Source organism: Meles meles, chromosome 4, assembly GCF_922984935.1.
Source record: "Meles meles chromosome 4, mMelMel3.1 paternal haplotype, whole genome shotgun sequence".
NCBI lineage: Eukaryota > Metazoa > Chordata > Mammalia > Carnivora > Mustelidae > Meles > Meles meles.
The window spans coordinates 119,231,563-119,303,651 of NC_060069.1; the positions used below are offsets into that span (position 1 = coordinate 119,231,563).

At 34.8% G+C, this 72,089-nt stretch overlaps 1 pseudogene; it reads left to right on the top strand.

Annotated features, from left to right (window-relative positions):
* Nucleotides 1-11,753: 11,753 nt before the first annotated feature.
* Nucleotides 11,754-55,346, top strand: LOC123940767 (annotated as a pseudogene).
* Nucleotides 55,347-72,089: the final 16,743 nt, after the last annotated feature.

Sequence of the window (72,089 nt, forward strand, 5' to 3'; positions counted from 1 at the left end):
TAAATATGTAGTGAGGCTAAGAATAAAACAAGCCAAACAGTGTAATATTAGGTAGAATAAAGCATGATAAACTGAACAGATTCAGAATAATTTAACATTCCATTTGGTTTATAGAGAACAACAGGGCATTGAACGGCCAAACTGATGGCTGACTGCAATGATATAGGCTGCATGAAGAGGGAGCACTAAGACGGGAACCATGGAGCACAGAGAGAAGTAATACTACAGTAAGATACAACAGGTTGGTAAAGCCAGATTATGATAATAAGGTGTAAAGGGGAAAAAGTGAATTCAACTAATTGGATCTAGGAAATTAGACATAATGGAAAGTTAATAATTAATGGCTCATAAACCAGTCTGACTGGAAAAACAGTGGTGCTAGTAGCAGTCAGGAGGATGGAGAAAGATGTGTCCAACAGGAAGTGGGGGATTGTCTGGGGTTTGAGAGAGGTCAGGAACTGATTTGTTAATTCCCATAAAGTTTATGTCTAAATTCATGAGAATTTTTAGGATGGGCATTTAAAGAGAAGGTAATATTTTTTTTAGTAAACTGGTTTTCAGTTTTTCTTTCTTCCCAAACTAGATGTGTTCTCTGTTCATTTCCTACATCACTTTGTACCACATCTACTGCACTTACCGTTCTTTGTTTTGTTTCATAATTCTTTGTGAATTTAACTCACCATTCTATTTGTCTGAGGTTCCTTGGGGGAAGAAACATTTATTTAACTTTCTGTTTCCTTCAGTGCCTTTAGTAATGCTTTCCACATAAAAAGAAGCAACAAACATTTACAGAACAAAATAGAATAGGATCCAACAACAGCATTCCAACCTGGAAATTCAAAGACAAGCTGCCTAAATCTGACTCATCTTAAGTTCACCAATAAAAACTTTAAAATTCCAATACTTTTATTTTAATTGTACTGACTGTGAATTAAAAGTAGGACCACTTAAAAAATTGAACAAAAGTAGAAATATGAGAAAGCATAAAGTAAAGGATAACTTTAGTTTCTCCATTCCTCACTGGCATATTTTCATTAATTTCATATTGTGAGATTCCTCACAAGTCTGCTTGTGCTTATTAGACTACTTGTGGTTCATAGTCCAGGCATCAGAATTTTTCTTCTGTGGGCCATTCCGTGTCTGTTGGATAGGAATGTCTCCCTTCCTTCTGTAGATCTGGCTGCTCCTGTAGAGCTGTTACTCCAGTGGTACTCAACTTTGTACTTTAACATCTGCCACTGGCTCCCAGAGTCACCTGCTAACCTAGTACCCACTGCACTCTGGGAAACACTGCTGACATCCCAGTACCTGATGCTGAAAGTAGACATTAACCTGCATCAATGTGACAGATTGGCATGAGGCCAGGTTTCATCAAATTGTTTGATTGATTGATTGATTGATTGAATGAATGATTGATTTTCTAGGCTCCTGGGAGCACTTCACTACCCAGCTTCTCCTGAAGTTAGTTGAGAAACTGCAATTGAATTATGAGTAGAGGTGATAAAAGGCACTTCTGGGCCAAGACAGTTAAGAGCTAGTTAGTATGCCTTCTTTCAGGCTTCTTCTCTTCCCAAACATTTTGACCCAGGAGATCATATAATTCAAATATTCTAGTTGTAAATTGAACAAAGACTTCCCAATTCACATCAGACTGATTTCTGTGTTTATCTATTACATAGCATGGCCTACTTATCTTGAAAGGTATATGGGGAAGCATTCTTTTTCTTTTCATTGTATTATTAGATCTCAAAAAAGTTCTGAGTATACACAAAGGTCTTAAAGAGTTTAGTATATAATCTTTTTCAACTTTTTGTTATTGTTCTCTCCCTGCCATTGCACTGAATGATAATTCCATTGAGGGCTAAGTCAAATAATAAATCTGGAGGATAGTTACTGTATCAGATACAGAATTTCTCTTTAACTCAGAAGACTTGCTATTAGGTCAGGTTTGTTTGTCTGCCTATTCCTACCCTAAGAACTCTGTATAAATGGAATCTCCTTTAACGATAATCAAACATGTCCAGAAGAGCCTGGATCTTAAGTGTAAACAAAGCCTGAGTTACAATTCATTATCCTAGTGTAATAAAGATGAAGTGATTTACAGACATGAACACTGGCAAATGAAAAGTTTGAATAAGTGCATAATAGCTAGATTTGGAAGGTCTCGTTAGTACCTATGAAATTAGAAATTACATGTTAGGGGCGCCTGAGTGGCTCAGTCCTTAAGCATCTGCCTTTGGCAAGTCATGATCCCAGGGTCCTGGGATTGAGCCCCGCATTGGGCTTCCTGCTCCACAGGAAGACTGCTTCTCCCTTTCCCACTCCCCCTGCTTGTGCTCCCTCTCTCGCTATGTTTCTCTCTGTCAAATAAATAACTAAAATCTTCAAAAAAAGAAAAAAAGAAGAAAAAAGGGAAAGATATTATATGTTAAAGTATTCACGATTTCTTGGTTAGGAAAACTTTTAATCATTCTTTGAAAAACACAATAGATGAAAAATATTGCAAATAAAGAGTAACATACATTTTAGAATTATATGGATTATTTTACTAGTAGTTTTTATAGGATATGTTAGCATTTAAGCTTGAGTTAAATTTATGTTCTCAGATTTGAATCCTATAAATTCCCATATCAATTCTAAGAATAGAAAAATACATTGAATTTAATATTTCAAATTTTTATGTTAATGCACCACATTTCTCCTTGTTAATAATCATTTGAATATACTATTAATCAGAGAAGTTCCAGTAATTTTCCTGATTAGGATAGTTTTCAGATAGTCAAAGTATTTTCTTTTCCCTTTGATTAAGAGGATTATGGGTTTCATCTTAAAGCCCATCCTTAGAAGATTTTTTGGGAGTAAAATGTCTATTTTTTTTCTTCCTCTTTTTTCCTTCAGTTACTTTAGAGAATGGAGCTATCCTGATATCCCATCTCTAGCTTCTACTCTCCCATCTTTCTCCCACTGTGTCTTTTGTCTTCTTTCATAATAATATTCATATTATACATTTTGTTCTTTGAGACAGGGACCATGTCATTTTATTTTTATATCACTCATGTATATAAAAATGTCTGACAAATAAGACCCTTATAATTATTTTTTTAAGAATGAGTGGGTGAGTTATCACATTCATGAATGAAGTCTATTATTTGAAAACAGAGCATAAAGAATCTAGGGATAGATCAAATTCTTCTAACCAGTACTCACAGAACCATTCCATTACAGCACTGGGTAAATTTGGATAAGCCTGGGGAAGACACATTAAAACTTTTATACATTCCAGTGAAATTTGAACGGTCTTTAGACACAAGTCACTTTAACAAGCTCGTTCCCATGGTCACAACACAGAATTCATTTCCTGAAATCTTTTCATCTCGGAAATCAATACTGCTTTTTTGGAAGAAAGTTTTGCTACCCTATCACTTTCTCAATATTAATAGCTATCTTTTCAGTTCCACCAAGATCTCCAATTCCTTTTCTATGTGTTATTTCATTTCAAACTTCTTTTTCTTTTCTATCCAGCCCAGATCCCATCATCTATGACATCAATTAATCTCTTGGCTATTATACTCCATTCTGTTGCCTTTTCTACCCATTTGTTCAGCTGTTTAGGGTTTGTAGAACAGACTGCAAACCTCCAAGGTAGTAACTCAAAGTTACTTTTAGGTAATATAATATAACTAATAACAAAGCTTAGGCACAGAATATAAAATAAAAATAAATAAAAAAATTAATGAAACAAAAATAAATTTTAGTTCTCCAGTTTCAAGGGGACTACCAACTCCATCATCTAGTGACTTAGTTTCTCAGTAACTTTCATGCTTTCAAGATTTTTACCTCATCATTTCCTCTTTACTTCCATTATGTAATCTTTCTTCCTGTAATCTTCCTTCTTGATTAGGTCATTAAGCAAATGTTCTCTCTACTTCCAACCACCAACTTTTTCCATATTCCCCATTGCTCTATTTATAGGAGAAATGTCCCTTCCCTTTAGTTGAAACAAATACATCCACCTTCGTTTTGGATGTCACTTTTTCCTGCATTTCATCACATAGTTCTACAACATTCTCTCCATGAGAGAAATTCAGCCTTTTTATTATTTAACAATTAAATACTAAAACTAAACTTGAAAATTAGAATGTGTGAATTTAAAAGCTAGACATGTCATTTATAGAGACAGAATTATTTTAAGAAACAGCCACATGGGGAGTACTTAATTTGCATGACTTACTACTAAAGCCCGACCTTGAAACTGCACCTACAGAACAAATGAAACGGGCTTCTGTCTGTTAGCACATTAACTGGTTTCAGTATTGTCACTTGATCAAAAAGATATACTTTGATTTTTGCTAAATATTCTGGGAAGGAAATTCTTTTGATTTTCCAACTGAACTTAAAACGAGAAAGGAAGTAGGATGTCATGCTCTGATATCTTTCTTGAAAGGAAAACTGGCTGAATATGGAGACTTATGGGAGGAGACAGGAGATGAGAAAGTGAGATAGAAAACCTTTTCTTAGTGGCATAAGATATAATTTGAACACCCTTTAAACCCTGCCTTTAGTCATCCTTAACCTTTTGTTTGAGTCATTTTTAACCTTTTGTTTGAGTCATTTTGTATCAATCATTGGGAACTGAAAAAGAATTCAGTGATATACTACTTAGTGTGTAATAAACACTCATTTTACTTTAAATTAATTACTGATTACTTTGGTTGATTCTAATTATGAAACATTACTACGTAATTTTAATGACTTATTTTATAATACTTTTATAGTAGCTCATGTAAGTTTGACCATATTACAACATTTAAAAAATGTTGTAATTTTACAAATATTTATTTTACTAGATAAAATTTCATACTCATTTATTAAGTCTCTAAAATCTAGAAAAATAATGTAAGTTAAACTAAGCAAAACAATAAAATAAACAAAATGAATTCTGATTAGCATCACAATGGATTTCTACACCAATTTGTTGGGAATTTATGTTTCTGCCCTTTAAATATTATACAGAATGATTTTTATATACTTATTTTACCCTTCTTTATGTCTCTCAATGGATTTTTATATCTCTCCTTATAGGTTTTCATATTTCTCACTTATTTTGTTACTTCCTTTTTCATATTACTGCATTGTAAATTAAATAAATTAAATAAATTAAATTATTGGATTTAGGAAAACTGGAATTGGTAGGAGGATATAAGAAAATTTTTGAGAGTCAGTGGATGGGTGCAGTGTGTTCACATGTTGAAACCTCACTGTAAGAAGACTCAAGAATAGTTTCAGTTTGAACCATAGAGGAGAGCATTCAACTAAAATAGACTGTTACGAGTTCCCTCCTCATATCAATGATCTCATATGGAGCAAAACTACTCATTACTCAAAGAAATGAAACAGGAATCCATGTGACTGACTCTACATGAGGCAGGTTTGGGATGGGTGAGGTGTTTTATTGCTTTTTCATTGGAAAAAGGATGAGGTCAAATGAGAATAGGTATAAATAGTAGTTTATTGGAATCATACCAATTTTGTGAGCTTTAAAATTTAGGGGTAGAGCAGAACTCTTCTTTTTCTCATTGATATTTTTTATGTTTCTGTAAATAAATTATGTTCCTAAAACTTTATGTATACTTTTTTTGCATTCTGTTGCTGCCATATGATAGGAAAGAAATTTTAGAGATGGTAGAGATAGGACTAGAGATGAGAGCGTCTTATACATTTTCAATTTGTTTAAACATATTTCACGTATGACTTCTTTAAGGAGTCAGTGTTCCCACAGCCCTATAGGTGAAAGAAATTTCAAAAATCCCAAAAACATAAGTGTGAAATATGATATATTTCTAAGGAATGTGATCAATATAAATTTTGTACATGTTAGCTTAACTCTCATCCCTATGTATGTTGTTGGCTGCTTTTATCCTAATTTCATAAATATTAAAGAGAATAAACTTAAAGTTAACATAAGAAGGATGCCCATTCTTTAAAGCAACTCAAATTTACATTGATTAAATATTAATAATTCATGAAGCAATGATATTTTGAATAAAATGAAAATAAAAAAGATTACACCATTTGTGTTGATTTAAACTTGGAATGTTGATACTGATTTTTAAAAATGCATTCACCTATTGACAGAAATATTAAATCTAGGTAATTACAGAGAAGTTATTTTGTTTTTTCTTATTGAAGTGGAGCTGAGGAATAATTTCTTATGGGATAAAGACTTAAAAGCTGCTAATCATTAAAATGATGTTAAAATATTTTTTCCAGTAGTTTATAAAAGGAAATGAAAAATAATGCTATAATATCTTGAGGCGACACAAGGATGTAGTATACCAATTTGAATAATCTTTTGGCTTGCTGTTGAAATAACCTTTAGCACAGTGATATTTAATATGATAAATATTGTAACATGAAAATTTTATATGTGAATAGGTTAAAAAGGTTTTTTAATTTTTTTTTACTTTGTTATCATTTTCCATGGCTTTTGCTCTCAGAAAATTCCTTTTTCTTGAATTTTGAGTATAAGAAATATCTTGTTGCAAATGGGAAACTAAGTTTCTACTCTCACATAAAATAACCAATTTTCCTTCAAATTCCCAATATTTCAGCTTTTATTTTCTCTGAATGAATGAGCACCAGGCATTTTTCTTGGCAAATTTGTAAGAACATAAAAGAGAGACTACATGGGGAAATGAACATTTCATCACGAAATCTAACCTTTAGAATTTCAATGTAATATAGAAACATGTTATAGAGATAATTTGTTGATTTCAAGCTAGTATATATAAGAGATTCTAGTGAATAGAGAACATGAAGCTAAAGTCATAATGTCCTTATATTTTTCCTTTCTTGAGCTTTATTCATAAATGTAACTGTCTAAAATAAGTTGAATTTTTATTTTATGTGATATTAATATAACTACTCTCACTTTTCTAAAATTAATGTCTTTATGATACCTTTTTCTAGTCTTTCATATCTTTTAAACAGTCACATTTGAGGGTAGTTTTAAATTTATAGGAAAATTAAGAAGATAATATAGAGTTCTTGAATTTTCTACATCTAGTTTTTCCTGTTATTAAAATTTTGTATTAATATGGTATATTTGTTACAATTAGTGAAACAATTTTGATATACTATCCTTAATTACTACTTTATACTATATACTATACTTAATTAACTACTTTATTCAGGTTCTTTTAGTTTATACCTGACTCTCCCGTTTCTGCTCTAGGATCCCATTTAGGATACTACATTATGTGTAGTTTTCACAAATTATTTAGAATTCTTTTGCATGAGAGATTTGTCTTTTCTATTCCGTTTTTAATATATTCAATCATTTATGTATATCAGTTCAATATGGACTTATGGACATTTATTTTATACTTTAGAGTCTAGCTTAACATTTCTTTATTTTGTTGCTCGAATGTTGCGACTTTGGCCATTGGGAAATATTCCTTTCTGCTCCTGTGTCTTTTTCATACCTTGTAAAGGTCGGTTTTGTTTGTTTTTTGATCTGACTAGCAAGATGTTCCAGTCTCATCATGTATGCTTCCTGCTCATGTCCTAGAGTCAGCTACTTCTCCAAGAAGCCTGGTTTCCTTTCCTGAGGAATGGTATGAAAGACAAAGTTACTGGTATTATGTATATGCTTTGCTACTGAGGTGTCCTTGCTTCCAGGCCAGTTCAGCTGACAGAAGATACATGTATGTATATTAACGTGTATATACACATACCTGTAAATATTTCTTTTTGTAACCATCTGCATCCATATTAAGCTGAATATGAGTTCATACTGATGGTCACAACTATAGTCTATTACCATGTGAATGGCTCTAGCTTTTTTTGTTTATCCATATATTTCCACTTCAACAGTAAGAACCTAACTTCCTCCATTGACCATACATTTGCTTGTTTGTTCAATTTCAGGATATACCTATGGCAGTATAAGAATTGTTTTCCATGGGTAAAACTCTATCAACTAGAATATAGTTGATAGAATATAGAATATAGTGCTTTTTTTTTAAATTTTTTATTTCTTTGACAGAGAGAAATCACAACTAGGCAGAGAGGCAGGCAGAGAGAGAGGAGGAAGCAGGCTCCCTGCCAAGCAGAGAGCCCGATGTGGGGCTCGATCCCAGGACCCTGGGACCATGACCCGAGCTGAAGGCAGAGGCTTAACCCACTGAGCCACCCAGGCGCCCCGAATATAGTGCTTTTTTACAGTTTCTTTTACCCACTTATTTCCAAAGTTACTTGGGTCACCACATCTCCCTGTGTACATGCTCTGACCTCTTCAGTGAAGTTGTTTCATACATATGAAATATACTTGGCTTGCTGGGTTACATTCTTTATTTGATCCTGGCAACCTTCAACTTCCTAAATAATTGCATTCATTTAGTTTCTTACTATGCGCTGTAAAGTTCTTTGGGTTTGGCAAATGCATAATGTCATGCATTCCTCATTGTTGTATCATATAGGATAGTTTTACGTCAGAAGTCCCCTCTATTTGCCCTATTCAACTCTCTACTTCTCCCAAATCTCTGGCAACCACTGATTTTTTTTAACTCTATAATTTTACCTTTTCTCAGAAATTAACATAATTGGAGTCATATAGTCTGTTATATTTTCTGGCTGGCTCTTTTCAGTTAGCAATATGCATTTAAGATGCATCTATATTTTTCATGGCTTGATAGTTCATTTATTTTTATTATTGAATAAAATTCCATTACATGGATGTATAATAATTTATTTGTCTACTCATCTATTGAAGAATAACTTGGCTGCTTCCAGCCTTTGGCAACTATGAATAATATTTCTATAACCATTCACATCTAGGTTTGTGTGGGAAGACATTTCAGCTCAATTGAAAAAGACATTTCACAAATATCTGGGAGAATTATTGCTGGATCATTTGGTATGACTATGTTTGGTTTTGTAAGAAACTGTGAAATTGTCTTCAATTGTCTAAATTGGCTGTACCATTTTGTATTTCTGTCAACAATGGCTGAGAGCTCCTGTTGCTCCAAATCCTCAAAAATATTTGGTATTGAAAAGTTGTGGTTGGATATTAGCCTTTCTTAAAAGTATGTAGTGGTGTCACATTATCTTGTTAACTTCTTACTGACAAATAATATTGAATGAAATTTAATGTATCTGTTTGCCATGTTTGCCACATATTCTTTTTGAGACATCTGTTCATATATTTTGTCCATTAAAAATTGGATTTTTTTTCTTATTGTTGAGTTTTAAGAGTTCATTTCATATTTTGGATATAAGTCCAGTATGGGAGATGTGCTTTACAAATATTTTTTCCCAGTTAGTGCCTTGTTTTTCTATTCAATGTTTTGCAAAACAAAGGTTTTTACTTTCATTCAGTAAAGTCAGATTTATCAATTTTTAAAAATAGATATTTCATCCTTTTGATGTTGCATCTAAATACTAATCACCAAAACCAAAATCATTTCCTTTTCTTTTGTTGTCTTCTAGATGAATATATTTTGCATCCTTCCTTCCTTGTGTATAGATACTGTGCATATTTTATCCACTTTCTGTTTAAGAATTTCATTTTTTGATCTCTTATAAATTAAAGTTTTTTAAAAAAAATCAAAATCCAGTTTTCATTGCTGAGATATAAGAATATAACTGACATTTTTTACCACTCTTGCATACTGCAATCTTGCTATAATCACTTATTATTTTTAAGAGTTTTGTCATTAATTCTTTTGGATTTTCTACATAGCAGATCATGTCACCTAAGAACAAAAACAATTGTATTACATCCTTCCAAATTTGTATACTTTTATGTCGGTTTTTTTCTTGAGTTATTATGGTAGTTAGGATTTCAGTATGATGATGACTAAGAGTGATCAGAAGGGAAACACTTGCCTTTTTCTAGATCTTAAGGAGAATGTGATAAATTACTCACTACTAAATATCACGTTAGCTCTAGATTTATTGAAGATATCATTTATCAAGTTGATGAGATTCTCCTATATTCCTAGTTTTCTGAGTTTTATCATGAATAGACATTATGGTCTTAAGTGATTTTTTCCCCCTGCATCAATACATACCTATGTGATTTTTATTCGTTAGTCTGTTTAGGGAGATTACATTAATTAACTTTTGAATGTTGAACCAGTCTTGCATATGTTGAATAAAGTTTGCTTTTTGTGCGACATTTCTATATAAATTTCACTTTTTGTCATATATAAAAATATTTTGTTGAATGTAATTTGCTAATATTTTAGCAAAATTTGTTGTGGAGTTTTCCACCTGTATTCACAAGAGATATTGATTGGACTTATTTTTCTTTTCTTGCAAAGTCTGTATCTGATTTGGCATTAGGATAATGTTACTTTTATAAATTAGCTGGAAATTTTTTCTCTCCTTCCCTTTTCTGGAACAGACTGTAGAAAATTTGTGTCATTACTTTTTTAAATATTTGGGAGAATTCATCAGTGAAAACTTCTGGGCCTGATGTTTACTTTATCAGAAAGGCATTAATATCGGTTCACTTTTTTAAATAAACTTAGGCATGTATAATTCAAACGTCATCCAAAAATTCATTCTAATTCATTTGTGTACTTTGTTCATTTCCATTTATTTATTTTTCATGCACACATAACAAAAATGCACATATACATGTATTGCATGAACAAACAAACAAAAAATCTTACATCCTATACATACAAAGAAGCCCACATATAAGAATCCATCTGCCCCAGGTACCTCAGATATGTTCATCCCATTTCATTGCAAACACCATTTCAAATATACATCAAATAGTTGTACTCAGGACTGTCAGGTCAAAATTTTCTGAAACTAGGTTTCAATGTTATTTCAACTTTTGCTTTAGTTCTCTATAATTATTCTTACTTTATAAATTTTGATGCTTATATTTTGCAATGCCAGAATTTCCTTTTAGTTCTTTCTCTCTACATATTTCTTATAACTTTATTGATATTCTCCATTTAATGAGACATTCTCATCACATTTTCTTTTAATTCATTTAACATGGTTCTATTTACCTCTCAGAACATATTTATAGTTTTCAGGTCTTTTCCTGCTAGTCCAATATCTGACTTCCTCTAAAAGGCAGTTTTTATTTTCTGCTTCTTTTTCTATGAATAGGCCATATTTTTCTTTCTTTTTGTACATCTCATGAGTTTTCTTTTAAAACTGGACATTTTAAATAATATATTGTAACAATATATAGATACAGTCTCCTCCGAGGGGCCTGTTAACTGGTTTATTTTTAATGACTTGACTGGACTACTTCAATAAAGTAATGTCCACTTTAAAATTTAGCCTCTGACGTCACTCTTTAGAATGCATAGTATGAGGCATACACACAGTTTTCTTGAATTTTAGGATAAGTGTGGGTTTGGCCAGGTTTTCTTTGTCACTTTCCCTGATCTCTCTGGTTTACCTTCCTCTACTGATATCATATCTAGCTGTTAGTTTCCACTAACAGATACGTGATTGATCTATGTTTTCAATAATGCCCTGGGCATTAATTGATCCTAGGGGATTCTGATCACCCATTCAAATGTTCAAATGTTCAAATGTTTGTGTGTGTGGGTTTTCCATATACAGGGTGTCCTGTAATTAACTCAGTTCTGACACCATCTCCCAGGAGATAGCATCAGATCCTATAGATTAAAGCCTCAGTCATACTGTGAGGCAGGAAGTAGACAAGAACAGTGGAAGGAATGTCCTAACGCAGAGTCCCAAGTCCTTGAAGGGGAATGATGGAGACAAGAGCTGGAGGCAAGAATGACGATAAATATGTTACACAGTATAAGCGCAGAAGCATACCATCCTGCCTTGTGGTTTCCAAAACCTTGGAGCTGACAGAGCAAAGAGCCACAGGTGAAGAGCATGTGCTCTCTTCTTCCACCACTGCTCCTGGGTAACACCTAGATTCATTATAATGCATTTGCATTGCAGGTACAACCTCACCTGATGGAAAAAGACTACCATGATTATTCCAGTACAAACCTGGTAGGGTCAAAAACTCTTCCTCTAGGCTCTGGAAAGAATTTCCAAATGTTTGCAACAGTCTCCATTAAAGACCACACCACCGTATATCACAGCTCCTCCCAGTCCAGAGACACTCAATAACATTCAACCCCAAAACAACCCAGAGGCTTGTTCTACCTTACAGAATTTGCTTATTCTTGTATCTTAAGAGTATACTTTTGCTTTAATAAACTGCTTTGTGCTTGTTACTTTCCTCTGGCTTTCCAGGACAGATCACCATGTAAATCTCAGATAATCCAAGGATTGAGACCTTCATTGAAACAATGCAGACTGTCTCACCTGTAACAATACCGAGTGCCTGCCAACAACCCCCTGCCTCCCCCCAAACAGTTTAGACTCCAGTCATAAGTTCAGGTTATCACCTGTGCTTCTGATCTACCTACTATAGAACAGAGGTTTCTATTAATTTGCTAGAGTGGTTCACAGAACTCAAGAGAAACATTTTACTTGTTAGATCACAGGTTTATTATAAAATGTATAACTCTGGGGCACCTGGGTGGCTCAGTGGGTTAAAGCTCTGCCTTCGGCTCAGGTCAGGATCCCAGAGTCCTGGGATAGAGCCCCGCATCAGGCTCTGTGCTCAGCGGAGAGCCTGCTTCCTCCTCTCTCTCTGCCTGCCTCTCTGCCTACTTGTGATCTCTGTCTGTCAAATAAATAAATAAAATAAAATCTTTAAAAAAATAAAATAAAATGTATAACTCAGGAATAGCTAGATGGACAAGATCCATAGGACAAGGTATGGGAAAAGGGCTGAGCTTCTGTGCTCTCTTTGGGCAGCCCACTTTCTTTGAATCTCCATGTGTTCACCAACCTATAAACTCTTTCAACCCTGTCCTTTTGGGTATTTATGGAGAGTTTATTACAAAGTTATGGTTGAATAAATCATTGGCCATTGGTGATTGAACTCAATCCCCAACCTCTTTCCTCACCCTGTAGGTCCTGGTGTGGAAATGAAATTCCAACCTTCTAATTGCTCCATTAGCAACCAGCCCCCATCCTTAGGAGCTCTCCAAAAGTATCCTCATTAACATAAGAGAGCTCCTTTTTCATTCTCACAATTTAGGAAATTAGGGGTTTTAAAAGCTTTGTGTCAGAAAAGAGAAAAAGACCAAATATATATTTATGATAAATCACAATATCATACTCTACAGTCTGATCTAATTAAAGTTAGATCCTTTTTCAGGCTTTCTTTGTATCCCAAGAAGACTCTTAGCTTCATTTCCCTGGTTGGTCAATTAAACTTTTATTTGTTCTACCAATTTTCTTATTGCTAAAATATCTTGGAACTACCAGCCTCTCTAATTTCTCACCTCTATGATTTCCAGTGTTTTCAACAATGCCCTTAGGCCATGAATTCTCCAAGCTCTGAATTAGTTTAGAACTCTTGGAACTGTGGAACTCTCTGTTCTTAAATTCTGCCTTTCCCCACTTGCAGAATCTTTGTGTTATAATTCTACTAGTTGATAACCAGAATCTATATGTCAGGTGTGCGGTCTTGCCACCTGGTCTTGGCTTGCCCCCTTTGGCAAGGAATCTCCATCTCACAGGGAGCTCAAGTAGAGGTGACTGGGCCCCAGTGCCCTCATCCTGCCATGCACTAGGGTAGAGCTTCTGTCCTTTGAATGGAAATCTGCATGGGGAAAGGAACTCCTGTCCTTTTAGCTGTGGATGGCTGTTATGCAGGTCCTAAAATGTAGTGAGAGATGCTGGTGGCCTTATTCTTCAAGGTAAAACCATAGTGCTTTACTGAAGCTTGAGAAAATAGTCTGCTTAGCTTTACCTACCTGGAGTAAAGCTTCTCTCACACTAAGATTTCAAAGGTGTGCGTGTTGGGGGCAGTGAGGAGCATATATGGATAGCATTGCATTTGTTATTTTTTCAAATCTTTTATATATTTTTCATGCTTAATTACACTGGTTGGAACCTGCAAATAACATTTTGTAGACTTCATGAAAGTCACAACATTTCTTTGGCTACAAGCTTAGGAGAAAGGCATTCATTCACTCTGTCATAGTCAAGTATATTGTTACCTGTAGGTTTTTCTATATGCGTTTTATCAGGTTGAGAAATTTCCTTTTCTTCCTAATATACTGACAAACTTTAACTTAAATTTAGCATGTATTATTTAAATGTTTTTTTCTATCCATTAATAGTATCACATGGGTTTTCTTCTTTATTCTATTAATTTGACGGATTATATTTTTTTGATATTTTAACATCAAATCAACTTTCTATTCCTGGAGAAATTACCACTTGTTGAAACATATTATTCCTCTTATATGTTGGATGTTATATGAAATGTTTAATTAACAGTTTTTACATCTATATTCATAAGGAATATTCAACAGCTCTTTTCTTTTTCTTCGTGAATTTTTTTTGCTTGTGCTGCACCTTCAGAATATATATTTTCATATTTTTAGCCTCTAACATAAATTTACTCAATTTTGACATATCAGAAGTTTAATATATCATTAATTATAGTAAATCCAAATCTTAGTGGGAGAAAATAATAAAAGTTCATTTCCTGTGCATGCATAGTTCATTTTATAAGTTTTCCTGTCTTCACACACAGGGGTAGCTAAGTGATCCTGGATCTTTTCATCTAATAATTCCTCAAAGCTTTCTGAGAAATTTGATATGAGAGCCTACTTCAAAATATGTAAGTAAAACTTTTGGAACTTAAAGGTAAAGATTTAATTCTATGGGTTGGTCAAGGTGAAAAGTTGTATTGATTAACAAAGGACAAAAAATGAAGTTGGCATCAGAATTTTGACAGCAACATATAAAGTTGGACAAAAATGGAGAGGAATTTTCAAGAAACTCAAGGACACTAAAAGATAAGCATGAACTGAATAACCATCCAAGATGACCTTATTTAACAAAAGTTATCGAAAAGATCAGTTTTATATATATATATATATGTATATATATATAGGCAAGAACACAAGAATTACTGTAATCTCTTTTAAGAGGAATTTTGTAGAAGGTGAGTTTTCTTCAATTCAAAAATAAATGGAGAAGAATACCTGTGGTAAGATTCTCAGTTTTCATCGTGGTACTTAGATTGTAAAGACTACATCTCTTAGCATGATGCCTCGACATGGCTCTGTTCAAGTCAGTGGACTTTAAACAGAGGTAATGTGGGCCAATTCTGTAAGGTGTCTATAGAGTTGTGCCATTGTCTTTCTTTTTCTTCTTCCTTTTTGTCTAGAATGTTGATGTAATAGCTAGAGCTAGAAGAACTTTTTTGAATTAGGTGGACAAAGAGGACATGCACTATGGAGAATCAAGTCAAAGGAGCCTAGATACCTGACCGGACAGAATATTACATATAGACTCTAAAGTATGTACATAAATACATTAAATATATTTCTAAATTTTAAAAGACACTGTTATTTTGGTTTCTGAGATTAGAAGTTTAATATAATCTTAATCAAAACAGAACCAGTCCATGCATTCCTTGCAAGCCTTTTATATCATATTCAAGGTAGTTCTCAGTGTAAGCAAAAACTTGCTTGTGATGAAAGAAGGAGCCATTTCCTAGGTCAGGGAACAATGGAAGTGTATCAGAACCATTGCTGAATTCATATCATTATTTTGGGTATGTCTAAAGGCTCTATTCACTGAAAAAGCCATAGGTTTGCTTAGGTTCCTGCAATTGACAGTGGGCATAGATCATGGTCAGAAAGGAAGTATTTACTGTTAAATAATAATAGTAGCAATGTCTTTTTTATTGGAAGTTTTAACATTCCATTTTTAGGGGGATGTGGGGATGGGTGAGCCTGGTGGTGGGTATTAAGAAGGGCGCATATTGCATAGAGTACTGGGTGTTGTGCATAAACAATGTATCTTGGAACACGGCATCAAGAACTAATGATGTATTTTATGGTGACTAATATAATACAATATAACACACACACACACGAAATAATAATATACAGTAATGGGAAAAAATTCCATTAAAAATAAAATAAATATTGGGGACGGGGGTACCTGGGTGGCTCAGTTGTTTAAGCAACTGCCTTCATCTCAGCTTGTGATTCTGGAGTCCTGGGATTGAGTCCCACATCAGGCTCTCTACTCAGCAGGGAGTCTGCTTCTCCCATTGACCTCTATCTTCTCATGCTTTCTCTCTCTCATTCTCTCTCACTCTCAAATAAAGAAATAAAATCTTTGGAAAAAAAAGAATAAAAAAACATAAATCTCATGGAGTTCTATACCTGTGTATATGATTGCAATGCAAAAACTAAGGAGCAGAGGAGAATTCTTTTGGTTTCAATTTTTGAAAGCCTTTTAAATATAAATGTAGGATCATAAAATGAAATATCAATATGATGTTTCAGGAAATAAGTTTTAGAAATTCAACTTTAAAGTAGTTATTCTTCGGGCGCCTGAGTGGCTCAGTGGGTTAAGCCTCTGCCTTCGGCTCAGGTCATGATCTCAGGGTCCTGGGATCAAGCCCTGCATCAGGCTCTCAGTTCAGCGAGGAGCCTGCTACCTCCCCCTACCCTCTCTGCCTGCCTCTCTGCCTACTTGTGATCTCTCTCTCTCTGTCAAATAAATAAATAAAATCTTAAAAAAAAAATAAAGTAGTTATTCTTTAAATAGCAAATTTCATATTCATGGTAACAAATTTTTGTTCATTGTTTTATGGTTTAAATCAGTTTGTTTTCTGAGTTGGTTTTTGCAATATTCATTTAAATTTCCTTTTGTTTTGTTTTGTTAACATATAATGTATTATTAGCGCCAGGGTATAGGTCTGTGAATCGCCAGGTTTACACACTTCACAACACTCACCAGAGCGCATACCTTCCCCAATGTCCATAACCCAACCACCCTCTTCCTATCCCCCTCCCCCTGGCAACCCTCAGTTTGTTTTGTGACATTAAGAGTCACTTATGGTTTGTCTCCCTCCCGATTGCATCTTGTTTCATTTATTCTTTTCCTACCCCCCAAACCCCTCACATTGTCTCTCAACTTCCTCATATCAGGGAGATCATAAGATAATTGTCTTTCTCTAATTAACTTATTTTGCCAAGCACAATACCCTCTAGTTCCATCCACGTCATCGCAAATGGCAAGATTTCATTTCTTTTGATGGCTGTGTATTCCATTGTGTATATATATATATACCACATCTTCTTTATTCATTCATCTGTTGATGGACATCTAAGTTTTTTCCATAGTTTGGCTATTATGGACATTGCTGCTATAAACATTTGGATGCACATGCCCCTTCGGATCACTACATTTGTATCTTTAGGGTAAATACCCAGTAGTGCAATTGCTGGGTTATAAGGTAGCTCTATTTTCAACTTTTTGAGGAACCTCCATGCTGTTTCCAGAGTGGTTGCACCAGCTTGCATTCCCACCAACAGTGTAGAAGGGTTCCCCTTTCTCTGCATCCTCACCAGCATCTGTCATTTCCTGACTTGTTAATTTTAGCTATTCTGACTGGCGTGAGGTGGTATCTCATTGTGGTTTTGATTTGTATTTCCCTGATGCTGAGGGATGCTAAGCACTTTTTCATGTGTCTGTTGGCCATCTGGATGTCTTCTTTGCAGAAATGTCTGTTCACGTCTTCTCCCCAATTCTTGATTGGATTTTTTGTTCTTTGGGTGTTGAGTTTCTTTATAGATTTTGGATACTAGTCCTTTATCTGATATGTCATTTGCAAATATCTTCTCCCATTCTTTCAGTTGTCTTTTGCTTTTGTTAACTGTTTCCTTTGCTGTGCAAAAACTTTTGATCTTGATGAAGTCCCCATAGTTCATTTTTGCCGTGGCTTCCCTGGCTTTTGGCGATGTTCCTAAGAAAAAGTTGCTGAGGCTGAGGTCGAAGAGGTTGCTGCCTGTGTTGTCCTCAAGGATTTTGATGGATTCCTTTCTCACATTGAGGTCCTTCATCCATTTTGAGTCTATTTTCATATGTGGTATAAGGAAAGGGTCCAATTTGATTTTTCTGCATGTGGCTGTCCAATTTTCCCAACACCATTTGTTTAAGAGACTCTTTTTTCCATTGGACATTATTTCCTTCTTTGCCGAATACTAGTTTAACATAGAGTTGAGGGACTATTTCTGGGCTCTCTATTCTGTTCCATTGATCTATGTGTCTGTTTTTGTGTCAGTACCATACTGTCTTGATGATGACAGCTTTGTAATAGAGCTTGAAGTCTGGAATTGTGATGCCACCAACTTTGGTTTTCTTTTTCAATATTCCTCTGGCTATTCGAGGCCTTTTACTTTTCCATATAATTTTTAGGATTATTTCTTCCATTTCTTTGAAAAAAGTGGATGGGATTAAACGTGTAGATTACTTTAGGTAGCACAGACATTTTCACAACATTTGTTTTTCTAGTCCATGTGCATGGAACATTTTTCCATTTCTTTGTGTCTTCCTCAATTTCTTTCATGAGTACTTTATAGTTATTTATTATAATATAATATTATAATATATATTTAATTATATAATTATAATGTAATATTATTTATAGTTATTTGAGTATAGATTCTTTGCCTCTTTGGTTAGGTTCATTCCTAGTTATCTTATGGTTTTGGGTGCAATTGTACATGGGATTGACTCTTTAATTTCTCTTTCTTCTGTCCTGTTGTTGGTGTAAAGAAATGCAACTGATTTCTGTGCATTGATTTTATATCCTGACACTTTACTGAAATCTTGTACAAGTTCTAGCAGATTTGGAATGGAGTCTTTTGGGTTTTCCACATATAGTATCAAATCATCTGCAAAGTGTGATAGTTTTCTTCTTTGCTGATTTGGATGCCTTTAATTTCTTTTTGTTGTCTGATTGCTGAGGATAGGACTTCTAGTACTATGTTGAATAGCAGTGGTGATAATGGACATCCCTGCTGTGTTCCTGACCTTAGCGGAAAAACTCTCAGTTTTTCTCCATTGAGAATGATATTTGTGGTGGGTTTTTCATAAATGGCTTTGATGATATTGAGGTTTGTACCCTCTATCCCTACACTTTGAAGAATTTTGATCAGGAAAGGATGCTGTACTTTGTCAAATGCTTCTTCAGCATCTATTGAGAGTATCATATGGTTCTTGTTCTTCCTTTTATTAATGTATTGTATCACATTGATTGATTTAGGGATGTTGAACCAAACTTGCAGCCCTGGAATAAATCCCACTTGGTCGTGGTGAATAATCCTTTTAATGTATTGTTGTGCAATATTTGTTTTAATTTTTGTGTGCTGTTTCTCCAACTTTGTTATTAAAATATAGTAAAATTACCAATAAAAATTTCAGTGAAAAAACACTGGGTTTGGATAAATTGACATTTTTTTCTAATCAAGGCTGTAAAGGTCTACTTTATGCCAAACTGAGGTTCTACATAAAGTTGTCCAGGGAAGACAGCTCCTTTTTTCAGAGATCTTAGTTTGAAAAAGCATACATGGCAAAACTCTAAAACAGAGGTCTTAAACTTCATCTTATGTGATAGGCACATGGATTTTGAAGAGCTCCCAACAGAGAGTAACATTTTATTCAGATTTCTTTTTCTATTTTGTATTATTCTGGAAATATATTTTATCAAAGGTGAAAATATTATTTTAAACCAACAAGGTAGCATGATTTGCTCTTATATGATCATTATGCCTGTAATATTATAATGTTTGGAATATTTCTCAATTGGTAACCTCTTGAAAATCATGCTTTGAAATTATAATAGTAGACTTTGGTTTGTTCATAAATTGAATTATATCAAATAAAATAAAATTTTATAAGGACTAGATGCTCTGGCAAATTTTCATAACAGAATGTGATGGAACACAAAAATTCCAGTTCTTTTGGCAAGGTTCTGATTTATGAACAATTAAAATGAAGAGTTGATGATGACAATAGATAAAATGTTTTTATTTTGTTTTGTTTTTTGGCATGGGAAAACTGATTTGGAATGGTTAGGATTTTAACCTAATTTAGAAACTTAAAGTCTTTGCCATTGAGACCAGAAATAAAGTTTTACCTGTTAGTGAAACAAAACTGTAAAAAAAAGAAAAATAGACAGATAAAAAAATAACCTTAATATTCTCTGAAGGGAGGGAGAACTTAAATGTTGAACAATAGATATGATTTTACTTCTTTGTTATTGAAAGAAGCTTCATATACAACTATGTTACAGTACTTTCTAAATTGGTGTTAGCAAAAAAAAAATCACAGAAAATTTTTCATTAAAATCTTCTATTTTGTCCTACTCCTTTCCTCTTTCCAAATGTTCAAATTCATACTGACTTTTTAAGAACCTTTGTTATGAAATGGGAGCTAAAAGTACTATTATTTCATAAAACCTAAACATTAGGCACTTTAATGAAAAAAAAAAAAAAGTTTGCCTTGTTATGGTTTCCTGCTATTGTGCATGTTTGAGCTCTATGAAAAGGAGTGCCAGATCCTTAAGTGTCATTTAAAAATAAAATAGAACATATTTTCTTCTTTGAAACAGAATTTGACCCTGGAAAATGACACTGCTCATTGATCCATGTTCAAAATGAATAATTAAATTACACATTGATGGGAAGATTGTAAAACTTTTCATTTTCCTTCTGCTTTTATAATAGCTAGAGTACATACTCAGCTGATCATACAGTTCATCTCCTTTGATTTTTAAATATGTAACCAAGTACACTATAGAGTACCAATGTTATTGTGTTTTCCAAAATCCATGTGTTAATCTCTAAAGTAGAAGGCTTCACTTGAAAATGGAAATCTCTTTCACACACTAAGATGAATCTTTCTCAAAGACCATGCTCATAAAAGAACTAATTTTGTGATATACACAAAGTGTATTTATAGCAAGACCATACATTTTAAAATAAAAGAAATGTGCTAAAATATTTAGAGAAAAGAAACTATTCTAATTTCCTGCCATATTAGCATTTGTAGATGGCTTTCTTTAATCTTCTAGGGTTTGGAATGTGAAACAGAACAGATAGTGCTGTTTTATACACATTATATTATTAAGAAAAGAAACAAATTACATAAGAATTATTTCTTTTTTTTTTTTAAAGATTTTATTTATTTATTTGGCAGAGAGAGATCACAAGTTGGTAGAGAGGCAGGCAGAGAGAGAGAGAGAGGGAAGCAGGCTCCCTGCTGAGCAGAGAGCCCGATGCGGGACTCGATCCCAGGACCCTGAGATCATGACCTGAGCCGAAGGCAGCGGCTTAACCCACTGAGCCACCCAGGCGCCCACATAAGAATTATTTCTAAAAGTTTATTTTATTCTACTTTGAATGATTTGATTTTCTAAAACCATTAAAGATAAAGAGAAAATAAAGCCAGGGACCATAAGTGTTTATTCTTTGTGCTTTTAAGTAGTTAAATTGTGTATGACAATATACCTTTCAAAATCAGTATTTACTGATGACATATTTGGGAGAAGACCATTTTGTTCTAGAAATCACACAAGATTAAAAAAAAAAAGAAATCACACAAGATTAACAAGGCAACACATAAAATTTTGAATAATTATCACTAATTATTTATTATTATTATTACTAATTACTAATTAATAAATGAACTATTATTACTAAAATTATTCCTAAAATTTATAGGGGGCTTACAAAATGTTTTTTCCCCTTTACATGCATTGCAATTTGGTTGTCTTAAAACATATAAGATATCCTTATGTTATTCTGCTACAGGAGAAAAAGGACTTATTTATTGACATAATACCATTGTTAATGTGTTAACATATGACTTACTGTATCATTATTATGAAGAATAAGCCACTATATAAATAAGGCAATTAGGAAAGAAATAATATTGAATATGTAAATTAAAAGTGAATGTTAAATGAAAAAGATGTACAAAAAATGAAAAAAAATAATTGTTAAATAAATAATCACTGCTATGTTCTTCATTTTTATTCTAAAAATGTTCTTTAACTAGAAAACATTGATTTTATACTAGGAAGCCCTAGTATAGCACTAAGGCTATTAACATCTTGGGCAAAGTATGTTGTATGAACAAAGTATGACTGTTAGAATTGAAGAGAGCATAAACAGATCTTCCCTGATCACTATTGTAAAAATAATTGACAGCTGTTTCCTTAGCCACCACTGATAAAAATGATGATGGGGGGCCGGGGCGCCTGGTGGCTCAGTGGGTTAGTGACTCAGGTCATGATCCAAGGTCTTGGGATTGAGCCCTGCATCGAGCCCCGCCTCCGGCTCTCTGCTCAGCAGGGAGCCTGCTTCCTCCTCTCTCTCTGCCTACCTCTCTGCCTACTTGTGATCTCTATCAAACAAATAAATAAAATCTTTAAAAAAATGATGATGGGAGAATCTAATGATGCTAATGTAGAAATATTGCTGATGAAGTGAAAATTCGGAGAAACTTCAAGAATACAAATTTTTGGGATTGGTGGTAGGTATTAAGGAGGGCATGTATTGCATGGAGCACTGGGTGAGGTGCATAAACAACGAATTTGGAACACACACACACATACATACACACATAAATTAAATTAAATTAAAAAAAAATTGAGCTTTAGAGCGCCTGGGTGGCTCTGTGGGTTAAAGCCTCTGCCTTCAGCTCAGGTCATGATCCCAAGGTCCTGGGATCAAGCCCCACATCGGGCTTTCTGCTCAGCGGGGAGCCTGCTTCCTCCTCTCTCTCCCTGCCTGCCTCTCTGACTAGTTGCAATCTCTGTCTATCAAATAAATAAATAAAATCTTTAAAAAAAATTGAGCTTTTTGGAGCAGAAAGAATCAAGCTTCCATGAAGCATATAGGGAATATATGAGCAGGAATGGTCTTGGTATATAATCAGTGGTTCCTGAAATTTAGTTTCAGAAATCTGTCAATAAAGCCAAAGGCAACAGAGGGAAACATATGAAATCAAATGGCCATTGGAAAAATTCACTGTGAAAATTAGGCAGACCTCAGATCTTTGCCCGACCAGTCCTTCTCTGAGTAGGAATGTGCTTTGGGAAAATAACTGAGTCAGTGAGGACAAAAGCTTAAAACTTTTAAAAGTCTAAGCAAATTTTATTATGCAATAGTCTTGTTTATGTTGAGGTATAATGAAGTTTCTGTAGGACACTGAAAGCAGTCATGGCAACTTATTCATTGCACACAATTATTACAGTGTGCAATCTTATACAAGTATACAAATATTTTTGTATAAGATATTTCTTATCTTATACAAATCTTATACAAATATCCCATTTCCAGCAATTACTGCCTTTGGTAAGAGCTCTAGCAGCATAGGGGAGTTTATTGGTAGTTGAGATGTCTACCAACCTCAAAGGGGAGAGTTAAGTTCCCACTTCTATGTTATAACAGAAGAAATCAGTGCTGGACCTTGGGCAGGAACACCCACGATGATTTTACCTTACTAGGGAATGACAATAGCAGCATTTAAGGGAAATTTCTCTAGATAGTCAATATTCTGGATGCTTCCAGCTTTGTGACTATACCAGGAATGCAGAACGTTACTCTGAACGACCTGCTTATGGTAGTAGTTATGAACTTACAAATTTTAAAAAAATGACTGTTCTAAATCATGGATCAAAAAATGAGATGGATTAAATGACATTTGTCATTTGTATAAACACCCGAATGATTTTTTCCAAATAAAAAGGAGAGAGGGACCTGAATTTTCTTCAATTTGAGCACATAAATGACTTAATTATATTCTTTGGATCATTTGGTGAAGGTGGAGATTGAGATTTTTTATTGTACGTTAAGTCTTTAAATCAGGACATCATAGGATGAGAGTAAGAAATTAAATACCAGTAAATGTTAAGGATTCAAAGCCATATCTCTTTTTTCTAACGTTTTTATATTCTCATGATTTCATACTCTCTTTGAAATGAAAGAACAGAAAGAAAAATGACTTGTTCAATTGATAATAGCTCGAATTTCAGAAAACTTTAATCCTTTAGATAGAGTACTAGAAAAGGGTGTGGTAGAGACATTGAAAGTCACTGGTGCTTGGCAGATGATCGTGATGACAAAATAGTAACAATAAGTGTTTCAACCTTTCAAAATGTGTTTATGATGACGTGAAAGCCTAGCACTAGTGCCACCTAGGAAAAAAAGGTCTATTCGAGGTTTGTTTTAAAAGGTCTGTTTGAAGTGGACAGACTGTGAGTGCTTTCTGGAAATGTTCTGTTATACACTGGTTATAGTGCAAACTACATAGGAAATCTAGATTGTATCAGTTATATTATAAATCTTGTGTTTCATAATTATCATTTATTTAATTTTTATAACACTTTGTACAGAACATCTGTTCCTTGTTTCTGTTTGCTTGTTTTTTTCTTGTTGCTTTAGGTGCCTTACCATCATACATTTTTCATGTTTTTAAATGTTTCTGTAGAAGCTTACATTTATATGACAAAACTATGTGAAACTGTGCGGCTTCAGTTTTTTTCTTCCCTAATTTTCCTTTCTCTTGTCCTCAAACTTTGTGGTTCTTGTTATGTTGCAGCTATTGCTGTATCCAGACCTTTCTTGCATACAGGTCACTTACTCACTACTGATTAAGTCCCAGTTCCTCTAGTGATGTGGATTTCCCTCACTGTAATTTTTTACTTAATTGTAGAACAGGCTGAATAGATTAGTTGTATTGAGTGAATATATGATAACTGATAGGCTGTGCTTCTTTCATATTCTATCTATTTGCACCTTAAGAATTCCACTTGACCAATGCGGGGGAGGGGGGCTTGAGAGATTTTACCAATTCAAATTCCAATATATCTCAATAACTATTTATATACAACACTTTAATTATGGCATTGGACATAAACGTCATGCTGAAAATGACAAAGGAGATCTCAGGTGTTAACTTTCTCAGGAGCAGTCATTCTCTTAGTTATAGCAGTCATTCTGTTGGTCTTTGCCTGACCTGATGTGGGTTCATCCACTGTACTCAGTCCATTTTCAAAGGAGTGTCCAATTGGATTCTATAGTACTTTATCAACCAAATGAATTCAGAATTAATTAGCTAAATATGTCATATACAAAATTTATATCTACTATTAAATATTTATGTGGTTCATGAAGGTTTGTGCTGACTACTTCTGGGTTATTTGGAGTAGTTTATTCATGCGGTCTAGGAGGAGAGATATAATAGGACATTTGTAATGAGACTTTCTATTCAGCTAAAACTGGGAAGGGCATGGCCAAACATCAAAGATCTGAGAGTATATCTCAACTATTACATGTAATTTTTTTCTATGTTCTAAATATTTTATATGACATGATTGGCCATGTTGTAATTACTTGGCAGTTATATTCACGAAGAATTTTGAGAACTATTTAAAGTAAAACAAAACAAAACAAAAACCAAAAACTTAAAAGAAAGAAATTTACAGTGCTTCTGTCACTATCTTCACCTCTCTTAAAATAAAAATCTATCACAACGGTGTGACTTTTCGCTGCCAGAGAGATGATAATGGTAGATCATCTACAATAATGGCCACCAATAATACCTCCTATCCTTGTACTAGTATGTCACTTCTCCTGTGAATAAGTGGTGCCACTCTTCCCACAGAAATTTCACTTCCTGCGAACATAAGCTGGTCCTTGGGTTTTATTTTGGCCAATAAAATGTAGTGGAAGTTATCCTATGTGACTTTTCTACCTAGGTCTTAGGAGGTCTTATAGATTTCATCCTCTTGGGATCTGGGCACTATGAATAGAAGCTTGGGTTAGATTAATGAATAATGGGAGGTCAAGGAGAGAGACAGAGAGGAGAGAGAGAGAAAAAAAAAATGAACCAGGGGCACCTGGGTGGCTCAATGTGTTAAAGCCTCTGCCTTCGGCTCAGGTCATGGTCTCAGGGTCCTGGGATCGAGCCCCACACTGGGCTCTCTGCTCAGCAGGGACCCTGCTTCCTCCTCTCTCTCTGTCTGCCTCTCTGCCTACTTGTGATCTCTGCCTGTCAAATAAATAAAATCTTAAAACAAAAAAAAATGAAGCAGCCAGATTCTAGATATTCTAGCCACTCCAAACTAGACCACACCTAAGAATGAAGCGCTTTTGGATATTCCAGCCCCAGGCATTTTTCAGGTGACTTCATAAGAGTGACTTCAGCAAATATAACATGGAAAAATACTGTGCAGCTGAGCCCAAGTCATCCTACAGAATCATTAGTAAAAATAGATTTTGATTGTTTCAAACTAATAAATTTTAAGGTCTCTTATCACATACTAATTGAACGATTACCAGTACAATAATTCTCTCTCTCTTTCTCTCTTTTTTTTTTCCTTTTTTACTGAGGATGCCAAATTCTGGTGTAATAGCAGCTGTCAAACTTTTTTTCAGTCCTTTTTCTTTTTTCTTTTTCTCCCCAGGGAATGCTTCCTTTAGCAATTTCTCCAAATCTTGAAGTATGGCACAGGTCGCTGTTATGTCCCCTCACTTAGGATGAAATGCTGTGTTTTACCACTCTCTCCCTGCATAATTTCTTCTTAGTTGATATTAAACTATTAGTTTTCCTTTATTTATTTTCATATATTTCTGGACACCTGAATGCAGGCATTGTGATTGGTTTTATAAATCAAAAAGATGACTTATTCATGAATTTAGGAATATTACAGCTTAGTGGAAAATACATACCAACAAAACTATGCTAAAACAAATATAATGACAATGATAATAATAAAGAAGTTTGTATGACATAGTTTGTACTAAGTTCCAGACACTTTTATAAGATATTTACATGTATTTCACACATTTCACAAGTTATAGAGATTATATAATGTGACCAAGGTCAGTCAATTTAGTGTAGTATGAGACAAGAGAAAATAATCTTCCTGGGAATCAGAAGACTCATATTTAGAAGTGATAGCTAAACTGGACCTTAAAGTATTTAATATTAACTTGGAAAAAAACACCAGGAAGAAAAATGTTATGTGATTCTGAAAATGTATGCCTCACTCTGGGAACTGAAAATCAGCAAGAAGGTAATTTGAAATCAGGGATAAAGGTTTTTGAATTTCACAATAATGACTCTAATATTATGTGAAAGAATTACTAGAAAAATATAAGAGAGAAATATATTAATAATGGTGACATTAAAATTGTTCTTAGAAAAAAATCAATGCAAGATTGAATTAAGGCAGGAGCAGTGGAACTGGAGAGAGGAGGTTGGTTTTAGAGATAATTATGAGGTTACCAATTGGATGGAATCAGAAAGTGAGAGGAATGAGAAATACATACAGGACAAAGGAGCAAAACAACACAGTTGGAATACAGACAGAGAAACAATGCCTAATATATAATTTTGTAGTAAGTTATAATGAACTTGAGTTCTAAAAAAAAAAAAAAAGATCTTTCTGTAAAGGAAAAACAATGTTCGTTACCTAAGTTATTGTTACCAGCATGGTTCACAGCAGCTAATTTATTTATTAAGTTAATACTTGTAGTATGCATAATCAAATGAATGTAGAGTGTGCTATGGTTTATTTGGGGCTTTGGAGATTAGATTTCATTGATTGTGAAATTATTTTAAACAATATATAAATGAGTAAATTTTTCATTTGGAGGGGTAACTGACTTGACTGTGATGATTTGAAATGTGGCTTTGATATACCCTCAGTATTATTATGAACTTAAAAATGACAAACTTTTTGACTTTGGCAAATATTATTTGAAAACAAAATAAGTTTCAGAAGGTAGCTAGTTAACACAGAATAATAAAAAAAAAATGCTTAAAATGTTTACCCAAGCTCTGCCTAAGGAAGCAGAACACCCAGAAAATTAGTTTCACATTCTTAGTTAAAATGGAGATATAAAGATACATAATCTATTCATTTTTATTGACTGTTAGCTCACTATTTTTTTAAATGTTTATTTATTCATGAAAGATAGAAAGAAAGAAAGGCAGAGGGAGAGGGAGAAACAGGCTCCCTGGAGAATAGGGCCTGATGTGGGACTCAATTCCAAGACTCCACGATAATGGCCTGAACCCAAGGCAGACGCTTAACTGACTGAGCCCTCCAGGCACCCCTGTTAGCTCAATAATTGATTTTGCCTATCATCAATGTATGCTTTTCAATAGTTTTGGCATAATATTTAGATTTTTAATGGTAAATTAGAATTTTGTTTAATTATTGAACTTTTGTGTGATTTTGTTGCTTTATCTCTTGAGCTAGTATCTAATGATTCAAATCAATTATTTAATAAAATTGAATTTATGGACTGGGTACCAAATGAAAATTAATTTACAGAATTTTAGCCAACCTTCTTTGAAGCCAGGATAGAATAGGCTCTTTTCCTTCCTGTAGTAGAAAATCTCTTCCAAATACAAATACTTAACAGGTAAATAAGCCTCATGTGAGGCTTATCAAAGGAGAAGAAAGTGATATATGCTGTATTTTACTGAGCACCTCCTATACACCAGATACTCTACTCACTATGAGAACATAAAGCAAATGATGCTATTCCTTCTAACAGTGCAGACCAATGACATTTACAGGTTTAATAACAATCTGTTCAAGGTTACTCAAGCAACCAGAGGGGAAGGCAAGTTTTTAAAACAGGCTTAAAAGTGCAAAACCAATATTCTTTCCAATGCATTTAGGAGTTTTCCAGACAATATTATGGCTAAACAGTCACTTCCACCAATAAGACACTAGACAGGTTTTAAGTTGGGCAAAAAAAGGAAGAACCCAGAAAGACAGCTATAAACCCATAAAGAACTTTTTCTAAGAGGTAGAAAATATACTCCATTTTAAGACTGAGAGTGTGGCCTAGAATAAAAACATTGTATTGCTTTATACAAATAATTCAAAATAAGATAAACAGGCAGTCTATGACCAACTGGCCTTTCTGTATCATGAAAAATTACTAGATTGAGCTCAAAAAAGACTGTTTTTCCCAGTAACTCATATATTACCTATAGACTTTGGCAATTATTAATAAAAACACAAACATATTTAGAAATAGCATTTAAATATATTAGCTAAGAGTAGTCAAAATAATAAATCTTGACTTAAAATAATTTTTCCACAAGACCATGAATGATTTTTAACTCCATTGAAATTCTTATCTAATTATTAAAAGGAGCTGTACATAGGAAAAACACTTGTGAAAGTCACAGCTGAGAAGAGCCCTCTTGAAATACTTAAATTTAATGAGAAGACTATAGAACACATACTATCCCATTCATCTTCCCACAACACCAAAAGGACTCTAGAATTATTATAGTGGGTTATAGATGCTTAGTGGAGTTCTAAGAGTGAATCTTTTTTTTTTTTCCCCTTTTTATTAATTTTTTCAGCGTAACAGTATTCATTCTTTTTGCACAACACCCAGTGCTCCATGCAAAACGTGCCCTCCCCATCACCCACCACCTGTTCCCCCAACCTCCCACCCCTGGCCCTTCAAAACCCTCAGGTTGTTTTTCAGAGTCCATAGTCTCTTATGGTTCGCCTCCCCTCCCCAATGAAGGATTTGAGAATGGAAAAAGTAAATTTGGAAAGGAGTATAAACTAATGCTTCTAAAACTTACATATAAATCACCTGGGAATCTTGTCAAAATATAGATCCTGATTTAGTTGGTCTGGGGTGGAGTTCAAAAATTCTGCACTTCTAACAATTTTGCAGATAATGTTAGTGATGTTGGTTCAAGGACCAGTCTTTGAATAGCAAAGGTATAGAGCACTCATTTAAGGAAGGTTCATGTAAAAGGGTTAGAGAGAGATGGTGGGTCAGTGAAGGATAAGTTCTAGAGACGGATTTTTTTTTTTTTTTAAGCTGGGAAAAATAACACCATGTTGACACACCTGTGAAAAATGTGATTGTGTAATAGAGATGACAGAATTCTGAGAATGTTGTGTTTCATTGTGGAAGAGGGAATGAAAAGGCAAAGAGAATATATTGGCTTTAGTTACCAATGAACAGTTCAATTTGAGTGACAGAATTCAGAAAAATGGATACAAGTATGAGAAGCTGCTAGAGATATGGAAGTGGAAACACATTTTCTTATTGCTTTGATTTTTCTAGGCATAAAGAAGTTTAGATTCAGGATAGAGAATAGATGACTGATGTTTGAAAAGAATGTTTAAAGTAATGAGAAATGGTCTAAGATATGAAGAAGGTGGATGGATTAGACAAATGTAATTCAATTGCCAAGCAGCACTGAGGACTCACTTGAGATTTATGTCATGGTTTTTAACCATGTGTCAAGATGGTTGTGTTTTATCCAGCTATTTTCAGCTGTGTGGGTATAGGTTAAGAACCACAGGAGAATGAATTAAATCAGGATGGAATTTTCTCCTATGATTATAAAGAAATAACAAATTTAATGGACAAAAAATATAATGCTTATAAAAGTTTTTTTTTTTTTAATGGATTGTAAGCTAGAAAAGAAAAAAAGATATAAAGGGAGGTAAAAATAGTGAAAAGTTGAGAGGATTAACAAACCTTAGTGGCAGGGTGAAAGTTGTATTGGAATTAGGGTACCAGAAAGAGTGAGCTGGACAGATAGATGATAATGGTTAGAAGTTGAGACAGTTGAAATTGAGTTTGTAGATACGTTGAATTTAGTGGTAATCATGAATTACAGTGTATAATTGTAGGAGAGAATGGCTACTTAAAGCCAGAGGAAAAATACAATGGGATGAGAGAGCTCAAGTACTAATGATCAAAATGTTGGAAGAATCATTTATGTAGATACTTCTATCACTAGTGATGAGACAAATTGAAGCAAAATTAGTGAGGGAAGGGAATGTGACTAGACTCCTACAGATTAATAGAGATGTGGATAGACAAGGTCTTATATGAATATGAGTACTCAAACTTGATTCTTCCTAGAAAAAGAATAATTTTATCTCAAGAATGGGGACCTTTCCTTAATCTTTTAAGCTAGATGATAGGACATCTAGGGCAGTGTGAGCTTAGTGCATGGTCTTTCTTGATCCGTTTTGTTTAGATCAAGAAGATGAGAAGATACAGTCTTGTTTACATGTTGCAACCTTTATCAGGACAAGGTGGAAATTAATAGATTGATCACATTTATTTAAGTGTAATAAAAATACATGAGCTAACACTTACAAAACACTTTTTATACTCCAGGTAATATTTCAAGTGCTTTATATGGACTAACTGGAAGCACAAGAAATTAAAGAAATAGGCTAAAGTAACACATCTATTAACTCAAGGAGCCAACACTGAAACTGATAAAGTTTTGTCAATTAATACATGCTTATAATACTTAGGAAATACTGTCTTGAATTTTGGAAACTGCTTTACAGGGAAAAATATATATAGTGATATACATTTTTATATATTTGATGTTATTTTATGTGTGTGTATATATCCATATACAAAAATGTATACATATATGTTACTAAACTGTTCTTAGAAATAGGTTAATTTGCAGTAAGATTAATTATTAATGAGATTAATTTCCCCTTATGGCCATACTATAAGTATTCAAAGTTTTTAATTTGATATAATACACATAAACTATTCTAATTTGGGAGGTAGAAGAATGATCCTTGGCAGTTCTTAAATCTAAACTCTTATTTTATAAAAGGGACTGAACTTTCTTTATTAGTTCTTACCAGAGAATAGTACAGAGCCTGGAACATAGTAAGCACTAAAGTATTGATCATTGAGTAAAATATACACTGTTCCTCCCAAAAAAGACAAACACTTCAGATACCCAGACTCAGCCATTCCAATGCTCAACAAGACATTCCAAGAGCTTGATTTTTTTCTTTTTTTATTTTAAATGTCATATATACAAATAGAACTTGGCTGCAGCAGCATGTGAAAGTGAATTGGATAAGAAAACAAGAAATCTGGGTTTGGTAATAAGACATGACTGCTTCTTGATTGAATAGATGTAAATCATTGAACCTGTGTCGACATGTGTTTGTAAGTGCAATTCTTTTTTTTTTTTTTTTAAAGATTTTATTTATTTATTTGACAGAGAGAGATCACAAGTAGGCAGAGAGGCAGGCAGAGAGAGAGAGAGAAGGAAGCAGGCTCCCTGCTGAGCAGAGAGCCCGATGCGGGACTCGATCCCAGGACCCTGAGATCATGACCTGAGCCGAAGACAGTGGCTTAACCCACTGAGCCACCCAGGTGCCCCTGTAAGTGCAATTCTTAATTAACAATTCAAAATTGTTGAGTCAGATAAAAACAATAATGATAACTAACATATTGACAGCTTTAAAAGCAATTACCCATGTTGTTAACTCATTTAATCCTCAGTATAAGAAAATTGAAGGCACAAAATATAACTAATTTGCCCAAGGTCCAATTGCTTGTAACAAAAGTAGTATTAATGAGAGCACAGTCTAGCTCCAGAGACTAATCTCTCACAAATGGAATATTTTTGACTTTGGTATGTAAAATGACTTTAAATTTTATATCTCTCAAATTCCCATATTTGTATAAACTTTAGGTATAGTAAAATGAAACGTTCACTAAGCCAGAAATCCACCATCTTCATACAAAATAACTACTCACAATTAAATTTAAACTTAATTGATTAAATAGCTTTTGAGTCACAAAAACAGAATATTCACACAATGTGGATTATAAAATGATGAAAAATATGGACTTAATTGGAATGGAGAATCTTCACAAGCCTTGACAGATTTTAAGATTTTCACTGTTTTCTTAGAAGGAAATGAAAATTTTTATTAATATCTTGCAGATAACTTTAAGTAACAGTCATAGAGGTCAAGGGTATATTTGGCTACGAAGTTAGATTATCAAAGGGTTAAAAAATTCTTAATGGATAATTATTGCAATTCTTTAAGAGAGACATAGGAAGAGTTGAAGGAAATATAGAGTTTTCATTCAGCCAATCAGAGTTTGATCCAACTCAGTTGGATGCACCAGTGAACCAACAAATATTTTAAGTAAAATATTTGTGTTATAACCAAAAATCTTGAATGAGATCTCTTTAACCAGCTGTTAGCCTGCCTATTAAAATAACTTTAGCACAATTCCCATAAAATATTTAAACAAGAACTCCTTTCTCATGGAAATTCTGAGTTACCAGTGAAATGCTTATCTAATAACTTGTGAACATTTAGAGTACTCTCTTTACATGCTCACGTGTCTATTCATGAGCACAAGGGATGATTTTTATTTTGCTATCATTGAATCATTCATCATCACATTTTAGACAATAGTTTTTTGGGGAAAAGTTTCTTACATCTTCAGAAAACTCCTGACCTAAAACATTTGAAACCTAGTGATTCCCATTGGTCAGGAGTGAGCTGACCCATGACCTTGGAGCTCTTTGGGAGCTGTCCCGATATGGGGATGTGCGATAGAATTTGAAGTACAGATTCTAGGAACTTCATTTACAGTAATAGTAGTCATTTACATTCTATCTAGAACTTCGAAATATGTGACGTGTATAAATATACTTAGAAAGGCTTAATGTGAATATTTCTTAAATTATTTGACCAATTTAATTCTATTTCAAACATAATGACAATAATATCTTTTACATTATATTACAATATTGAATTTTATATGGAAGGAGAAATACCTGATATGTAATAATTTGGTGAAAAAGTTGAATAATGAGGGGAACTTACCAGATATATATTGCAGTAAATCTACCAACATTTAAAACATAACAATATTGCACTATGAAAAGAAAAATACATTAAAATATAGAAAATATGAGGATTTAATATATGACCAAGTTTGTATTTCAACTGAGCAGAGAAAAGTGAGTTAACATAACAAATGGGGCCATAGTAATTTATTTACCAGGAAGAAAAAAATTCATGTCTACAACAAACCACAGATAAAATGAAATTTCAGATAGTTTCAGCTGTTAAATTTAATCGAGTAAGTACAGAATAAACATCTTAAAAATTTAGTAGTAATAGGTGATTTTAGCTAATATATTAATTCTGGGAGATAAAGTTGAAGAAATTAAAATTATTTAGTAATATACAATATAAAATAATTCAGAAACATGATAAATTAGAGAATTTTCAGATAACACAGCAAATAAAGGATAACACCTACACTTTATAATAAAAGCTTACAGATTAATTAGGAAAAGATAATAATGGGAGAGTGGGCAAGTATATAAATAAGCACTTCAATAAAGAGATTATCCATATTCACAAATGGGTGAATATGCTCAAATTTACCAGTAATTAAGGAATTGCACATTAAGACATGAGATATTATTTTTCACTCATCAGATTAGTCCAAGCATAAATAAATGCATCAATGGATGCATGAAGGAATAAATAAAATTTAAAATAGTTTATGTTGAGTGGAATGACAAAATGAATAAACTCAGATTATTATTAGGAATGCAAGTTTTAGAGTCATTTTGGAAAACAGCTTCTTAATATATATTGTTATAAATACACATATTTTAAAAAATTTTTAATTTATTTTTTAATAAACATATAATGTATTTTTATCCCCAGGGGTACAGGTCTGTGAATCGCCAGATTTACACACTTCACAGCACTCACCATAGCACATACCCTCCCCAATGTCCATATCCCCACCACCCTTTCCCGACCCCCCTTCCCCCAGCAACCCTCAGTTTGTTTTGTGAGATTAAGAGTCACTTATGGTTTGTCTCCCTCCTGATCCTATCTTGTTTCAATAAAAACACATATTTGACCCAACAAACATACTCATGAAATCTGCTTCATAGGTAAAAACAGCAAAACATAAGAATATGTACAAAACAATGATTATTACAGTATTATTGAAAGAAGAAAAATCTGGAAACACAGTGAATATTCAATCATTAACAGATGCTGGAATAAATACTGGTTTATCCACTTAGTGAAATATTATGTGACCTGTAATGCTGTCTTTATGCCAAGAGGAAAAAAAATCCCATTTTTATAAAGTAAAAAGTGACAAAAATAAACACAAGTGTATGTATACATTACTATTAGATTATAAGTAGAGTGGCTTCAGATTGGAATATTTACACACACACATGCAAATATACATATGCACATACATTAAAATATATGAAAGGTTTATTTTATTTATCATTTTTTAAAAAGTTTTTATTTATTTATTTGACAGAGATCACAAGTAGGCAGAGAGGCAGGCAGAGAGAGAGAGGGGGAAGGCAGGCTCCCTGCTGAGCAGAGAGCCTGATGTGGGGCTTGATCCCAGGACCCTGGGACCATGACCTGAGTGGAAGGCAGAGGTTTTAACCTTCTGAACAAACCAGGCGCCCCAAAATTTTTATTTTAAAAATGTTAGTTGTGAATATCTTAATAGGGTACTATTTCAGGAAATGTTAACTTTCATTCTTTAACTTTTTGTAATAGTTGAGTTCACTTAACATAAAGAAATAGACATGAACAGACACGCCTCCAAAAAAGACATACAAATGGCTAACCGACACATGAAAAACTGTTCATCATCATTAGCCATCAGCGAAATTCAAATCAAAACCGCATTGAGCACTTTTTCATGTGTCTGTTGGCCATCTGGATGTCTTCTTTGCAGAAATGTCTGTTCATGTCCTCTGCCCATTTCTTGATTGGATTGTTTGTTCTTTGGGTGTTGAGTTTGCTAAGTTCCTTATAGATTTTGGATACTAGCCCTTTATCTGATATGTCGTTTGCAAATATCTTCTCCCATTCTGTCAGCTGTCTTTTGGTTTTGTTAACTGTTTCCTTTGCTGTGCAAAAGCTTTTGATCTTGATGAAATCCCAATAGTTCATTTTCGCCCTTGCTTCCCTTGCCTTTGCCGTTGTTCCTAGGAAGATGTTGCTGCGGCTGAGGTCGAAGAGGTTGCTGCCTGCATTCTCCTCAAGGATTTTGATGGATTCCTTTCTCACATTGAGGTCCTTCATCCATTTGGAGTCTATTTTCGTGTGTGGTGTAAGGAAGTGGTCCAATTTCATTTTTCTGCATGTGGCTGTCCAATTTTCCCAGCACCATTTATTGAAGAGGCTGTCTTTTTTCCATTGGACATTCTTTCCTGCTTTGTCAAAGATGAGTTGACCATAGAGTTGAGGGTCGATTTCTGGGCTCTCTATTCTGTTCCACTGGTCTATGTGTCTGTTTTTGTGCCAGTACCATGCTGTCTTGATGATGACAGCTTTGTAATAGAGCTTGAAGTCCGGAATTGTGATGCCACCAACTTTGACTTTGTTCAACAGACACATGAAAAAGTGCTCCACGTCACTCGGCATCAGGGAAATACAAATCAAAACCACAATGAGATATCACCTCACACCAGTCAGAATGGCTAAAATTAACAAGTCAGGAAATGACAGATGCTGGCGAGAATGTGGAGAAAGGGGAACCCTCCTCCACTGTTGGTGGGAATGCAAGCTGGTGCAACCACTCTGGAAAACAGCATGGAGGTTCCTCAAAATGTTGAAAATAGAACTACCCTATGACCCAGCAATTGCACTACTGGGTATTTACCCTAAAGATACAAACATAGTGATCCGAAGGGGCACGTGTACCCGAATGTTTATAGCAGCAATGTCTACAATAGCCAGACTATGGAAAGAACCTAGATGTCCATCAACAGATGAATGGATACAGAAGATGTGGTATATATACACAATGGAATACTATGCAGCCATCAAAAGAAATGAAATCTTGCCATTTGCGACGACGTGGATGGAACTAGAGCATATCATGCTTAGTGAAATAAGTCAATCGGAGAAAGACAACTATCATATGATCTCTCTGATATGAGGACATGGAGAAGCAACATGGGGGGGTAGGAGATAGGAGAAGAATACATGAAACAAGATGGGATTGGGAGGGAGACAAACCATAAATGACTCTTAATCTCACAAAACAAACTGGGGGTTGCTGGGGGGAGGTGGAATTGGGAGAGGGGGAGGGGGCTATGGACATTGGGGAGGGGAGGCGAACCATAAGAGACTATGGACTCTGAAAAACAACCTGAGGGTTTTGAAGGGTCAGGGGTGGGAGGTTGGGGGAACAGGTGGTGGGTGATGGGGAGGGCACGTTTTGCATGGAGCACTGGGTGTTGTGCAAAAAGAATGAATACTGTTACGCTGAAAAAAAATAAATAAAAAAAAAAAAAAAAAAAAAAAAAACCCGCATTGAGATACCACCTTACACCAGTTAGAATGGCCAAAACCAACAAGACAGTAAACAGTAAGTGTTGGAGAGGATGTGGAGAAAGGGGAGCCCTCTTAGACTATTGGTGGGAATGCAAGTTGGTGCAGCCAATTTGGAAAACAGTGTGGAGATTCCTTAAGAAATTAAAAATAGGGGCGCCTGGGTGTCTCAGTGGGTTAAAGCCTCTGCCTTCCGCTCAGGTCATGATCCCAGGGTCCTGGGATCGAGCCCTGCATCAGGCTCTCTGCTCAGCCGGGAGCCTGCTTCCTCCTCTCTCTCTGCCTGCTTCTCTGCCTGCTTGTGATCTCTGTCTGTCAAATAAATAAATAAAATCTAAAAAAAAAAAAAAAGAAAGAAATTAAAAATAGAGCTTCCCTATGACCCTGCAATTGCACTACAGAGTATTTACCCCAAAGATACAGGTGTAGTGGAAAGAAAGGCCACCCATACCCCAATGTTCATAGCAGCAATGGCCATAATCACCAAACTATGAAAAGAACCAAGATGTCCTTCAATGGCAAATGGATAAAGAAAATATGGTCCATATATTCTATGGAGTATTATGCCTTCATCAGAAAGGATGAATATTCAACTTTTCTATCAACATGGTCAGGACTGGAGGAGATTATGCTAAGTAAAATAAGTTAAGCAGAGAGAGTCAATTATCATATGGCTTCACTTACTTGTGGAGCATAAGGAATAGCACAGAAGACATTGGGAAATGGAGAAGAAAAGTGAGTTGGGGAAGATCAAAGGGGGAGACAAACTATGAGAGACTGTGGACTCTGAGAAATAAACTGAGGGTTTTGTGGGGGTTAGGGGGTTTGGTGAGCCTGGTGGTGGGTAATAGGGAGGGCACGTATTGCATGGAGCTCTGGGTGTTGTGCAAAAACAATGAATACTGTTACGCTGAAAAACTAAATAAAATGGAAAAAACAAAAAACAAAAAACAAAACAAAACAAAAACCTTAAAAAAATTGAAATAGGAAGATGTTGCTACGGCTGAGGTCGAAGAGGTTGCTGCCTGCATTCTCCTCAAGGATTTTGATGGATTCCTTTCTCACATTGAGGTCCTTCATCCATTTGGAGTCTATTTTCGTGTGTGGTGTAAGGAAGTGGTCCAATTTCATTTTTCTGCATGTGGCTGTCCAATTTTCCCAGCACCATTTATTGAAGAGGCTGTCTTTTTTCCATTGGACATTCTTTCCTGCTTTGTCGAAGATTAGTTGACCATAGAGTTGAGGGTCGATTTCTGGGCTCTCTATTCTGTTCCACTGATCTATGTGTCTGTTTTTGTGCCAGTACCATGCTGTCTTGATGATGACAGCTTTGTAATAGAGCTTGAAGTCCGGAATTGTAATGCCACCAACTTTGGCTTTGTTCTTCAATATTCCTTTGGCTATTCGAGGTCTTTTCTGGTTCCATATAAATTTTAGGATTATTTGTTCCATTTCTTTGAAAAAAATGGATGGTATTTTGATAGGGATTGCATTAAATGTGTAGATTGCTTTAGGTAGCATAGACATTTTCACAATATTTATTCTTCCAATCCAGGAGCATGGAACATTTTTCCATTTTTTTGTGTCTTCCTCAATTTCTTTCATGAGTACTTTATAATTTTCTGTGTATAGATTCTTAGTCTCTTTGGTTAGGTTTATTCCTAGGTATCTTATAGTTTTGGGTACAATTGTAAATGGGATTGACTCCTTAATTTCTCTTTCTTCCGTCTTGTTGTTGGTGTACAGAAATGCAACTGATTTCTGTGCATTGATTTTATATCCTGACACTTTACTGAATTCCTGAACAAGTTCTAGCAGTTTTGGAGTGGAGTCTTTTGGGTTTTCCACATATAGTATCATATCATCTGCGAAGAGTGATAGTTTGACTTCTTCTTTACCAATTTGGATGCCTTTAATTTCTTTTTGTTGTCTGATTGCTGAGCCTAGGACTTCTAGTACTATGTTGAATAGCAGTGGTGATAATGGACATCCCTGCCGTGTTCCTGACCTTAACGGAACGGCAAAGGCAAGGGAAGCAAGGGCAAAAATGAACTGTTGGGATTTCATCAAGATCAAAAGCTTTTGCACAGCAGAGGAAACAGTTAACAAAACCAAAAGACAGCTGACAGAATGGGAGAAGATATTTGCAAACAACATATCAGATAAAGGGCTAGTATCCAAAATCTATAAGGAACTTAGCAAACTCAACACCCAAAGAACAAACAATCCAATCAAGAAATGGGCAGAGGACATGAACAGACATTTCTGCAAAGAAGACATCCAGATGGCCAACAGACACATGAAAAAGTGCTCCACGTCACTCGGCATCAGGGAAATACAAATCAAAACCACAATGAGATATCACCTCACACCAGTCAGAATGGCTAAAATGAACAAGTCAGGAAATGACAGATGCTGGAGAGGATGTGGAGAAAGGGGAACCCTCCTCCACTGTTGGTGGGAATGCAAGCTGGTGCAACCACTCTGGAAAACAGCATGGAGGTTCCTCAAAATGTTGAAAATAGAACTACCCTATGACCCAGCAATTGCACTACTGGGTATTTACCCTAAAGATACAAACATAGTGATCCGAAGGGGCATGTGTACCCGAATGTTTATAGCAGCAATGTCTACAATAGCCAGACTATGGAAAGAACCTAGATGTCCATCAACAGATGAATGGATAAAGAAGAGGTGGTATATATACACAATGGAATACTATGCAGCCATCAAAAGAAATGAAATCTTGCCATTTGCGACGACGTGGATGGAACTAGAGCGTATCATGCTTAGTGAAATAAGTCAATCGGAGAAAGACAACTATCATATGATCTCCCTGATATGAGGACATGGAGAAGCAACATGGGGGGGTAGGAGATAGGAGAAGAATAAATGAAACAAGATGGGATTGGGAGGGAGACAAACCATAAATGACTCTTAATCTCACAAAACAAACTGGGGGTTGCTGCGGGGAGGTGGGATTGGGGGAGAGGGAGCGGGCTATGGACATTGGGGAGGGGAAGCGAACCATAAGAGACTATGGACTCTGAAAAACAACCTGAGGGTTTTGAAGGGTCAGGGGTGGGAGGTTGGGGCAACCTGAGGGTTTTGAAGGGTCAGGGGTGGGAGGTTGGGGGAACAGGTGGTGGGTAATGGGGAGGGCACGTTTTGCATGGAGCACTGGGTGTTGTGCAAAAAGAATGAATACTGTTACGCTGAAAAAATAAATAAAATGAGAAAAAAAAAAAAAAGAAATATTTGCATAGATCACAGTGAAAAAAAAAAGAAAAATTGAAATAGCTTCTTTCACTGTTTTTTTTTTCAACATCTTAAAATAGGAAGTCTGGGGTAGAGGGAATCAAAATTAGAGAAGGGACAGATTTTTTATTTGGCTGAATTTTAATATAACAATTTCTTATACAAAGGAAAACTATATATGAATATATTTTGCTAATTTTTAATGATCACATATAACTGATATACATTTTAATGTCCTTTTTAAAGTATATGCATTTCTTTGTCTCAGAATGCTGAAAGGAAATGATAAAACGCTAACCTCCAAGACTTTTAAAAACCATATCAGTATTTAAAAATGACCTGAGACTACCTTGAAAGATTCAAAAACACTTTCATGTATTTGGTTGAATAGGGAATTACAAATGTCTAATCCAATTTGTTTATAAGAATCACCAAATTTACTGGAATAAACTGATCTAAGATTATTTAATTTTTTTTATTTGTATGTGTTTCCTAGACATGTTTTGTTGCTTATTCTTAACGGAAAAAAAACCATAAAAACTCAAATACTTTTACTATATTTTAGGTAAAAATGCACACATTTTAGATATTTTTATTATTTATTATTTTTTATTATTACAAAGTTTATATCTTATAAATGTTTACTTGGAAAATAATCTTGGCTATTTTAGTTTGAATATAAAAGTTAAATAGTAGTCTAAAATATCAATTAACACTAAATATAATATGTTTAGTTAAAGGTTAATAAAGAGGAATAATGTCCCAATTAATCTGACCATTTAGTTTGCCTTGGACCATTACCTTAAAAGATTTATTGACAAATACATCATTGTCAATGGAATAAAATATATTCATTGACTTGAATATCATAAATCTGAAATTTTATTTAAGAGTAAAATTTGGCTAATTGTGCTTTATTTTTATGAAACTGATGGTCCCATAATAAAATAAATATTGGACACTTACTATAAATAGAGCACAATACAAAATATTAAAAAAAAAAAAACAGTGTCCAAACTACATTCTTTGACTTCTGTTGTCAATAGGGACTCAAAAAGTATAAACCTATTGTATGGAAAAAATCAGCAAATATTTAAAATTTGTAATCTTGAACTTTGGGGGTTAATATAATACACTGTTACAAGCAGATCTGTGACATATATGAAGAAGAATTCTATCTTTTAAAATCAATCTTTCATAAGAAAAACGCTTTAAATATATTGATATAGCTTTTATTTGAAGGAGAAATTTTAATGCTTGAATTTGAATTTAAAAGTCAACAGCTAGTTTAACAGTTTATTATTAGTCTAAAACTGAGGGTCAGAAGAAAAATTTTCAAATGTCAAGTTCTATAATCAATCAAAGAGGTGTATGTACCTGATGAAGTCTTTTATTGTAAAAAGTGATTGCTGGGGGTTGGTCTACAAAGTTTGTTCTAGATTTTTAAATTACAGACAAATTGTCTGTGAAATAATGATTGCCTGAAACTTCTTTAAATGCATACAAAACCTAGTTTATAGCTGAATTGTGGAAATTTGCATAAGTTTTTGTTTTCTTATAATTATTTCAGTACACTCCCAAACAAATTTTTCTTTTCTTTTTCCTATTTTTGGGAGGAGGGTGGTGTGGGTAAGCATAGAAGCTTGGCTTTCTGTCCTTGGTTCTGAAGTTTAGAAATAGAGGTTTGCCAATAAATCTTTCTTAAATTTACTTCTTTTGCTTGGACTCACATAAATAGTTTTAAGTAACTATTAAAACAGGCAACATTTAACTAAATGTACCCAATAAAAGGCAGCATGCTAAACAAACAAATATTATTTAATTCCCACAATAATTCTTTGAGCTATTGTATATCAAGTGAAGATTCTGTGCAGCTAAAATTTACATAAAACCAAAAGTAATAGTAGCTTACAGCAGAGAGATGCTTATTTCTTTAGTAACTGAAGAATTTATATGATGGTTTTCTTCCATAAAGTCCTCATAGACTCAGGATCCTTCCAACTGACAGTCCCATGGTGAGGGGGTGGGATGGTAGGGGAGTGTGGTTGAGGTTGGGAAGGAAGGGTAGCAGATAGAGAGGAGGAAGAAGAAATCAAAAAGAGGTAAACTTGATATACCCAGAAATATATGACAGCTTTCATTTGTTAGAACACAACCACATACATAAATGTAAAGGAAAGAAAAAACAAGAAATATTTTTGTTTTGGAAGATCATATACTCTGAAAAATTTTCTCTATGGATAAAAATATATAGTTAGACAACATATACATTAAAGGGACATAATCAAGAGGTGAAAAATTTTAAATTCCCAAAGTTGATATAATTAATAAATGGTCAAGTGCATTCAAATACAGAAAGTTTAACTGCAGATACAGTTTTTTCTTTAAAAATACTTTTTAAACTTAGAAATTCTGATGACTTTACATTTGGGTGATTTTTATACTATGTGTTATGGTTACCAAGATTATAATGGGAATGGATGATAAAAAGTGAAACACATAAAACCTCTCCAAGAGTAATACCTTAATCCTACCAACCAGACATGACAGTTGCTACTGATTTGGGGTACATTACCTTTTAATCCACTTGTCATTCTGTGTGTTTTTCATAGCATATCAGGAACAAAGAGAAATGAAAGCTTTAGAACATCAAGTCATAGTTATAAATTGCACTGCATAATTAATTTCTGGCATATATCCATATTATGTATACAGATCTTGCAACATATTCCATTTGTATTGCTTAAATAGATAATCAATAAAGAAATGTAAACTATAAAAACAGTGGATATTAAATGATAGATGAAATGGAGAAGGCAATTATTGCATTGAAATAAATAATGCTGAGTTATAAAGACTACATTTATTTTGAGAATCCAAATATTTCATTATTTTCTCTAAGTATAGTAAAGATGATTTGACATATATTTCAATTCAGAATATTTTTGCTAATACCAAGGAAAATGTGATTACATGCATTACTCACAAAACCTGAATAAATGTGCTTTGCAGCTTCTTGACAATAAGTGATTAGATAAATTCAAGGTAGTTGTGTTAATATCTACTTGTTCCAAGAGAAGGTATTGGAAAGAAGTCTGTGGATAGTAAACAAGAAAATTAGTTTATTATGTAACAACACTCAAAGCATACAATTTAAACAAATAGTTTTTGTTCTTTATAGTGATGATGATGTGATATTTACAGTTTCCACTTTAAAATTTGATAATTGAATTATAGTCCTTAGTAATTTAGAGTACATATTTGATGTGACTAATGTCTATGACTATCTGGATTTTCAGTAATCTTTTGTGTACAGTAATCTTTAATGACATATTTAAGATATTTTTGTTAATATGTCTGATATTTTATTTCCAGTAGTCTAGTTTGATCCTCTTTTTGAACACAAGGTAATGAAAATTGTATTGTCCCATTCAATTTGATATTAATTTTAAGGAATCCAAGTGTGCTTCTCTCAAGCACATAGAATGTGAAAATTTTAAGCTTTCCTGCAACATGGTGGGAATATGTGACTATTTCTGGCAAATGGGCTATAAAAAAATTAGTAGGTGTCATTTCTATAGTAGAATATAGAATACTAGTTGGGAGGGTCCCATCTTCTCTTTTCCTGAGTTGTAGAAAATGGCAATCATGTTGTTGAACCTAAGTCAACCTGGATTTATGGGTAGCTATTTAAAACATTGTCCCTAACCATTGTCTAACTCTCTTGTGTTGGATATTTAGTAAAGATGAAAGAACAAAAAAATAAGCTTTGTTGATTTAAGACATTGATATTTTGGTTGTTAATTTTTCTGGCACTGAAACTAACATAGTTTGATTAGTACAGCTTGAAACAATTGAAGCTTTAAGTTTTATTTTTTTTTTAATTTAGTCTCTTAAATCATAGAAAAAAAGAGTTTTTAATCATTGAAAAAAATGTTTTCAAACTATTTTTGAAAAGAGTCTCTTAATCATAGGAAAAAAAAAACCAGAACAGTTTCTGGTGTAGATCCAGTAATTTTCTTATTATTGGTTTATAAAAATGTAATTAAAATGAGTTATAAATAAGATAAATGAGTAAGTAAAATATAAATCTTATTGTTCTACACACAGCTACTAATTTACTTATCATAGTATTTTAGCATAATGTTTAAATAACTAGCATGGAATCAGAGAGATCATACATACACCTGCTGATTCACCAAAAAGTTTGCAAATTTAGTTACAATTATATTCAACATTCATATCTAAAATTAAAATTCTTTTAACAATAGCAATGTCATGCTGTTGTTCCTTATTCAAACTTTCTGGTTAACCAATTTTTACAGCCACTTGAAAACCACAAATCAAAGAGAAAACCAAATTTCTCATTTGCTGCATAATTTTAAGGGACAAAGTTCTAACTTTCAATTCAAAACCAAAAATTTGATTTTAAAGTACTAAAATTGAAAATAATTTAAGAAACTATGTTTTGTGTATGTGTTTTTGCTTTGAAGGCTAGATATAGAATTAAAAAGGAGTAGCAGAGATTAATTCCTTCCTCATTATTTCAGGCAGTACAGTTATCTTTCATGACATATTTAAGATATTTTTATTAAGAATTCTATTTTGGGGGTGCCTGGGTGGCTCAGTGGGTTAAAGCCTCTGCCTTCAGCTCAGGTCATGGTCCCGGGGTCCTGGGATCGAGCCCCGCATCGGGCTCTCTGCTTGGCGGGGAGCCTGCTTCCTCCTCTCTCTCTGCCTGCCTCTCTGCCTAGTTGTGATTTCTCTCTGTCAAAGAAATAAAAAATTAAAAAAAAAAAAAGAATTCTACTTTGTCTCAGGTATTCTAGTTTGATCCTCTTTCTGAACACAAGGGAATGAGAAATACATTGTCCCATTCAATTTGATATTAACGTCAAAGAATCCAAGTTTAAGAGGGGTATATTTAAAACTAAAGCAGTGGTAAGCTCCATTATTAAACCCTTCAGGTTTCTCAGATAGGCTTCTGTAAGAAGTAAACCCTCATGGCCTTAAGCATTCATTAAATATAAGAAATTAACTGCTTTCCTATGCATCTATAATGGTACATGTTATGTTCTATTCTTTAAAAAAATGATAAAATAGCCAAATAATTTTCTGTATTGGTGGAGTTGTGAGAGCCTTCAAGAATCACTCCACATTTATTCTCCATGTCCTCATATCAGGGAGATCATATGATAGTTGTCTTTCTCCGATTGACTTATTTCACTAAGCATGATACGCTCTAGTTCCATCCACGTCGTCGCAAATGGCAAGATTTCATTTCTTTTGATGGCTGCATAGTATTCCATTGTGTATATATACCACCTCTTCTTTATCCATTCATCTGTTGATGGACATCTAGGTTCTTTCCATAGTCTGGCTATTGTAGACATTGCTGCTATAAACATTCGGGTGCTCGTGCCCCTTCGGATCACTATGTTTGTATCTTTAGGGTAAATACCCAGTAGTGCAATTGCTGGGTCATAGGGTAGTTCTATTTTCAACATTTTGAGGAACCTCCATGCTGTTTTCCAGAGTGGTTGCACCAGCTTGCATTCCCACCAACAGTGGAGGAGGGTTCCCCTTTCTCCACATCCTCTCCAGCATCTGTCATTTCCTGACTTGTTCATTTTAGCCATTCTGACTGGTGTGAGGTGATATCTCATTGTGGTTTTGATTTGTATTTCCCTGATGCCGAGTGACGTGGAGCACTTTTTCATGTGTCTGTTGGCCATCTGGATGTCTTCTTTGCAGAAATGTCTGTTCATGTCCTCTGCCCATTTCTTGATTGGATTGTTTGTTCTTTGGGTGTTGAGTTTGCTAAGTTCCTTATAGATTTTGGATACTAGCCCTTTATCTGATATGTCGTTTGCAAATATCTTCTCCCATTCTGTCAGTTGTCTTTTGGTTTTGTTAACTGTTTCCTTTGCTGTGCAAAAGCTTTTGATCTTGATGAAATCCCAGTAGTTCATTTTTGCCCTTGCTTCCCTTGCCTTTGCCATTGTTCCTAGGAAGATGTTGCTACGGCTGATGTTGAAGAGGTTGCTGCCTGCATTCTCCTCAAGGATTTGGATGGATTCCTTTCTCACATTGAGGTCCTTCATCCATTTGGAGTCTATTTTCGTGTGTGGTGTAAGGAAGTGGTCCAATTTCATTTTTCTGCATGTGGCTGTCCAATTTTCCCAGCACCGTTTATTGAAGAGGCTGTCTTTTTTCCATTGGACATTCTTTCCTGCTTTGTCGAAGATGAGTTTACCATAGAGTTGAGGGTCGATTTCTGGGCTCTCTATTCTGTTCCACTATCTATGTGTCTGTTTTTGTGCCAGTACCATGCTGTCTTGATGATGACAGCTTTGTAATAGAGCTTGAAGTCCGGAATTGTGATGCCACCAACTTTGGCTTTCTTTTTCAATATTCCTTTGGCTATTCGAGGTCTTTTCTGGTTCCATATAAATTTTAGGATTATTTGTTCCATTTCTTTGAAAAAAAATGGATGGTATTTTGAATAAATGAAACAAGATGGGATTGGGAGGGAGACAAACCATAAATGACTGGGGGTCACAAAACAAACTGGGGGTTGCTTGGGGGAGGTGGGATTGGGAGAGGGGGAGCGGGCTATGGACATTGGGGAGGGGAGGCGAACCATAAGAGACTATGGACTCTGAAAAACAACCTGAGGGTTTTGAAGGGTCAGGGGTGGGAGGTTGGGGCAACCTGAGTGTTTTGAAGGGTCAGGGGTGGGAGGTTGGGGGAACAGGTGTTGGGTAATGGGGAGGGCACGTTTTGCATGGAGCACTGGGTGTTGTGCAAAAAGAATGAATACTGTTACGCTGAAAAAATTAATAAAAGGGGGAAAAAAAAAAAAAAGGCATCCACCCTTGTGTGGTAAAAAAAAAAAAAAAAAAAAAAGGAAAAAAAAAAAAAGAATCACTCCACATTACCTACTGATAAAATCCTATCCTTCTTCTTAACTGGCACATAAAAACCTGCTTGACCTGGCCTTGGACACGTCGCTCAGATTTGTCACCAGCCCCTTCACTCTAACCAACAAGGAATTGCTTATAGTTTTCCCCAACAAAGTGATGCTTCTCACTTATACTATTGAAATGTTTGTTTTTGTCAGTTCCATTTAACAGTTTAACATATATTCATCTCTTCCATATAAACATCAGTGATCTCCTTCCTCAAGAGGAGGCTAGCTTATTGCCTGTTCTTCTTGTCCGGAAAACACCAGTCAGCTTCCCCATCCTTTTTATTGTCTTATGTTTTCCAGGGGCTGGAGGATCTGTGTATGGCAGTGGGCTTCCACCTGCACTTCATACCTGTCTATCATGGTGAGGATCTTAGTCATTTGGGAAGCTACATTGTGCCAAAGTTTAGCACCATGCAAGGGTTGTCACCATCCCATCCCATTAGCTACAACAGTGTAGCCCTTGTTGACATCTTACCAAGTGACACAAAGCTCATTCTGAAGACTGTCTTCTAATGCCACCTCTCATTCCAACTCTTATTTTGTGAGCTTTTTGCCCTTCAACCAAAGTAAAAAGGGTGGTGAAACAGACAAATGAAGCTTATCCATTTGGGAAGCAGTCTTAGGAAGCACAAGTGAGTAGGGAAAGTGAGACAATGAAGTAAGGAAAAGAATGTGTCAATCATTTTGCCAGTGTGGGAAACTGGGCTGCAATAACAATGGGGACACCCTGAGACTCTCTAGGGGATGCATACCACAATGGTCCCATCAGAACACAGGACTAGCAATACCAGCCCCTATGGGTTGAAGGCTTCTGCTGGTGTTGGTGTCTTAATTCCCCATTTTCACTTGAGTGTTAAGTGGAGTAAGCTCCCAAAGTGCTGGAAAGTCTTGAGGCAAAGTATGTAAGATGAAGCTATCAGCCTGCTGGATACTCTGGACCATAGCTATAGCTGAATTTAGATGGGTTGAGCTGATAAAAGCATGGAATTTATAGTGTTTGCTATATTGTCTCATGACTTCTTTGCATAATGTCACATTTTTATAACTATCTGTATTTATATTTTTCATGCTAGACAGAGAAATTTGAGAGAAAATTATGCATGACAGCCCCTGGCAAATGTTGTTCAGTGTGATAACTGTCAACAAGTTCTACTGATGCGATTTCCCAACTGGTTCTTGAATTTGCCTTGCAAACTCTCCCTGGAACTTTATACATTTCCTTTTTTTTTTTTCTTTCTTTCCTACCTGAGTACTAGAATACCCTTATAACTGATTTTCCTATTGTTTGTCTGAAAGTCAGAGTTCTGCTTTTCTCAGAGACAATACTCTTTTCCTAGACTGAGGATGTCATAACCCACACATGCCCTTCCATGTACCTGTCAAGAGTCTCTGCATTGGTGTGTTCACCAGTGTATATGACATGGTCATAGCTGCATCCAGGAAAACAATGTGGTTAAATTTAAATTTCATTTTCTGCTGCAATATAAATATAATTTTAAAATAAATAAATAAATAAAATTTAAAAAATAAAAATATATTTTTTATATAATAAAACAAGAAAAATATGAAAAGTACAACTCTTATATGAACAATTTTTATTTTACCTTCCAATCCACATTTGAATGTATATAAAATATAAATAAATTTTTTAAAGCTAAAAAGAATAGACATTTCACGAGAATAAGTTGACTCAGTTTCCATACATTTAAAAGTGTATTCTGAGGTGCCTGGGTGCCTCAGTGGGTTAAAGCCTCTGCCTTCGGCTCAGGTCGTGATCCCAGGGTCCTGGAATCGAGCCCTGCATCGGGCTTTCTGCTCAGCGGGGAGCCTGCTTCCCCCCTCTCTCTCTGCCTGTGTCTCTGCCTACTTGTGATCTCTGTCTGTCAAATAAATAAATTAAAAAAATTAAAATAAAAGTGTGTTCTGAATGCATACTTTTCTTACAATGTATAATATCATATATGAAAAAAAATCACTCTATGCTGATATGCAACCTGAGAAGGTCATGGATTTTTTTAAAGTTGAAGAGGCTAGGGTACATGACTGACTAAAAATCAATTCAGAAGCATGTGAGAGGATTTAGAGTCATGGATGAACAATGGCTTAACCTTGTCAATAAAAGTTGTTCACAGAAACCCACAAAGCCATATTTGCCACATTTCTACCAGAAGTGGCACAGAATTTAGAGAGCTGGGATTGTATCTTTTGGAAGTCAAGCTCCCTAGTACAGTTAGTAGATTCTTTTTGAATTTTTCTCACTCTGCTGTGTAATAAAAAAGATATCCTTCAAAGAGAAAACCTATAATGGTCCCTTGTCAGGAAGGTCATGAAGAGGATTTTTGCTTTAGAATACATAACCTCCAGCCTCCCTTGCTATCCTAAGTTTCATGAATTAATGTTATTTTAATTCTTGGCCATAGTTCATGTCTCTATCATGATTTATTTTCAATTTACCTCCATGTTTGCTAGAGAACTTGCTCTAGGTTACCTTCAATAAAAAAAAAATCAGTTGATAAAAAGTGAGGTTAATGTTATGATGAGATTTTTTAACACTAAACACTAAACCCACCAAGAGAAGAGAATATTACTGAAACTAGCCAGAGATGTAACCATGTAACAGGAAATCTGCAAGATGGGTAATCCACAGCCAGGTGATTAAAGCATTACTAGACTGGACCTTGGAATTTGAGTACAAAGATAGTAGAACTTAGTTTGTGTTAATGCTTTAGTGTGATTTTAAGATTTTTGCCAGCAACATGTATATGAGGTATCAGAAACTGATGTTATCAGGGTGGTTTGCTAATGAGATAGAGTAAAGGAACGGCAAAACTCATTGGAGATGGTTAGGTCTGTCAAATCCAAAGTTCTATCAACATTGGTAGGGACATTTCAATAATAACAGGAAATGTCTTCACAGCTGGAGGTACTTAAAGTGATACTGGATTTTGTGTAAGTAGTCTTGGTTCATTCACTTTTTTTTTTTCTTTAAGACTTACTTATTTATTTTAGCAGGGGGCCAGGCAGAAGGAGAGGCAGGGAATCTCAAGCAGACTCCATGCTGATTGTGGAGCCTGATGTGGGTTTTGATTCCATGACCCTGATATCATGACCTGAGCTGACACCAAGAGCCGGACATGTGACTGAGCCACCCACATTACCTGGTTTAGTCACTTTTTTAAACACCTTACTTTAAGCAACTGATATTACTTCCTCATTTGCATAGTGAGGTTATAAATACCAGTTTTCTCAGGCCATTATGAAGTTTTCAGTAACAAAATGTGAAAATATTTAGTATGTGGTAGGAAACTTAGTAAGCCTTAGGGAAGCTGAAACTGTTCACTAAAATTAAGAAAAATATTGCTTTATCAAAAAGAACTTTTGAATCCTTCTTGACATGTTTGCTGTCATGCAAGCATTAGGACATCTTGACTCTTCAGAAAGAAATGATTTTTATTTATATGAAATTTGCTCGGCAACAACTTTAACTAATCTATGACTCTTGTGATATCATTAGTGTTTGCATATCTTCTCCCTAACTTTAACCTTCTCTTAAGGTTTGCACCCCATCTGATCCTGTTTCATTATTTCTTCAAGGTACATACTGCATTTAATCATCTAAGAATTCATCCATAAACCTGGTCATGGTCAGTCTACACTGATGATCACATATGTGGCAACTAAAAAATGGAGATGGAGAAATGGGGTTTGATACAAGGATAAAATGAGATTCTGAATTTATGTGAAGCATAGACTTAGATTTTGGTAAGGAGAGAATTTAAATACATGCTTTGCACACATTATTTGATTTAACAAAAAACAAAAAAAGCAAAACGAAAACTTCCAGCATTTTTGTAATAGACAGGGATCATTAGATACATCAAAATATCCTATATATTTTTAAAAGATTTTATTTATTTATTTGATTGAGAGAGATCACAAGTAGGCAGAGAGGCAGGCAGAAGTGAGAGAGAGAGAGGGAAGCAGGCTCCCTGCTGAGAAGAGAGCCCTATGTGAGGCTAGATCCCAGGACCCTGAGATCATGACCTGAGCCAAAGGCAGTGGATTAACCCACTGAGCCAGCCAGGTGCCCCAAAATATATTATATTATTATAAATGCATCTTTCAGAAGTTGGATTGAAAACTATTGACATTGAGGCTAGTAGGTATTGATAGCTTGTCTTATTTTCTTGCTTTATTAATTTTTTCTTTTTCTACTTTTTGCAGCCAATAAATTGTGCCTGTCAGTGCCACTTAATGGAACAAGTAATACTAATCAGGTTGAGGCTTGTGGGATTTCTTGACCTGAAAGTAGCCATTCCCCAAGCTAACTTATACATTTTGATTGTAAGTTCAGGGAAACAGTACCATTTATTTATTTATTTATTTGTTTGTTTGTTTATTTTAACAATTGGGGTAATTTTATTTTTTTTAATTTAATTTTATTTTTTCAGTGCTCCAAGTTTCATTGTTTATGCATCACACTCAGTGCTTCATGTAATACGTGTCATCCTTAATACCCACCACCTGGCTCACCCATCCCCCCAACTGCCTCCCCTCCAAAACCCTCGGGTTGTTTCTCAGAGTCCACAGTCTCTCATGCTTTATTTCTCCCTCCGATTTACCCCAATTCACTTTTCCTTTCCTTCTCCTAAATGTCCTCCATGTTAGTCCTTATGCTCCACAAGTAAGTGAAACCATATGATAATTTACTTTCTCTGCTTGACTTATTTCACTCAGCATAATCTCTTCCAGTCCCGTCCATGTTGCTACAAAAGTTGGGTATTCATCCTTTCTGATGGAGGCATAATACTCCATCGTGTATATGGACCACATCTTCCTTATCCATTCATCCGTTAAAGAGCATCTTGGTTCTTTCCACAGTTTGGCGACTGTGGCCATTGCTGCAATAAACATTGGAGTACAGATGGCTCTTCTTTTCACTACATCTGTATCCTTGGGGTAAATACCCAGCAGTGCAATGCAGGGTCATAGGGAAGCTCTATTCTTAATTTCTTGAGGAATCTCCACACTGTTCTCCAAAGTGGCTGCACTAACTTGCATTCCCACCAACAGTGGGAATCTCCACATCCTCTCCAACACACATTGTTTCCTGTCTTGCTAATTTTGGCCATTCTAACTGGTGTCATGTGGTATCTCAATGTAGTTTTAATTTGAATCTCCCTGATGGCTAGTGATGATGAACATTTTTTCATGTGTCTGATAGCCATTTGTATGTCTCCGTTGGAGAAGTGTCTGTTCATATCTTCTGCCCATTTTTTGATATGATTATCTGTTTTTTGTGTGTTAAGTTTGAGGATGACTTAACAGATGTTAAGTCATTAGTATTGAACAGAATAATAGCTTATTAACACTACAGGGTGGAAGGTAATGATGTTGCGAGAACTGTCAGGAATATTATTCTCTGTGATAGCTAGACTGGCAAGATCACCTCCAAGATTCCCATTCTGATATAGGCACATTATATTATTGATTCCTTCCTCTGAGTGTGGTGACATGTTTATAGAGTCTCAGAGTCACATTATATGATCCCTTCCCCTTGAGTGTGGTGAGAACATGTGATGTGATGAGACATGTTTATAGAGTCTTTATAGGAGAAGAGAAAGAACATGGTGACAAAATGAAGAGGTAATGCCTGAAAATTTCCAAAACTGATAGACAATAAGCCATATGTTAAAGTAGACTCCAAAGTAGAATTTTAAACAATGTCTATATAGTAATACAACAGAGTAAAATTACAGAAAAGCAAAGACAAAAGAAATTTTAACATGCCCCCAGAGAAAAACAACCACCACCACCACAACAACATACCTTTTAAAGGAACAACAATAGAACTTAAGTCTACTTTCTCAACAACAATGATAAAAGCTAGAAGACAAATTATATTTTCAATGTGCTGAAATAAAATGTCAATCTAGGAGTTTAAAGCTAGAAAAAAATATTTCAGAATGAAAATAAAAGAAGGCATTTACAGAACTTGACATAATTTACCATAGTAGAACTGAGCTAAAGAAAACACCAAACATTGCTCTTTAAACAGTGAGAATATAGAAACTAGGAGATACAGGCAGAAATTCAGGCTAAAGATATTGGTGAATCCAAATAAATACTGCATCTATCAAAACAGTGATAATGATAAAGTGTTGATAAGTTTAAATACACAATTAAAATGCATAAGAACAATGCACAGAAACTGGGAAAGGCAAAGAGTTAAAGTGCCTGAAGTTTCTTGCTTTGTCTGGAGTAAAGCACAAAAATTGTGGTTAACTTAAACCAGAATCAGTCAAGATTCAAATTTTTATCTCTGTAATAATCATTAAGATAATAAGCTTATAAAATAAAAATAATATAATATAAAAATATAAAGATATAAATATAAATATATAAAATACAAAATAATATGAATAATATAAATATAAAAATATAAATAAAATAAGCTTATAGATCTATGTTTTCTGTTTATCATATTCTAGAAAGATGACCTTTCTTTGCCCTGTTCTTCATTCCTGGGAGGCTGACATTACATGGGCATTCTTGCCCTTTGACCCCTGTTAGTTTTGGCTATCAGGCACTGGCATGAAGTATGAGGTTAAGAGAATAATACATCCCACAATTCAGTCTTTATCGCAGTTATTACATCCTACTAAGGCTACACACATCCTACTAAGATTACACAGTTAGCTGTATTCTGTGACTCCAGACTCCATTAATTCCTTTTCCTTTTTTGCCTGTTAGCCTCCTGGAAGTCAGGGGGCCCCAAAGAAAAGAGATGTGCCCTAAGGGACAATGAACCAGTGCTCCACTGCTCTAGAAACTGACTGCAGGTACAGGAGTCCCAGCTGAGAGCATTGGAGCCTAAGCCAAATTGCTACCCCACAGAATGATCAGCTAATAAACCTTTGATCTTTAAAGCCAGTCACTTTTAGGTAGGTTTGTGCACAATGGGCAGTGAGGGGGAGGGCATGTGATGTTATTTTGTGGGCTGGTAGGCAGGATCTGGCAATTTAAACCAGAGGAAGACTGAATGGAAGGAAGCAGGCATGGACAGTGGATGTGGTCTTGCTGGGAGTCGAAGACAGTAGTGAACCCATGTGTAATCATGATCAGTCAACGGTGATAACCTGTTGACTTGACTTGCTGACCTGGATCAATGAGTCTCTTTGTGGTTGAATCTGATGAAGGCTGAACAGTTGTTTCAGGGGCTGTCTACTGTCAGTTTATGGACATGATGCTCCCTGGCTCCATCGGCTTGAAGAAAACGAAATTCCAGGTTAAGCTAGAACACAAATACATTCAGAACTTCAAAATGCTAAAAGCAGATTTTAAGAGAAGGGGTGTTGATTAAATAATTCCTGTGGACAAATCAGTAAAAGGGAAGTTTCAGGACAATTTTGAATTTGTTCTGTTGTTCAAGAAGTTTTCTGATGCAAACTGTGATGGAAAAGACTATGACCCTGTAGCTGCCAGACAAGGTCAAGAAATGTCAGTTGCTCCCTCTCTTGTTGCTCTGGCTCTGAACAAATCAGAAAAAAACTCTTGGCTCTAGCAGTGCAGCTTCAGAGAGGCTCATTACAATACATAGATCCACTGCAACTGCTAAGGCTGGCCTTGGGGTGGGGGGTTGGTGAGAAAGAATCTCTGTGTGGGCTTCAGGGATGATGAAGGGGCTGAATTGATGCAGCAGGTCAATGTATTGAAACTTACTGTTGAAGACTTGGAGAAAGAGATTTCCACTTTGGAAAGCTAAGCAACATCGAATTGATTTGCCAGGAGAAGAAGGGCAAAAACAACTCTGTATTGGAGAGGACTGTGGACATTATGGACGCCAAAGCCCGAGATTTTGTGATACCTGATGAAGGGGGCCCACAGGAGGAGCAAGAAGAGGGTCAACAGTGTGGACCAGCAGAGCAACATGTGAATTCTTCACTCCAAATCATATACTTAGGTATAAAACTCCCTTATATTATTCTTGGAGGACTCATAGGTTTCTTTTCATAAGCAAAAAAAAGTACCTCTTCTTAAAGTGCACTTTGCAGAAGTTTTACTCCTTTTCCAATGAGTTTGAGTTTGGTGTTTTGTAGCAGAGCAGTATTAGGAGCAAGCTGGTTTACCCAGGGAACAAAGAGGCTGACCATGGGGCTCATGGGTGGGAGATCTCCTGTAACACTGATTGCTGGAGAAAGTGTTTTTTTTTTTTTTTTCATTTTATTTATTTTTTCAGTGTAACAGTATTCATTGAGAAAGTGTTTTTATGCACTGAGGTGGAGAGCTCACTACAGAGAGATAAAGACTGATTTGAATTTGAACTAATGTGAAATCTTGGCAGAGAATGTTTTAATCAGTAAATGCCTTAAGAATATTTGAGTGCTTCCTTATTTCAAAATATAAAATGTAACTTGACAGGACATTTTATGTATTTGACATTGTGTCTGAGAAGGAAAGGACAGCTCTCTGGAACTTTGGAATCTGCTGTTTACAGGCCTTCCAGGGCTGCTTGAATCCTCAAAGGCTTAGATCTTGGTCCAAAAGGAAAGTTTAAAAAGTTGCTCTGTAGGGGTGCGTGGCTGCCCCAGGTGGTAGAATATGTGACTCTTGATCTTGGGGTTGTGAGTTTGAGCCTCATGTTGGCTGTAGAGATTACTTAAAAATAAATTAAAAATCTTAAAAAGAAATTGCTCTGTAACTATTTGATGTCCTTTCTCAATCCTATCCCTGCTTCAAGAAATAAGAGGCATTGTTGCCTGGATGAATAGAGGGTATGTTTTAAGCCCTGAGATTGAGTTGATGTGCTTGAATTTCACGAAACATTTCTCTATTTTTCCAGTTAGTCCTGAAATTTCTGCATTTTATCTTTTGCAAAATGAGGCTTTCCAGTTTTGAAATCTAAAAACTACTTTTGGAGATTTGTGCACATCTCTGGGATTTGAATGGGGGTTGTGTCCCATTTTACTGTCTTTTAAGTGTACATCGAACATGTTTCTCTTCTCTGCTCCCCTTGCCAATTGGAGACTCCTCTTTGGCTTCTTAAAGTTTGCTGCTTAGAGTATAAATTCAACAGGCAGGTGGTCACTCTGCAAGATCTTTCTGGATCTCTAGCAAACATAGTGACCAGTGAAGGCCATAGCTACTTTGGGATCTTCAAGGCTGGGTGCTCTCAGTACCTCCTGTCCACAGCTTTCCCCTGTCATTGGTTTATTTTGCCAGTTCACTAATCTCTTTGGAAGTAAAATTTATTAGCATGTTACCAAGTGTTAATTTTATTTTCCGGAAAAGTACCATGTCTGAATTAATTATTAATATTTAAAATATTTCATTCCTCAACTCATCCTATTTTGCTTCACCTCTGACCTATCCAGTTTCTTTGTTTGGCAAAATTCTGCAAAATATGTTACCCACCACTGAGATTGTTTAGCCCCTTATGTATTTGTATTTTTTTGTGCCTGGTGGTAGTTTGTCCTACAATGTGTGTAGGAAGCAGATATGTTATGATGAAATTGTTGTGTAGTGTATGCTCTGTGTGGAATTTAGAGGAATACCAAGATTCAGTGATTGACAATGCCAAAAAATGCAAGGAACTAGCCATTATTCAAAGGCAGTGGTGTTATTTCTCTTTTGTGACCTTTTAGACCTTTGTTGTCCTAAAATAACATTTTATTGGGAACCCATTTTCCACCTGATCTTTATTGACAGAGTTCTTTTTTTTCACTTTAAACAGTTTCCAAGTAAAATTCTGTATTTCAAAAGAAAATAATAAACACTCACTTTTAGAGTAGTCTATTATGAAACTAAAGCTTATTAATAGAGTACATAAAAATACTTCTTAAAAATCCATTGAGAATCCTTATGACAATAGCAAAGTAAAGAAAATCTAATAGATTTTAGGAAACCAAAAGTCATTTCCAAATTGAAACTATTTTTCTGAGTAGATTGTAGATTAAGTTTATTATATAAGATTAAGGCTGTTCCTCCCTGAACAATTGAAAGTCTCTATAATCTATTTTTTTTAAATCTTTAAAATGAAGAAGTTGAAGAAGAAGGACCATCATCTGTAGTATTCCATGGCAGTTTTATTGTTGCAGATTCAACATAGATGCTGATTTTTCTGATGGATTTCTAAGTCACAGTCCATAAGCAAGAATGCACTTGGAAAAGGTAGAGTGTTTCTGGGCCCCAGCTCTCTCTCTAGAATATAACTGAAGTGTTGCACTAAAATTTATGATAAGAATAATTTTGTATGACTTCTGTACTTCTGCTAATAAAATAATAATACCTAACTTAAAAATTTGTACTTTTTTTTTTCATTTCCAGATAATTAGAAGTCTGTGGCCTTAAGATATACTAAGAGCAAGGGCAAAAAATATAGGAAAAGAGAAACTAGGAAGATAACAAATACCTCTTGGAGTTTATAGAAATCTTTGTTGTGCTAAGTTAGTCTTGTGGACAAAGTGTATTCCATTGATTACTTGTATTAGAATCACCAGAGTGTTGTTAGAAATGTAGATAACTAGAGTCATTCTTTATTTTCAGCTTCTCTGAGTTTTCACTTGCCATAGTGTTTCCGAACCTTTAGTGCACCTTTGAATCACTGTATTCTTGAGATTCTAAAGCCAAAATACAGACATAGTAGGTATAATAATGTGACTTTAAGTTTATATTTTTAGGAAGCATTATAGGTGGTCAAAAAAAAATTCTATGAGGAATATTACTTCAAAGAGCTTTTTATTAGTTTCATTAATTAATGAATCTTTGTTATTAAACTCAGTACAGTGCTTCATTATAGAAGGTGCTTAATTGATATTTGTCATTGAACTAATGACTCATTTAGATCTACTATTCTTTTTCAGAATGGACAAGAAAATATTTTAAATTCTTTTTTTTTAAGATTTTATTTATTTTATTTGACAGAGGTCACAAGTAGGCAGAGAGGCAAGCAGAGAGAGAGAGAGCAGGAAGCAGGCTCCTTGCCGAGCAAAAAGCCCGATGCTGGGCTCGATCCCAGGATGCTGGGATCATGACCTGAGCCAAAGGCAGAGGCTTTAACCCACTGAGCCATCCATGTGCCTGAATATTTTAATTCTTGACATGGAATTTTATAATAGATATATCAATTATATGTATGTATATATGTATTTCATAAACTTGTTGAAGAAAAATGTTTTCAATGACACTTGTTAAAGATAGTAAGGCAGATTTTATTCAGGATCATTGTTCAAAGGAGAGGAATCTATGTGATGATATATTACAGTAGGGGAAAAGATTGGGCTCAATGCCAAATACAGCATAAGCAGGTGGGTATTTATAGCTAAGGAAGTGTACAGGGTGATCAGTGAATGGAAAATTAGGAAATATCAGTGATAAGAGGTGTTCTGGCTAAGCTGAACTAACAGGATTCTTGTTGAGGACGGGCCAGAGTGATCGGACATCACCTGGGAGATGTGGAGGATGAAGAACCTGTTCAGGTAGCCAATGCCATCAGATGTGGAAAATTAGGGGTTCTGATTGCGCTGATTTAGCAGCGTTCTTCCTAAAACTAGTTTTTACAAGGAAATGAATAGATGTGCCTCAGAGAAGGTTCAGGAGCCTTACTAAAGTTTGGTAAAGCAAAGAATCTCTGTCATACTCCATATATATGGACACATTAAATTTAATTTCTTCTGGTTGTCATATTAAATGACCTAATGATTCAGGTGAAGTGAACTAAAAGATTATATATCAGTCTTACTGAATGATAAATATTGCTAAAAATTTACAAATTTCCAACAGATTCAAAACAATAATTGATTTTAGGAGGACAACTAAATTGTATTTATAGCGCTAGAAGGAATATTTATCTCTCATTCTTTCTACATCAAATTGCAATATCCCTATTTAATCTATTTAATATATACTTAGTGGGTCATGTATTCCTTGCTGACAAGAATAAATAGAGAGAGCTCCATTAGATATAATCACTTTCTGGGGAAATTTAAAATGTTAAATAAATTTGTAAATTGATATAATTTTTTGTTTACAAATTGTTAGACTTTCAACCTCATGATTAAAAAAATGTGGTACAACCTTGCTTTTGTTAAGTGTGATATCCTTATTTTACCAGGAAAAGATTCTTTTAATAATGCTTTCTTCTTGGCCTCAGATTTTTATGCTACTTAAGATCAAAAAAATACCATGGGGATCAACTGGTTATTTACAAAATTGTGTAATAGGTCATCTCTTGAATAAATACCATCAAAGATGTTGGTATAATCTCAGCTAACATTGCAAATCATATTTAATATGTAATTAAAAAATCTAAACCTTGAAGAAAAGGAGGTTCTATGGAAGTTAATAATGAATTATATCGGGTGCCTGGGTGGTTCAGTGGGTTAAGCCACTGCCTTCAGCTCAGGTCATGATCCCGGGATGCTGGGATCGAGTCCCGCATCGGGCTCTCTGCTCAGCGGGGAGCCTGCTTTCCTCTCTCTCTCTCTCTGCCTAACTATCTACTTGTGATCTCTCTCTCTCTGTCAAATAAATAAATAAAATCTTAAAAAAAAATGAATTATATCCGTTTGCTCACCAACATACCTTTAAAAATTTCTGCCATTAAGAAACAGATTTGACCTTCAGCTATATAGGATTCTCATTTATTACTGTATTACTACTTTTTAAAATTGGTATGATAGAATTTGGTAAATCTTATAGTTTTCTTGATCATATTTTTACTAGCCAAGTGCTATGAAAGTGTATATTAAAAAGCTAAATATAATTTAAAACACATTAAATCTCTAATTCTCCTAATATTTATATATTTTGGGGGTCATTCTTCTGTAGGAAACTCTAAGCAGACTGTGAGGGCAAAGTGATTCAAGATATGTCATTAACAATGGCCAAGATTGCTTCTCATGCACAATTTAATATCTATTCCTCTGGAAAAGACAGAGTCAATAGAATAAAACAATAAGATATATAACTGAGAATTGGGTTTGAATTCATAATCTGAAATTTCCTTCGCCCTTCAAATAAATATTTAAGTCAAATTAAGATGATATTATTGGGTTCTTGATACTATCCAGATAATGAGTTATATAGTTTTCTATGATTTATGTGTTTTATCTTTAAATCTGTTAAGACATTTGCTTCATTGCATGAACTACTTTAAGAATTTTATATGTTTCAAAATTAAATCATTCTGTCAAGAACTAAATTAAAAGAGTCACTATACTTTTAAAAATCTCACTTGATGTTTTTCATGACAATTCCTAAGTATCTGCATTAGGATGGACTTGCTTTACCTTATATACACATGAGGAAAATGTGGTTTAAAAAAGTTATGTTTTCTTCAAGGACTTTATTTTAAAAAATTTTAATATAAATTTTAGGTAATTAACATACAGCCCAATATTGGTTTCTAGAGTAGAATTCAGTAATTCATTACTTACATACAGCACCCAGTGCTCATCATAACAGGTTATAATAATAATTATATTAATTAATAATTATTATAATACCCATTACCCATCAAGCCCATCCTCCACCTACCTCTCCCATCACCCTCATTTTTTTCCCTATGAGTAAGCACATCCTATAGCTTATTTCCCCTCTCTCCTTTTCTTCTTCTCCCCTTTACAGTATGTTCATTTGTTTTCTTTCTTAAATTCCACATATGAGTCATATGGTATTTATCTTTCTCTGACTGACTTATTTCATTTAGCTTAATACACTCTAGCTCCATCCATGTCATTGTAAATGGCAAGATGCCATTATTTTTGATGGCTAATATTCCATTGTATATTTATACATTTATCCACTCAACAGTCAATAGACATTTGGGTTTTCTCCATAGTTTGACTACTTTTGATAATGCTGCTATAAACATCAGGGTACATGTATCCCTTCAATCTTGTATTTTTGTTCATTTACCTTTGGGTAAATACCTAGTAGTGCAATTGCTGGATGGTAGGATAGTTCTATTTTTAACATTTTGAGAAAACTCTGTATTGTTTTCCAGAGTGGCTGTACCAGATTTTGTTCCCACCAAAAGTGCAGGATGGTCCCCCTTCTCTGCATCCTTGCCAATACCTGTTGTTTCTTATGTTGTTAATTTTAGCCATCCTGACAGGTGTGAGGTGGTATCTCATCATGGTTTTGATTTGTATTTCCCTAATGATAAGTGATGTTGAGCATCTTTTCATGTGTCTGTTAGCCATCTGGATGTCTGTTTTTGGAAATGTGCCTGGTCATGTCTTCTAAATGCTGGAGTTGAGCCTATTAGATATTGATAGGGCATACCATAAAATAACCTAAAATTCTTGGTGATTTACAACATCAAATAGCTTTTTCTCATTGAGATTTTGTTTGATATGGCTTTACTCTGGGATGCAGTCCAGGTTGGGGTCTGTACAATATACCTTCACATTTTACTTCCCCAATGGACAGAGCTTTCTGGGAGAAGTTCTTTCCGTAGCACAGGTCATAGGAACAAAAGAGCAGGTGGAATGTGAAGGTTCCACATTTGGATGTGAAAAAGAGCATGGACATAGCTGATTAACCTTGAGAGATATTGATAACATTTTAGAGATTTACTCCACTTATAGGGAAGGATTCTATCATATAATTAGGAGCTATGATTGGATAGGTAGGATGAGATTAGTTACTGCAGAATATTGCAATACAGAAGGAAATATAACTTAATTCATAGGTAATAAAAGCCTTTCTTCCCAAAAGTACAACCAATATTTTGAGATGATTTTCGAGAACATGACATGTCCTGATGTTTTGGAATTTAAATTCCAGTTAGTTAACATACAGTACAATCTTAGTTTCAGGTATACAATATAGTTCCTCAATACTTCCACACAACATGGAGTGCTCATTACAACAAGTGTACTCCTTAATCCCCATAACTTATTTAACCCATACCCCATCTACTTCCCCCCTGGAAACTATCAGTTTATTCTCTATAGTTAAAACTCTTTTCTGGTTTGACTCTTTTTCATTACTTTCCTTTTGCTCAGTTGTTGTATTTCTTAAATTCCACATATGAGTGAAATTATTTAGTATTTGTCTTTCTCTGACTGACTTATTTTTCTTATCATAATACTCACTAGCTCCACCTGTATCATTATAAATGGCAAGATTTCATTCTTCTTTATGGTTGAGTTACATATATATATAGGCATATATATATGTAACATATACATATATGTGGCTTTGTGTGTATATATATGTATGTATATATATATATATATATATATGTAAAGAAGATATATGTATATATCTTCTTTATCCATGCATCAGCCAGGAGACTCTTGGGCTGTTTCCATTATTTGGCTATTGTAAATAAAGCCATTATAAACACTGAGGTGCACATATCCCTTTGAATTAGTATTTTTGTATTCTTTAAGTACCTATTAGTGTACCTGAAAAGCTATAGTGATCAAAAGAATATGGTACTGGCGCAAAAAATAGACACATAGATCAATAGAACAATATAAAGAATCCAGAAATAAACCCACAACCATATGGCCAATTAGTCTTTATCAAAGCAAGAAGGAATATCCAATGGGAAAAAGATGGTCTCTTTAAAAAATGGTGTTGGGAAAACTGGACAGCAGCGTGCAAAAGAATGAAATTGGACCATTTACACCACACACAAAAATAAATTCAAAATGGATGAAAGACCTAAATGGGACATAGGAAACCATTGAAATCTTAGAAGAGAATACAGGCAGTAACCTCTTTGACTTTGGCAGTAGCACCTTGTTTCTGGATGTCTCTTGAAGCAAGGGAAATAAAAGCAAAAATAAACTTTTGGGACTTCATAAAAATAAAAAGCTTCTGCACAGTGAAAGAACTCATCAATAAAATGAAAAAGCAACATACAGAATGGGGGAAGATATTTGCAATTGATATATCTGTTAAAGAGTTAGTATCCAAAATATATAAAGAACTTAAAAAACTCAACACCCAAAAAATAAATAGTCCTGAGTTTGTGTCTCCCTCTATGTACCATTCCTCTTGTTTGTGTGCTCTCTCTCTCTCTGTCAAATAAATAAATAAAATCTTTTTAAAAAATGGGCTGAACACATGAATAGCCATTTTTTTTTCCAAAGAAGACATACAGATGACCAGCAGACACATGAAAAGATGTTCAACCTCACTCATCATCAGTGACACATGAAAAGATGTTCAACCTCACTCATCATCAGTGAAATACAGTTCAGAATTATAATGAGATACCACCTCACACCTTTCAGCATGGTTAAAATCAACATAGGAAACAAGTGTTGAGGATGTGGAGAAAAAGGAATACTCTTGCCCTGTTGGAGGGAATGCAAACTGGTGTAGCCCCTCTGGAAAACAATATGGAGGTTTCTTAAAACATTGACAGTAGAACTACCTTACCATCCAGCAATTCACACTGATGTTTATATTTTAATGAATGATGTCCTTCATGTTAATTGTGGGAAAATCTCTGTATTATTTTATATAAAATATTTTTTAAAACAATAAAATAAAAATAAAAATATGTTAAGAATGAGTTGGTGGGGCCCTCCTGGGTGACTCAGTTGGTTAATCTACTGCCTTTGGCTCAGGTCATGATCCTGTAGTCCCACCATTAAGTCCCTCATCCTGCTCCTTGCTCGGCAGGGGGTCTGTTTCTCCCTCTGACCCTCCCCCTTCTTGTGCTCTCTCTCATTCTCTCTCCCTCTCAAATAAATAAAATCTTTTAAAAAAGTGATTTGGTGGTTTTGAACTACAAAATTGGTCTCTTTGATGTAACGTAACATAATCTATTTAAAAACATCTCTAATACTCATTACAGTTCTTGCTGATGACTTTTGTTTTTGTTTATTACCAAATGGCATTGATATTATGAACAACAAAATATGTAACCTGTAGTTAATTCTAAATGTAGTTTTAAGATCCTTTTGAGGATTAACAGAAATATAGAAATAATTTTATAAGGGTGCTATATCCATGGAGGGCACAATATGAATTAGTATTTTAATCATGTTAAAGTTGGTGTGATGTTCTTTTTGGCCACTCATAGCATATTAGGTATTTCTACAGAGATATGGTACTCAAATTACTTGTTGTAGTGTTAAGCCTTCAAAATATAATCAAGAGAAAAGATAATTTTAATTTAACAGCTAAATGCTTATGCCTGGCTTAATCTTTATTTTGCATTTACAAGCAATCCTAATAGAAATACAATTTACAACATCACTAAAGCTCCTTGAGCTGTAGAATACATGGTCCTTATATCTTCATTTCATTTGGAACAATATATTAGAATACATAATTAACAGACTTAAGGGAATATGGATTATACTTGGAAATACTGATATTGAACTCATGTTGGGCTTAATGTAGATATGTATGGTTACACATATAGAATTATTTACAGATATGTATATAAACAAATCACTGTACCCCCATATATTTCCTTGGTCTTTCAGTGACAGGCCTCAAAAAAAATGACATCTCAAAAGCACACTTAATATACATATGTTGGTTTCTAAAACCTTTCCCAATAAAAAAAAAACTGAGAAACCTTATGGAAATGACTTAGTCTAGGTTGGGGGCAGGGAATGTACAAGGTGAGTTAGAGTATCTTGTAGTGCCAGAAAATAAGGAAGAACTGAAAGACAGAAAAGAAAAGAAGGAAAGAAAGGCAGGAAAGAAGGAAGGAAAGAGAGAGAGAGAGAGAAAAAAAATAAAAGAAAGGAAGGAAGGAAGGACGAACATGCACATAATAAAGGGAATATGTCAAAGGGAAAGAGAAGCCTATTGAAAGAGGTCTCAAATGGCAAAACTGGATCAGTTTGAGAGACTAAAAACAATATAGTAATGGATTGTAATCCAAAGCACAAAATAAATATGAGTCCACACTGATATACTTAAATTACTGAATTAATACATATAGGAAAGGAGACAAATATCCCATGTAGAAGAAAATACATACAATTTATATATGTACATACACAAGTCTACATACAATATTTATAGATATTCTGCCCTTTAGAGGGTTAAGTGTAACTTACCATTCCTTAAAAGAGGCTAAGCATGGTGATTTTTTTTCTAAATAGTCCTATATAGAAATGAGAGCAAAAAAAAAAAAAAAGTAGCTTTACATGAAGTCACCTGAAAAACACAGCCTCAACCAGTGATAAATAATGTTGATAACCTTTGATATGATATAATAAAAATGGCATTTTTCCTCTGTGGTTGTCTTAACTCCAATTTTTATCATTAGAAAAACCCAAGATAAATCCCAGTTGAGGGACATTCTAAAAAATTGCTTTATAGCTGTTGTCTACTATTTTCATTACTGGGACTCTGTTGATGTGGTAAAATGAGGGAGGGGAAATATTCTATCTATTTATGTTTATACTATCTCAGTCTTTTGATGTACCTGTGTTTCTTGGCTGTGACCTACACTGTGGTACACTTATTTTTTTTTCTTCTCTCTCTCTCTTCTACTTAGGATGAGATAATAAGGTTAGAGAGGATAGGGTATATGGAATTCTCTTCTCTCCATGCGGATGAGAGTCTGTTAAGGTCTATTTCTTTGGAATATAGTATTTTTTATGGAGGTGCTCTGAGGTATTTTCTTTCTTTCCTTTCTCTATTTCTTTTCCTTCTTTCCTTCCTTCTTTTTTCTTCTTCTTTGTTTCTTTCTTCTTCTCTCTTCTTTCTTTCTTTCTTTCTTTCTTTCTTTCTTTCTTTCTTTCTTTCTTTCTTTCTTTCTTTTTCTTTTTACAATGATTAACATTTACCTCTTCCTCCTATGGCCATGAAGAGCTCTTTCTCAGATCTTTACTATGATAGCTTGGTGGGGAACTTGGAGGTAAAACCCATGAAAATTGAGAGACTCCCTAAGACTGTAGTCCTCAGGATTTTCTCACTCTCATGTTAGTCCACACTCAGCTTTCACTAATTGATCAAAATAACCATTTAACTGTTCCTCTCAGGTTATGGCCAAAGAGACTTCAGTTTCAGGTAAACTGATCTCAGTCGTGATTCTCTATATTTGCTTGTCTCTTCAGATTTCAGATGGGGATTTGCTCTTGCAAGTGTAGTTCTTTGATAAGTCCAAGTAATAACAACTTTAGTTTGTTCCTCTTTCTTCTTGTAAGAGTGTGACAACTTAAAGTTGCTTACATGTCAGTGGTGAAACCAAAATCTTATCATTTTCTTATAATTTGAAAAACTTTATGCTCTTGTAGTTAAGAAAATCGACTTTGATGACTTTTCTAAGCATTAGCTTTTCTGAAAACACCTTTATTTCACTTTCTATTTTGAGAAGTATTTTTGCTAGATATAGCAGTATAGTTTCATTTTATTTTTTTATTTATTTATTTATTTTTAAAGATTTATTTATTTATTTATTTGACAGAGAGAGATCACGAGTAAGCAGAGAGGCAGGCAGAGAGAGAGGAGGAAGCAGATTCCCTGCTGAGCAGAGAGCCTGATGTGGGGCTCGATCCCAGGACCCTGAGATCATGACCTGAGCTGAAGGCAGAGGCTTAACCCACTGAGCCACCCAGGTGCCCCAGTATAGTTTCATTTTAATATTTGTCCTTCATTATGTGCTTTAATGGTGTTGTTAGATTTTCATGTCTCTAATTTCTGATAAAGATCCTAGTGTTTCTCTATTTTATTTTTTTTGTTGTTGTTATTGTTCTCTGTATATAATACATGTCTTTACTATTGTTGCTTTTCAGATAGTTGGGTTTTTTATCAGTTGTATTCTGAAATTGGATTTTGATGTGCTCTAGTGCAGTTTTTTATTTGTCCTGCTTGGGTTTTATTGAGATTCTTGGATTGTGTATGTCTAAAATTTACCTCAATATGGAAAATTTGTAAGACTTTAAAAAAATGTTTTCTGTCTGCATCTCTCTCCTTTTGGTACTCCAAATATATGTACATTAGGTGGTTTAATACTGTCCTGAGGGTCACTGAAACTGTTCTTTAGAAGGTTATAGATCTTTTATTCTGTAATATGTAACTGTTACTGGTGAGAGAGTCTGTGTTGTGTGGAGGTCTCTGGTCCTTGGATTCCTCACAAAGAAATAAAATTAAAGGAAATAAAATTAAAGGAAATTAAGGGAAAGTACACTCTCAAAGTGGAAGAACAAATAGGTTCCCCTAGGTGGAACTGGCCCTGAGGTTGTTTTGGGATTGGATATTTGTGGTGTCTCTGGGTGGGAGGATATTCTCTACCTCTAATAGACGTTGTTTCCAATCATTGGGGGGACTCCTACCACAGGTTGGGAGGAGGAGTATTTGAACCTACAAGGTTTGTACTGGAACTGTCATGGCAGCCTTTCTTCTTGGGAAAAGAGGGTACCTGCAAGGCAAATAGATATATTGAGTCTAGGAGTTACCTTGGAGCAAAGGTGGGAGAGGAGAGCACATGTTTTGCACCTGTGGCTTTTGATCTGTCAGCCTGAACTTTATCCAAGTAAGTCCATCATCTTACATTACCACCAAAAATGGATGATATTTTTTATTGCTCTACTTCTTGCCTATGTTTGGTAAAATCAAACTTCAAATTGTATTTTGACAGAGAGGGAAATCCATTTTGTAGTAACTGAGGTTAGAGAGAAGGGGATAACATAGAAAAAGAGTTTCAGAAATAGCCTAAGATCCCTTTGATTTCAACATTGAATCTAAAGTGAAAATTCATTGGGAGAAAAATCCTTCACAAGCATTTATGAAAGGGTAAATTTTGTACTGATATCTTCATGGTTCTAAGTTGACTTTCCCTGATCATATTAAGCATTTTTAAAACTGTTTTTGACCATTCTTGTATGTTGTACGTTTTTTGTAAAATGTCTGTTCAAAATTTCTCCCATTTTTATTGTCTTTTTGTTATTGAATTTCAAGAGTTGTTAATATATTCTAGATGGGAAGATGTTTTTAAACCTGATGATATCCAATTTATCAATTTCCTTTTATGGTTATTGCTTTTTATGATTTGACTTTTTCATTTTTGTAAGTCAAAACACATTATTTTGAGATGTGTTTTCTTTTATAACCACATGGTTTTAGCTTTTATGCATAGATATGGCTCATCTTAAATTAAATTTAATATAAGGTGTGAGAAAGATTTAAAAAGTTAAATTTTTTTCAAATGAACATTCAGCTCTTCTGGCATCTTTTTGAGAAAAACTTTCCATGTGGTGGGGAGAGGTAAGATGGTGGCATAGTAGGAGGACCCTAGGTTCATCTTATCTCTGGAAAACAACTATGTAGCTACCAAATCATTCTGAATACCCAAGAAATCAGCCCAAGGACTGACAAAACAAATCCCCCAGCTAGTGGGAGAATAGAGGCTGTATGAAGGAAGGTAGGAAGTGGTTTGGTGGAGAAAAGGATCACAGGTGCTGTGGAGGGGAGAGAGCCCTGGTCATAGAGAAAAGCACAAGAGAATGTAATACACAGGGGATCACACAGGAATAACACTTCCCCAAAGACACTGGCAGGGAAAAATGAGAGCGACTGATTTTCATGGGTTTTTGCAACCAGTGGGACTTAAAGACTGGTGTTTTAAAGGTCAGCAAGCTTGCCTGGGATAGCATTCTAGACCCTGCCCTGCTCCTCAAGAGAGGCAGGCAAGCAACCTGGGGGAAGGCTGTGTAATCTGAGGAATGCCTAAGACTCATAGGGGACAGATTATTCACTCTTCTTGGAGTATATCTGTGAGAGATGGCATTCCCAGATGTGCTGGGGGGTGGGGCAGAGAACCAGCAGGCACCACTTCCCTCTCCTGCCCCTCAGTATAACCACAGAGACATCTGCCAAGATCCAAGCACTGCCCACTACAGGCAAGAAGATCCTCAGCAGATAACTGGCCTGAAGTATTAAGTAGCCAAAACACAACATCAGAGTCCACACAGCACACATCAGAGACATTCCCAGAAACACCAGGCACTGGACTGTATATGACCCCTTCTTCATAAAGCCATTACTCTCAGGAGCAAGAAATGTAATAGGGTTTTCTAACACACAGAAGACTGAGACTTAGACAAAATGCCATGATGGAGGAATTCATCACAAATAAAACAACAAGAAAAGGTTACAACCATAAATCTAATCAAAACAGATATAAGTAATAAGCCTGATGAAGTACTTAATGCAACAATCATAAAGAAACTTGATGGGCTTGGGAAAAGAAATGGAAGACTTCAGGGAAGCCCTTACCACAGAGATAAAATAATTAAAAAGCAGTAAGAAAGAAAAAATGCAATAACAGATTCAAAACAGACTGGATGTAATAAATACACAGAGGGAAGAAACATAGGAATGGTTAAGTGATATAGAAAAATAGTGGAAAATAATGAAGCTGAACAAAAGAAAGAATTATGCATCACAAATATAGATTTAGGGAACTTAATGATTCTATCAAATGTAGCAGGAGTCCCAGAAAAAAAGAGAGAGAAAAGATGGCAGAAAATTCATTTGAGGAAATAATAGCTGGAAACTTTCCTAATCTGAAGAAGGAAACAGACATCCAAGTCCAGGAGACACAGCAAATCCCCATCAAAATCAACAAAAGCAGGCCAACAGCAAGATATAAGATAATTAAATTTGCAAACTGAGCAATAAAGAAAAAAATCCTAAAAGCAGCAAGACAAAAGAAGTCCCTAATTTACAAGGGAAGACCAATAAGGTTAGCTGTAGATCTCTCCACAGAAACTTGGCAAGCCAGAATGGAGTGTCATGACATATTTAACACACTGAATGGGAAAAATCTGCAGCCAGGAATACTCTATCCAGCCAATATTTTATTGAGAATAGAAAGAGAGACTAAAAAAAGAAAATGCTTCCTAGATAAAAGAGTCTGTGACAACTAAACCAGTCCTGCAAGAAATATTGAAAGGGACTCTTTGAGTGGGGGAAAAAAAAAAGACCAAAGTGACAAAGACCAAAAAAGGATGGGGAAAAAACTCCAGAAGCAATGACAAAACAAGTAATAAAATGGCACTAAGTACACATCTATCAATAATTACCCTGAATGTCAATGCACTAAATGTTCCAACCAAAAGACATAGGGTATCAGAACAGATTAAAAAATAATAATAAGACCCATCTATATGCTGCCTACAAGGGACTCATTGGAGACCTAAAGATACCCTCAGACTGAGAAATATTTACCAAGAAAATGGATGTCAAAAGAAAGCCAGAGTAGCCATACTTATATAAAAGAAACTGAATTTTAAACCAAAGACTGTTACAAAAGAAGGAGAAGTGTACTATATCGTAATAAAGGGTACTATCCAACAAGAAGATCTAACAATTCTAAATATCTCTGCCTCCAACATGGGACATCAAAATATATATAACAATAACAAACTTATTGATAATAATACAATAATAGTGGGGGACTTTGATATCCAAACTTAAGCCATGGACAGATCATCTAAGCAGAAAATCAACAAGGAAACAATGGCTCTGAATGGCACACTGGACCACTTGGACTTAACAGATATTCAGAATATTTCATCCTAAAGCAGCAGAATATGCATTCTTTTCAAGTGCACGTGAGACATTCTCCAGAATAGACAACATACTGGTTAACAAATCAGACCTCAAGAAGTAGAAAAAGATTGAGGTCATACCATGCATATTTTCTTACAACAGTTCCATGAAACTAGAAGTAAACCACAAGAAATAATTTGGAAAGACCACTAATATATGGAGGTTAAATAGCATGCTACCAAAGAATGAATGGGTCAACCATGGAATCAAAGAAGAAATTAAAAAATACATGGAACCAAATGAAAATGAAAACAGGTCGTTCCAAACCCTTTGGGATGCAGTCAAAGTAGTCATATGAGGAAAGTATATTGTAGTACTGGCCTACCTGTAGAAGCAAGAAAAATCTGGCAAACACAACCTAACCTTAGACCTAAAGGAACCAGAAAAGGAACCACAAACAAAATCTAAAGACAGCAGAAGAAGAAAAATAAAGATTAGAGCAGAAATAAATGATATGGAAACTAAGAAAATAGTAGAACAGATCAATGAAAGCAGGAGCTGGGTTTTGTTTTGTTTTGTTTCTTTTTTTTTTTTTTTTGAAAAAAAATGAGTAAAATTGCAAACTCCTAGTCAGACTTATCAAAAAAAAAGTCTGTTCATGTCCTCTGCCCATTTCTTGATTGGATTGTTTGTTCTTTGGGTGTTGAGTTTGCTGAGTTCCTTATAAATTTTGGATACTAGCCCTTTATCTGATATGTCGTTTGCAAGTATCTTCTCCCATTCTGTCAGTTGTCTTTTGGTTTTGTTAACTGTTTCCTTTGCTGTGCAAAAGCTTTTGATCTTGATGAAATCCCAATAGTTCATTTTTGCCCTTGCTTCCCTTGCCTTTGCCGTTGTTCCTAGGAAGATGTTGCTGCGGCTGAGGTCGAAGAGGTTGCTGCCTGCGTTCTCCTCAAGGATTTTGATGGATTCCTTTCTCACATTGAGGTCCTTCATCCATTTCGAGTCTATTTTCGTGTGTGGTGTGAGGAAGTGGTCCAATTTCATTTTTCTGCATGTGGCTGTCCAATTTTTCCAGCACCATTTATTGAAGAGGCTGTCTTTTTTCCATTGGACATTCTTTCCTGCTTTGTCGAAGATTAGTTGACCATAGAGTTGAGGGTCTATTTCTGGGCTCTCTATTCTGTTCCAGTGATCTATGTGTCTGTTTTTGTGCCAGTACCATGCTGTCTTGATGATGACAGCTTTGTAATAGAGCTTGAAGTCCGGAAT